The following is a 72,089-nucleotide window of genomic DNA, read 5'->3' on the forward strand; positions in this document are numbered from 1 at the left end:
AAGACATACATCTACCGTTTGGACCAGCTTTTATTACAGCACACTGAAGGCCATATACTGCTGGTCAGGGACTTCAGGGGTCCAATATGCCCAATGTGATCAGGCCATATTAGCTTAATTTATATCCCGGTGGAATTTATTGAATCTCTGGAGATGTGTAAATCTACTAGAGAGGAATTATACCTATTACTCACAGATGCATAATAGCTATTTTCGTATCAATTATTGGCTTGGGGACCCTACCCTATTACGGTAGGTGTATTCCCATCACACTGCCTCCTACTTGGTTGGACCACACCCCAGTAATCCTACATTTGGGCCAAGTGCGGCACTTACAGGGAACTTTTTATTGGAGATTTAATGATGTGCTACTCTTACCCCTTGAAAACTTTATTGAGGTGGAACGAGGCACAAAGGAATATGTCCAGTTTAACGATACAGGCAATGTTTCACCTGTTGTGTTATTTATTTATTATATTTGTATCCCGCACTTTCCCACTAAAAGCAGGCTCAATGCGGCTTACATAGTAAAAGGTAACACAGAATTTTGTTATGTAAAGTAGGAAATTAAGTATAACATAATAGAAGGCTGGATGGGTAGTAAATGGATGGGTAGGTAGGTAGAGACAGGTGATAGAGAGAGGAGGGTAAGGTGGGAGATAGATTCTGGGTCAATGTCGTTTTCTCTTCAGTATATGTAAGGTAGATGGGTTCATGAGATTAATCTGGGTCTTTTGGGTAGGCTTGTTTGAATAGATGGGTTTTTAGTGCTTTTCTGAATGGTAGGTGGTCATGGATTGCTCAGATAGGTCTAGGGAGAGCGTTCCATAGACGGCTGTCCAGGAACGAGAAATTGGATCCATAATAAGTTTTGTACTTGAGACCTTTACAGCTGGGGTATGGTAGTTATGGTAGTTATGGTAGGGCCTCAAGGTAGTTATTCAAGGGCAAATGATTGAATTGCAAACACATATATCTAGAACTCAGAGGCAGACAGAGAGGCTCATTTTCAAAGCACACAGACTTACAAAGTTACACTGTAACCTATATAACTTTGTAAGTCTATGTGCTTTGAAAATGAGCACATAGAGTGCACCATACAGTCTCAACTGGTCCAACTAGAACATCAATTTAAAAGAGGAGGGGGTCAGGCTTCATTAGAAACCCAACAGCAGGAGATACAGTTAGAAAATATTGTGGAGCAATTACAATGTGTCTGTCAATCCCATTTTGAATTTGAAAATCGCTCTAGCCATCTTCTGGCTTATAAACTGAAAAAAAAAACAAATTACTTGCATTTGGTCATGGGAGGAGCCAGCATTCGTAGTGCACTGGTACCCCCTCACATGCCAGGACACCAACTGGGCACCCTAGGGGGAACTGCAGTGGACTTCACAAATTGATCCCAGGTGCATAGCTCCCTTACCTTGAGTGCTGAGCCCCCCCCCCAAAAAACCCAAAACCCACTACCCACAACTGTACAACACTACCATAGCCCTTAAAGGGTAAAGGGGGGCACCTAGATGTAGGTACAGTGGGTTTCGGGTGGGTTTTGGAGGGCTCCCATTTACCACAAGTGTAACAGGTAGGGAGGGGATGGGCCTGGGTCCGCCTGCCTGAAGTGCACTGCAGTACCCACTAAAAACTGCTCCAGGGACCTGCATACTGCTGTGATGGAGCTGGGTATGACATTTGAGGCTGGCATAGAGTCTGGAAAAAATGTTTTTTAATTTGTTTTTTTGGGGGGGTGGGAGGGGGTTGGTGACCACCGGGGAAGTAAGGGGAGGTGATCCCCGATTCCCTCCGGTGGTCATCTGGATTGTTCGGGCAACTTTTCAAGGCTTGGTCGTGAAAAAAATTGGACCAAGTCGGCCAAATGCTCGTCAGGGCCGGCCTTCTTTTTTCCATTATCGGCCGAGGGCACCCATGTGTTAACCATGCCCCGTCCTGCCTTCGGTACACTGCCAACACGCCCCCATGAACTTTGGTTGTCCCCACGACAGAAAGCAGTTGAGGACGCCCAAAATCGGCTTTCGATTATGCCGATTTGGGCAACCCTGAGAGAAGGACGCCCATCTCCCGATTTGTGTCAGAAGATGGGCATCCTTCTCTTTCGATTATGCTGCTGATAGTGGAATTAGGAAAGGTACAGAGAAGATAAACAAAAAGGCAACAATCTCCTTACTATAATGCAATAATAGTAAAAAAAAAAAAGTACAGAGAAGGGCAACAAAAATGATAAAGGGAATGGGACGACTTCCCTATGAGGAAAGGCTAAAGCATCTAGGGCCCTTCAACTTGGAGAAAAGGTGGCTGAGGGGAAATGTGATAGAGTTCTATAAAATATAGAGTGGAGTGGAAAGGGTACACATGAATCGCTTGTTTACTCTTTCCTAAAATACTAGGACTATGGGGCATGCAATGAAGCTACAAAGTAGTCAATTTAGAACAAATCAGAGAAAATATTTCTTCACTCAATGTGTAATTAAACTCTGGAATTTGTTGCCAGAGAATGTGGTAAAAGCAGTTAGCTTAGCAGGATAACTTCCTAAACAAAAATTCCATAAGCCGTTATTAAGATGGACTTGGGGAATATCCACTGCTTATTTCTAGGATAAACAAAAAATTGTATGGCTTGGCTTGCTCCTATTATAATATAGGCTACTACAATAAATGGAAAGAGGAGAAAGTCTTTCAAAATATTTGCAATTGGTGTACAGGTGGAGTCTCATATATTTGTTTGCACGAATGCTCACATCACTCCCTTGGTGACTCTATTGACGTGCATAGATTTAATCATTGACTGAAACCACCTCCACCCTAAAGTTGCAATTCATTAAACTTAACATACTAAAAAAGTGCAAATATATGTAAATATGTGCAAAAAGACACTTAGCTTGCGGAGCATATAAACTCCCTTGTTCAGATTGAAATGTGTAGAGGCCCCGACAGTGCCTGTTTCGCTATGCTTCTTCTGGGGGAACCCACACCATTTAACCTGATAATATAAATCATAAAATATAAAGTGTCAGTCTTACATTCCTGTTGCAAATATTAAGAATGCTTAAATTAATGTGGACTTACTGCGTTGTGTCTTAACGAAGCTCCTTAGCTATTCACACAAAAAATGGCGCTTCTGCTCTCTTTCAAACCTGCCCGTTACTGGAAATGATTGTACGTCACTTCCGCAAGGGGAACCTTGAGTACTCACATGAAACAGCCCCATTGCAACATAGTATTGAGACCCTCCGGTTCCACCGTATTTAGACGATGTATCCAGAAGGTCTCACGCTGCAACAGTTTCCTATTGAAGTCCCCGCCTCTCGTGGCTGGATCGACTCGTTCAATCACTGTACATTTAAGATCTTCAAAACTGTGATTTTTGATCACATAATGTTGGACTAAGGGGGCCCCAAAATTGCGTGCATTGATTCTGGATTTATGTTCTATGAGTCTAGCATGTAATGATCGAGTAGATTTACCTATATATAGTTTTTGGCAAGGACACTTGATGTAATAAACAATGCCTTGAGTCCGGCACGTTGTGTGTTTTTTTAACTTGTATGTCTTGCCATTGTGGGTAAAATGGTCACCCTCTTCTGTAATCTCACATGTTTTACAATGGGATTTTCCGCACCTAAAGTGTCCCATTGTTTCTAACCTGTCAGATGTCTCATTCAATGGCACCGATAATTGTGCAGGGCTCAAAATTTCTTTTAAGTTTTGCGAACGGGAAAAAGCAGTCCGTACTGTATAGTTCTCAAAAAGAGGATGTGATCGAACTATATCCCAGTGGTAACGAATAATATCTGCTATTTGCTCGCCACCGGGAACATAGCGCAACACGAAAGTGAAAATGTCTTCCGCTTGTTTATTTGAATGACTGGGTTGCAATAGTAGTTCTCTATTGTTGAACTTAGCACGTGTGTATGCTTTTTTCAGGATCTTATATGGATAATGTCTTTGCAGTAATTTCGCCCCTAGGGCATCTGCATGTATTTTATAGTCTTGTACATCAGTACAGATTCTTTTGAATCTGAGGAACTGAGAAAAAGGCAAACTCCGTTTTAAAGCCCTCGGATGACAACTATGGTAATCCAAAAATGTGTTCCTGTCAGTTGGTTTGGAAAAAACCCGGGTAACAAAATGGTTCTGCATCAAATGCACTTCTACATCCAAAAAATTAATTTTTGTATCGGACCATGTCATTGTGAATTGTATGTTGGTATGACGTTCATTCAACCAAATTAATTAATTCCCACTTCAGGCACAGGCAGCTCCTTGTGACTCTGGGCAAGTCACTTAACCCTCCATTGCCCCATGTAAGTTGCACTGAGCCTGCCATGAATGGGAAAGCACAGGGTACAAATGTAAATAAATAAAGTCAGGTGACACGTAAGGTGCTCTACATCATATCAGTAGCAATTGGCCACTTTCACAGAGCACCTTTTGGAATATGCAGACACTATCCTTAATGTGGTGCAAGTTCAGAGTTTAAGGAGCCAATCACAGTTGCCTAACCATGTTTGAAACAATCCAACCTATGTAAATTGAAACACTGGCCAGATTCAGCCTGATCACCCACTGTGTAGCTCATTTCTGATCCCTTCTGCACAATCATATAGGTTATATTTGGTCACTGTGAGGGAGTGCAAACTACAATGGACTGCCTCCTTGTATTGGTCATCATAACAATGGGCACGATGCCTTCGTGGATGTTCTGATGCATATACTCCAGGCCAAACCTAACAGTGGAATGAAAAGCTAATATCTACCCCCAACCTGAGCAATTATTGTAACTGGAGAACCACATATACGAACACAAATAGGCACCTCTGTGCTTACAGGCTTGATCTGGACATGTCTGCATACCCTTGTGGTACTACAAGCAAGTACCTTACCTAGCCCATGTGAACATGTGATGAAACCCAAGCTGACTGCACATATGACCTGTGACAGTCAAAGAAGAGGTATCTGCACAGACCTTGTACACACAGTTCAACGAGCTGGAGACTGCTAGCAGCCTTGTCCTACTGTGGCCAAATGGGGTAAAGGCATGCTTAAATGGTGGATAGAGACCTGATACATGCAATGACCTGAACCCTTGCTATGTATCTACTCACTTGTGTCTCACCACAAACATTTTTGTTTGGAAGATGTAGGCACAGATCCCCTTGAAACCTGCCCCTTGTTCTAAACATGTCAGTAGACATTACAAACACTTGCCATAGTTGACACTGATTAACTTAGACACGACATACCACAAATGCAGATTTGATTTGGCACAGACTACAAGCCAGTATATTGGCCATAAAGATATTGAACATTGACTAGGTGAGGGACTGGCTTACAGCCCACACTGCAAGTGGGGGTGTTCCAAACTGTCCATGTTTCTAAATTGTGCTGCATGAAAATGCACAGTTACATAGTTAAAGGGAACAGGACTACATATCAATCCCCAAAACATAGAAACTGTCTGCTCTTCTAAAGCCTTTGCTACATGGTTTCCAAACTGTGACAGTTCAGCCCCTAGATCAGTGGTTCCCGAAACTGGTCCTAGAGGCACCCCAATCAGTCAGGTTTTCAGGATATCCACAATGAATATTCATGAGAGAGATTTGCATGCACTGTTCCTATTGCATGCAAATCTCTCTTTTGAATATTTATTGTGGGTATCCTAAAAACCTGACTGCTGGGGTGCCTCCAGGACCAGGTTTGGGAACCACTGGCCTATTCATTATTCTGAAGTGCACACACAGATATGTCACATCAACTAATTGCAGATTGGGGATTGTTGATCAGGTTTTCACCTTGGATCCCACAGCATTGTAGGATTTGAATTGGCCGATTCTGCACGGGAATTCTGTGATAGATCCCATTATGCAACAGGATGTGTATGTAACCAAACCAGACCTGTGTGTATGTGAAACTGCTGAAAATATATCTTTTCTACTCTGTGCATTATATACAGGGATGACACATTCACCAATCAAGGAGGGAGATTTGTTTGGCTGTTCCTGTATTGAAAATGACTTCACAAAGTTTGGTGAATCTTTGAGATAAGTACTATGGATTGCATAATTAGGGTTACCATATTTGGTCCCGCAAAAAAAAGGACACATACCCCGCCCCCACCACACCCCACACGTCCCCTTTCAAACCCCACCCCGCCCCCTTTCACACCCACCCTGCCCCTTTCACACCCTCACACCGCCCCCTGTCACATATTCCCCTCCCCCTGTCACACACCCCGTCACCCCCCTCTCCACTCCTCTCCCCGTCACCCCCCTTCCCTTACCTTACTCTACTGCCGTGGTGGTCTAGTGACCTCTTCGGGGCAGGAAAGATCACCCTCTTTGCTGCCCAGAGCGCTGCCCTGCATCCTGTTGCTGATCTCGGTGCCGATTCAAAATGGCCACCGAGAGTTGAAGTCTTGCGAGGTCGCTTCAACTCTCGGTGGCCATTTTGAATCAGCGCCGAAATCAGCAACAAGATGCAGGGCAGCGCTCCGGGCAGGAAAGAGGGGGCTCTTTCCTGCCCCGAAGGCGGAAGAGGTCACTAGACCACCAGGGCAGTAGAGTAGTAAGTAAGGGGAGGGGAGGGCCGGGAGGCTAGCATTGGACGGCCCGCCTGCCCACCAGCCTGCCCGTTTGTCCAGAAATCTGGACAAACGGGCAGATTGGCAAAACCCGCCCGGTTGCCCGGACATGTCCTCAAAAAGAGGACATGTCCGGGTAAATCCGGACATATGGTAACCCTACGCATAATGCACCATGATCATGTTGGTCCAAATCCTGGACAGGAACACAGGTTTGCCTCCTGGGATGGGGAACATAGCAGCTCTGTACTTACATTGTGACAAGAGATCAGCACCCTTCCCTCTAAATAAGATGATAACCTACATGAGCAGTATCAAAGGTACATAACACAATTTGCCCACTCTTACCTCTCAATAGGGAATGCGATGTAATTCCTAATCTGGCTCATCATGACACGCAGTACATGGTGGAGGCATCTGGAGGTGGTAGAGAGCCCTATCCCACCAACTGCGGCCATAAGTAGTTGGAATGAGGTGGAGACAAAAAAGTGTAATGCACTCAGTATTTTCACATGGCCAGGTATAGCATTGGATCTGTCTTTGAGAGGGTTAATATTGACCCTCTGTTCTTGATAATGGCCCATAATGGCTGCTGAAATGAGCTGGTAGAGGTTTACCACCTGCTCCTTAGGTTGTCCTTGCAAGATGGTATGAGTACAGAAATTGCATGGATACTGTGGCCTTACTTCCAGACCCCGGCCCGGCTGCTGCTCCTCTTCCTGCTGTGCTGGAATGACCTGCACCACTTGAGCTTGTGCTTCTAACTGTGCTTCTGGCACTGGCATTGGCACTGGTAGTAGCAGCAGGTGGGGCTGTGGCACAGCCTGCTGTGGAGGTGCAGGGCTTCCTCAGTGATATTCCTCCAGACAGGGCAATATAATGATGCTGTGTTAGCAATGTGAGCATTATAGGGTACTGCAGACCTTTTATTGGCTGAAAGATGTTTTAGGTGAGCCTAGACGTGAAGCACAACCCCTTTGCAGCTTGGTTACACATGCACACGGCTGTGCGCTTTCACCCGCGTTCATGTGCTCTTAGATTCAGTTAATGACAGTCTAAAGGTGTTGACACAGATGTCAGTAAAGCCAAGGTAAACCCTGGCGTTACTGACATCTGTGTCAACACCCATACCGCGCACTGCTAGCACCATACCTTGTCACTCATGTGTAGGCACACCTACCCCCTACCTATTTATCTGCCCATCTCTGCCCATTCATGTGCTATCATAAGTACATAAGTACATAAGTAATGCCATACTGGGAAAAGACCAAGGGTCCATCGAGCCCAGCATCCTGTCCATGACAGCGGCCAATCCAGGCCAAGGGCACCTGGCAAGCTTCCCAAACGTACAACCATTCTATACATGTTATTCCTGGAATTGTGGATGTTTCCCAAGTCCATTTAGTAGCGGTTTATGGACTTGTCCTTTAGGAAACCGTCCAACCCCATTTTAAACTCTGCTAAGCTAACCGCCTTCACCACTTTCTCTGGCAATGAATTCCAGAGTTTAATTACACGTTGGGTGAAGAAAAATTTTCTCCAATTTGTTTTAAATTTACTACACTGTAGTTTCATCGCATGCCCCCTAGTCCTAGTATTTTTGGAAAGTGTGAACAGACGCTTCACATCCACCTGTTCCACTCCACTCATTATTTTATATACCTCTATCATGTCTCCCCTCAGCCGTCTCTTCTACAAGCTGAATAGCCCTAACCTCCTTAATCTTTCTTCATAGGGAAGTCGTCCCATCCCCGCTATCATTTTAGTCGCCCTTCTCTACACCTTTTCCAATTCTACTATATCTTTGTTGAGATGCGGCGACCAGAATTGAACACAATACTCAAGGTGCGGTCGCACCATGGAGCGATACAATGGCATTATAACATCCTCACACCTGTTTTCCATACCTTTCCTAATAATACCCAACATTCTATTCGCTTTCCTAGCATTGCCTCGCGCTACCCCTGATTTTCCTGTGTCTGGCACTACTATTGCATGCTATTTCAGGTGTTAAAGCCCCTACGCAGCTTAGTAAAAGTGCCCCTTATAGTACACTAAATATCAGCATATAGATAGGTACTGCCAATTTAAGGGGTCCTTTTACTAAGCTGTGGTAAGTATTAATGTGTGCTTACCACAGGTTAAAATGCACTAGCGTGGGGCTTGCTCAAGCACCCTGCAAAGTAGTTTTTGCATATCCACACACTATTCACATGATGAGTGAGTGTCTGGTTGGAGAGTAGGCATATCCTGTGCTAATCGGTAAGCACAGCTACACTGCCGCGTGCTAAGGGTTTCTTTTACAAATCCGCACTAGTGATTCCTGCATGGTAAATGAGAGGATGCCCATTCTCTGACTTGTCCAGTGGCATTCCTAGGGGGGGGCGGTGGGTGCGGTCCGCCCCGGGTGCACGCCGCCGGGGGGGGTGCCGCGCGCGCCTGTCCTCCGTTGTTCCATGCTTCTTCTCTGCCCCAGAACAGGTTACTTCCTGTTCCGGGGCAGAGAAGAAGCATGGAACAACGGAGGACAGGCGTGCGCGGCACCCCCCCTGCGGTGTGCACCCGGCAGGGGGTGTTCCTTCGCGGGGGTGTCCTTTCGCCGGGGGGGGGGGCGCTGCACCCGGGGGGCGGGGGGCGGGGCGCATCGGCGATCCGCTCAGGGTGCCAGCCCCCCTAGGAACGCCACTGGACTTGTCTCAAGAGAATTTCTAGAACAACTTTGTTAAACAAGCCCTAAAGGAGCAGCTGTAAAAACTCTGATTTTCTATTTGTTTGCAGAGTTATTTTTTTAAGTTATCGTGGGAGCGCTTACCAACACAAATTTTGTAGGTGGTAAGGGCTCCTGTGTTATCCATGCACTAACCGGTTAGCTTGCAGTAATGTAGATGTGCCCACTTTCTGCCCCTGACCTGCCACATGAAAAAAAATATTTAGCATACAGTTAGCACACTCACATTCTCAATTTCCCATATAACCCTGTAACGCATCTCACAGTACTCCATTTCTCACTGCATTAAGCGTGCATTAGTGCTTAATGCAGCTTATTATAGGAGCCCCTAAGCTAGTTAACTTTTGAAAAGTAAAATATCTGTCCATATTTTCTGTCCAAGTTCAGAATTCTGTATGGTTCTTATTGCACCACTGGTTGCCCTGTGGCAGGGACCTGGAAAAATGGAAGAATACCAAAAACTCATTCCAATACAGAGCTGGATTGACATTACCAGGGTTTCATTGAGTATAAAATCAACTTTACACTGCATTATGCTTTATTTAATACTAGTAAAAAAAGGCCCGTTTCTTAACGCAATGAAACGGGCGCTAGCAATGTAATGAGTTCCTGGCATTATTTTATTTGTTTATTTATTTATTTATTGCATTTGTATCCCACATTTCCCCACCTCTTTGCAGGCTCAATGTGGCTTACAATACATCATTAATGTTTCCACGGTTGTGTTCTGAATATAGTTGTTCTTTACATGTGTAAGATTTCTTTATATACAATATATTTTGTGTAAACTGTGTTACAATGTGGTAAAAGTTTTCCTTGTTCAGGCCCTTCAATCAGTTTAACAATCACATCAGAAGAGCTCCTTACTCGTGAGAATGCAACATACAGTTGCCCATGTGAGAGACTGAGAGTGACAGTGTGTTTTACAGACAGTGTAAGAGAGAGATACACAGAGTGATTGTGTTTGTGTGTGTGTGTGTGTGTGTGTGTGTATGAGTGTGATGTGTATGAGTGACAAAGTGATTAAATGTTTGTCTTCCCTTCCATTCTGTGCACTTGCCTCCACTGATGTTCGTACCTCCCTGTATATGATTGTTTGTTAGAGATTCAATCCACTCCACTTCCCTCCTCCAAGTTCCGTTCTGTCTGATTGGTTCTTCGTTGACAGTGAGAACCAATGAAACGTTGAACTACAGACTTACGAACCCTACACTGCCACAGTGCCACGGAGTCAGCTTCAGAATGTTGGAGGTGCTTTTTATTATATAGGATTTTACCTTCTCATCCAAATTCTTCTCCAAACCCATAACCTCATTGTTCATTCCACAAATTATAGAAAAACAGATTATAAAACTCAATTGCTTTCAAAAATTCTGAAATCAATATGCATTTGTTTATAAGGAACACAAAGGTCATTTGGAAGAAATGCTATATCATTTGGCTTTCCCAATTAAATGTTCCCTCATATTCAAATCAGGCCTGAGCAAAACAATGTAGCACTTGGGGATGAATATACAACCCAGAAGTCCAGCACTGGAAGCCAGGATAGCAAATATCTCCACAGCCACTGTGTATTTGCCTTTGGTATTCAGGTAGGCTGGGATGAAGGACACCCAGACACTGCAGAACACCAGCATGCTGAAAGTGATATGCTGAGCCTCATTGAAACTGTCAGGCAATGTCCTTACTAGGAAAGCCACAATGAAACTTAGAAAAGCCAAAATGCCGATGTACCCAATCACACAATAAAATGCGATGGCGGACCCTTCATTACACTGTAATATCATCTTCCCAGTTTCAGATTGTGTGTCATATTCAGGGAATGGAGGAGAGATGAGCAGCCATACAATGCATATCACAATTTCACCAGAGGAGCACAGAATTACTACATAGCTTGAGACCTTTGTTCCAACCCACTTGCTCAACTTGCTGCTTGGCATGCTAGCCCTGAAGGCAATGACAACTGTAACCGTTTTTGCCAGCACAGAAGAAACAGCAATAGTAAAAATGATCCCAAAAGCAGCTTGTCTGAGAAAACAGGTCACTCTTGAAGCTTGACCAATGAATATCAAGGAACAGAGAAAAGATAACATGAGGGAGATGAGGAGGATGTAGCTGAGATCCCGATTATTGGCCTTAACCACAGGTGTGTCCCTGTATTTAATAAAGATTCTCAGCACTAGGGCAATGATGATGGAGAAAAAAATAGCAATGGAAGCCAAAGCTATACCCAAGGGATCATCATATGACAGGAACTCAATTATTCTTGGGAGACATTCATCCTTCTTCTTATTCGGCCATTGATCCTCTGGGCACTTCATGCAGTTCTCTGCATCTATAGAAAAGAGCATATCTGTCATCTTAGTGTTGGTATATATCTAGACAATATGTATTTTTGAAATTCCCCTCCCTTCTGGCAATACAAATTTTGCTTAAGCAAAGATTGCACTTGACTGATCAAGTAGCAGGCTTTAGCAATCAGAATAGACATCCATACAATTTTAAAGAAACACTACCCTACTGAATATTGGCCCAACTATACATTGTGTTATTGACAACACAAGAGAGGCAGCTCTGATCCACAGAATGTAGTCCAATGAAGAACAATGGATGAAAAGTTTAAAATAAAAAAAATATTTTTATTAAAATTGCCAGATGTGGCCAGGCGTCTTCAATGGCAGGCTACTTGAGCAGGGGCGTAGCTACGGGTGGGCCTGGGTGGGCCCAGGCCCACCCAATTTCAGCCCAGGCCCGCCCAGCGCCAGCCCCAGCCCCCATTGCCGGCCACTGCTGCTTTTCCTGTTGAGCAGCAGGGCCGGCGCAACAAAAAGAAGAAGCGCTAATGGCGCTAAGGACCGTAGGACGAGAAATGTTTAAAAAAAAAAAGCGCGGCACCGGCAGGCACTGTCTCGGCAGCCTTGAGGCATTGGCTGCTGGCTCGCAGGTTCCTCCCGTCTGCGGGAGGAGCCTGCGAGCCAGCAGCCAATGCCTCAGCAGCCAATGCCTCAAGGCTGCCGAGACAGTGCCTGCCGGTGCCGCGCTTTTTTTTTTTTAAACATTTCTCATCCTACGGTCCTTAGCGCCATTAGCACTTCTTCTTTTTGTTGCGCCGGCCCTGCTGCTCAACAGGAAAAGCAGCAGTGGCCGGCAATGGGGGCTGGGCGGGCCTCGTCGAAGAAAAGAGGGAAAACATGGAAGGATGGGGAGTAAAGAGGGAAAACAGATGGAAGGATGGCAGAGAATGAGGGAAAACATGGAAGGATGGGGAAAAAGAGGGAAACATGGAAGGATGGGGAGAAAGAGGGAAACATGGAAGGATGGGGAGAATGAGGGAAAACATGGAAGGATGGGGAGAAAGAGGGAAAACAGATGGAAGAATGGCAGAGAATGAGGGAAAACATGGAAGGATGGGGAGAATGAGGGAAAACATGGAAGGATGGGGAGTAAAGAGGGAAAACAGATGGAAGGATGGCAGAGAATGAGGGAAAACATGGAAGGATGGGGAAAAAGAGGGAAACATGGAAGGATGGGGAGAAAGAGGGAAACATGGAAGGATGGGGAGAAAGAGGGAAACATGGAAGGATGGGGAGAAAGAGGGAAACATGGAAGGATGGGGAGAAAGAGGGAACATGGAAGGATGGGGAGAATGAGGGAAAACATGGAAGGATGGGGAGAAAGAGGGAAAACAGATGGAAGGATGGCAGAGAATGAGGGAAAACATGGAAGGATGGGGAGAAAAGAGGGAAAACAGATGGAAGGATGGCAGAGAATGAGGGAAAACATGGAAGGATGGGGAGAAAGAGGGAAAACATGGAAGGATGGGGAGAAAAGATAGAAAACAGATGGAAGGATGGGGAGAGAAAGAGGGAAAACGGATGGATGGGGAGAGAGACTCTGGATGGAAGGATGGGGAGAGAAAGGGGAGAGACTGGAAGGATGCAGAGAGAAAGGTGAGAGACTGGAAGGATGTGGAGAGAGAAGGGACACTGAACAGAAAAGGGTAGAGTGATACAGAGACACTGGTTAGAAAGAGGGAGAGAGACATTAGATGGAAGGATCAGGAGAGAGGATAGATGGATAGAAGGATGGGGAGAGAAAGAGGTGACACTGGACGGAAGGATGCAGAAAGAAAGAGGGGAGACTACTGGAAGGATGGGGAGAGAGAGGGGAGACTGGAAGGATGGGGAGAGAAAGAAGAGAGCTGCTGGATGGAAAAGGAGAGTAGTGAAAGACTGGAGAATAAGAGGAAGGGGCATGGGGAGAACAAGGGTGAGAAAAAGATGAAAAGCCATAAGTAGATGAAGGAAATTAAAGAATGGATAGTAAGAATGAATTAAATCAGGACAGAGAGAGAGAGGCAGAAAAATATTGAAGAAAGCAAAGAAAAAGGAGAGAAAAATGAGAAATGGCCAGGAAACCATGGCAGAAGAGTTAAGCGAAAACGAAGGAAAGCAGAATCTAGAGACTGGGATCATTGAGAAAAAGTAAATGGCCATAAAAGAAACGTAAAGAAAATAATTTTATTTTTAATTTAGGATAAAGTAATATGGTACCTGTGTTAATGAAGTTTCAGAGACCAATACTTCCTTCCTTAGGTCAGGCGAGGATACCGTAACAGCATTATACTGACCTGATGCAGGAGGTTTTGGCCTCTGAAAGCTCATTGAAAAGGGTGTTAGGCTATTAAATAAATTTTCTGAAATCTGATGCACTGAAAAGCAGCACTTTACCCTGTGTGACAAATGCATCTGATTAGCGTGACTAAATTTTGCTGGGGGAGGGGGGTAGAGAGAAAATTTTGTGCCCACCCACTTTGGGTTCAGGCCCATCCAAAATTGGCAGTCTGGCTACGCCACTGTACTTGAGGGGCAGCAACTGTGAATTGAACAAACATCAAATTAAAATCAACATTAAAATAAATAATGAAATACAAACAAAACACTATAAATAATGTTTGGAGAAAAATTACAGAATATCATCCAGACACTTCTTAATTAAGACCAGATTTAGGAAAGTCCATTCCTCTACATTTGCTTTTATGGGTGTCAAAAATTGGACTGAGCTGCCCATAGGGTTGAGGAGTGTAAGAAATTTAGGAAACTATTAAAAGCTGTTAGAAATTCTTCCAAAAGTGGTTTTATCTTAAAGGGTAGTTGAGAAACAAATGATTGAATGTGTACCATAGGAGCCAACTTTTCAAAATTATTGAGGGTGCTAAGCCTAGTGGAAATAACCCCTCTCTGGACACATACAATGAATTTTCTCAATATTGGGGGTGCTCAAGCGCCCACAGAGCCGGCTCCCATGATGTGTACTATCTCTGAGGATGCTCAGATAATCTTTATGTAAATCCCCTTAAACTCTTTTAGTGATAATGACGATTAACAAATGCAGCTTGTAATTGTAATTTTAAAATAATGAACTTAGTTAAAAGTAAATGACTTGCAAATTCAAATCAAAGACAAGCAGATGTTGCATTAACACAGATACAATTCTCATACAAGTGGACTAAAACAAAGGGAGCTTGTAATTACAACTCAGTTTGGAATGAATCAGAGGTAATTTGTGACTGTAATTCAGTGCATAATCCAGAAGGTGGTTGTGAATCCTGCACTTATTCATAACAAAAAGCTATATACCTATCACACTTCCCCACAGTGAGTACTGTAACCACATACAAGTTAGTAATTCAAATCAAACCTAAAGGGTTGGATAACAAATACAGACTTTATCAAAAAATCCTGGACAGCATGGAAAGCTAAAAGAAGTGGGGTATGTTTAACAGCACAGGATAAAGCAGCCATGAAAGCAAGCAGAGTTCCATTCTTTAACATCTGTTATAACATACACATTTCTTGCTAAAACAAGTTCTCTGACCCTCTGTAATGCATATGAACACTGCAGCTAGCAAGTTAGTGAGTAAGACTATTCATTGGAAGTTTGTGCCTGCCCTTGATTTCAGGCTGCTACTTCTGCTAAGAGCTTTTCCCATCTCAGCTCTGCATCCCCAGGCCAGCCATAACTTTCACTTGAGCCAAAATGGCCCCAAACAAGGCCCTGTTTCCTCCAGGCATGAGCTGTCTCTTTCAGGTGCTGCATGCCGGGGTTAACATCAGGGGCGTATCTACGTGGGGCCACAGGGGCCTGGGCCCCCACAGATTACGCCCTGGACCCCTACTGCTGCCAACCCTCCCCCGTCGTTGCCATGGGTACCTTTGCTGGCGGGGGATGGACCCCAACCCCCGCCAGACGAGGCCCGCTTCCTCCTGCCTCTTTTAAGTTCTTCGTCCTAGGCTCCGTCACTCCATGCTGTTCAAAGAAGCTGGCGCTGCTACCTCAATCCACTTTCGGAGTCTGACGCCGCTGTACGTAGTACGTGCAGGACGTCAGACACAGAAACAGAGTCTGTGAGTCTGACGTCCTGCAGGTACAACGTGCAGCGACGTCAGACTCCGAAAGTGGATTGAGGTAGCAGCGCCAGCTTCTTTGAACAGCACGGAGTGACGGAGTCTAGGACGAAGAAGAACTTAAAAGCGGCAGGAGGAAGCGGACCTCGGCTAGCGGGGGTTGGGGGTCCCCCGCCAGCAAAGGTAGGTGACGGCGGCAGGGGGGGGGTCGGCAATGGTGGCCGGGGGGGGGGGTCGGAAATGGCGGCGGCGGCGGGGGGGGGGGGCTATAATGTGCCCCCTCACTCTGGCTCCGGCCCCCGCTACCGCCGACTTTCAGATACGCCCATGGTTAACATATACGCATAAGTGCATGTCTGGGCCCAAAGAAGCCTCACTTTAGCATCTGCAGCAGCTGCACAGCACACTTCTTCTTTTCCTCCGGATGCACCCCGACTCCTGTAGCCCCTCTTTTCCTATTCCTTGCAGCCTAAACATGCACACACGTGACTGCTTCCAGGATAATGGGAGAACACTGACGGATGCAGCAGTGCTTGTTGAGAGGACTATAAAGAATGAATAAGGGTGTAAGGAGTTAAGGGGTCTTTTTACAAAGCTGCTATAAAAAGTAGCCTTAGCAAGCCCGTACACAGGTCTTTCCCATGTGCTAAGGCCATTTTTACAATGGCTGTACACACTCAAATTCTCTATTTTGTTCATTAATGACCGTGCACTAATGTTCGAATTAGTGCATGACAATTTTTAAAAATAATGACATGAGCATTTACCACCACCTTTTTTGTAGATCATAGGCGGTCGGTGGCCCAACTGTTTGGGGAGGCTAAAGGGGGTGGGGTTAGGGGTGGGGCCAGGGGTGGAGCTTACATCCATAAATGTCTGACAACACACAGAAAAAATAATTAAAAATAAAATAGTCACAAAATAGTCACCTTTTATTAAATTTAGATATTAGATATGTATCATATGTCAAAGAATAAAGTGGTTGCTCAAAGCATATACTAACCACAATCGCTCAACTGCAAAACACAACTTTATGCAAAAACACACTCAGAACCTTACTGTACCATAAATATTACACTGGGCAGAACCTAATACACCAATATACCACCCATACAGGAAATGTAGACCGTCAACAATTTGAAACAAGGGATCATAATATCACAATTCTCATGTAGAGCCAAAAAACACCCTTTTAGGGTGGATAGTGTTCACAATGAGCTCCTTTTATTAACGACCATATGTAGATCCTTCAAGAGGTAGTGTGTCATGATTTAGGCTCTACACCCTTTCTGATGTTTTGATGCCACCTCAGTAAGGCCAACACACAATCTCTCCACTGCAAAACACTATAAACAAACTTGTGCAAAAGCACACTCATAACCTTACCAAACCATAACAGCACTAATTCCAAGACAGGACGAGCTACAACCTTACGTATGGAAAGGCAGCACTATAATTACACCGGGCTCTAAAACACCAGTACACAACCTAGTGGAAAAAAAAACAAAAACAAAACAAAAAAGGGCTGCAAATATGAAGGCAAAATACTGAACTGGAAAGCTACCTCAAGAAGTCAGCATGCAGCAATACTAGAAAAATTGAAACTTGCATGCAAAATATCACAGATGCACATTTCCAAAAGCTGACATAGTCCAATTAATACATTCTGAATAAAAAAATGTTTCCTACCTTTGCTGTCTGAGCATTTAGTTTTTCTATTAGCTTTGGTCCCAGTGTCTTCTGTTTTATGCAGTGTCTTCTTTCCATTTGATATTTTTTCTCTCACCATGTCCACCATCCTTCTGTGTCCTTATGCGTCCTGTCTACCATCTGTAGCCCTGTCCCTATCCTTTCTCCAGTTTCAACATCTGCCCTCAAAGTGTTCCAATTCTGTACTTAAATTCAGCAATTTTCCCTCCGTTCATATCCAGCATTTCTCTTCACCCCCTCCCCTCCATCCATGTGCATCTACTTCATCTGTCTTCCCTCCCCTCTATCCATGACCAGCATTTCTCCTCTCTCAGTTCCACTCCATCCGTGTGCATCTCCTTCCTTTGTCTTTCCTTCCCTCCATCCTTGTCCAACATTTCTCCTCTCTTCTCTGCCCTCCACTCCATCCATGTCCAGCATTTCTCCTCCCTTCCCTCCCCTCCATGTGCATCTCCTTCCTGACTTTCCTCCTCTCCCCTCCATCCATCCATCCATGTATAACAACTCTCCATTCTCCCCTGCCCTCTCCTCCATCCATCCATATTCAGCAAATTTTCTCTCTCTCCTGCCCCCACCATCCATTCATGTCCAGCAATTCTCCTCTCTCCCCTGCCGTTCCCTCCCCTCCAACCATGTCCAGGAACTTTCCATTCTCCCCTGCCCTTTCCTCCATCCACACATATCCTGCAAATTTCCTCTCTCCCCTGCCCCATTCATCCATCCATGTCCAGCAATTCTCCTCTCCCCTGCCGTCCCCTCCATCCATGTCCAGGAACTCTCCATGCTCCCCTACCCTCTCCTCCATCCACCGATATCCAGCAAATTTCCTCTCTCCCCTACCCCCATTCATTCATCCATGTCCAGCAATTCTCCTCTCTCCCCTGATCTCCCCTCCTTTCCTGTCCAGCAATCTCTTCTCTCCCCCTGCCCTCCCCTCCATCCATCCATGTCCAGCATTTCTCCTCTCTCCCCTGCCCTCCCCTCCTCTCCAGCGATCTGTTCTCTCCCCCTGCCCTCCCCTCCAGTGATCTCTTATCTTCCCCCTGCCCTCCCCTCGAGCGATCTCTTCTCTCCCCCTGCCCGCCCCTTCTCTCCATGTTCAGCGATCTGTTCTCTCCCTGTGCCCTCCCCTCCTCTCCTCTCCATGTCCAGCGATCTGTTCTCTCCCCCTCCCCTCCCCTTCCAGCGATTTTTCATGCCCTCCCTCAGCTCCCCGACAGCCCTCCTCTCTGTTCCTTCCTGCCCCCCCAAGCATTTAATCCTTTTACTGTCCGTGGCAGTGACATCAGTAAAGAAGAAGGCACTACAGGCTCGCTTCCAGCTTCTCCCTTCCCTCTTCACACAGTGTCCCGTCCTCACGGAAACAGGAAATGCATTATCGGAGAAGGCGGGACACTGTGTGAAGAGGGAAGGGAGAAGCTGGAGCTGGAGGCGAGCTCGCAGTGCCTTCTTCCTCACTGACATCGCTGCCACGTAAAGTAAAATGCACGCGGGGGTGGGGGGGCGGGGAACTGAGAGGAGGAGGGCTGCCGGTCGGGGAGCTGTCAGGATGGAAGGAGCCCTGCGCTTGTGGGCACAGCAGGGGAAGGTCACAGTTGGGCTGGGGAGGCTTAGCCTCCCCAAGCCTCTTATACGGGGCGCCTATGTTGATAAGGGTCCCACACTATCCATGGAGTGAAGTAGAGCGATCACTCTCCAGGAGGCTTGAAATTAAAGCACAGTGAGGTCTCCAGATGAAGGTGATGCGAAATGGGTCCCTCGGGACTACACTGCTTTTTGTTGTCCTGTTGAGAGTGAGCCATTGATCATACAGACACAGCACTATTCAGCACTATTATGATATGTGCTCACTCATGAGGACTGTAATTCTATGGCCCTAAGAAGTGTTTAAGTCTTATTGCATTTTTGCAGAGGAGGTTTTTTGATCCATGATTAATTTTTTTTTTACTGTGTGTAAGTGTAGCCGCTGATTCAGCGGTCCATTTTTCTGTTATATGCCGCAGTAGTATGAGGTCTTTTTCTTCCTTTATTTTTGCAAAACTATGTGAGTGCTTGTTTTTTGATTCACTTGTATGTTTTGAGTATTCTCATATTTTTTGGACGTGAAGAGGATCTATGGGTGATTTTTACTTTGTGTATTGTTACCAGATAAATATGACTAACCAGTTAACAAGATAGTATCCACTAAACGTAATTCAATTAGGATGTGGAACAACACACAATCGCTAGATATAAACAGACAATGTCTTCCACGTGATGAAAATGTACTTAAATACAATTATGTCAAACCTCTTATAACGAAGGAAAAAATGGCCTCACAGAGCTCCTAGATTAATACAATCTACTGAGAAAGACACTGAAGAGCTAACTAGAGCCAGTTTCAAAGATAGTTCTGCCACCAAGACCCTGAAGCAGCAGCACGAAACGCTGGCCATCGTCGGCTTGGGGCGAGGGGAGAAGAAACTAGTTCCAGCAGCAGAAGTTATAAGTGTCGGTAGCAATTGCATCTGAAAGATAAGTGGTCTTTCAGTCTCAAGAAATTTTTCTATGCATATTTAACCAGTGTAACTGTTGACACAGCAGTATTGTATGAAAGTCTTGTAGCAATTAAAGCTACTGTAGCAATTAGTGACTTCATATCAATTTTGAAGGTATTTTTGGCCAGTGATGAACAGAGGGTCAATCACGATCCGTTTAAGCTCCAGTACTTACTACATTTTAATGTCCTAGAGATTCTTTTGTAATTTTTTATAACTTTTATACTATTTACCATACTTGAAACCTCATAAGTAGAAATGGATTATTTTATTTTAAATGTTCACATTTTTTTATTATTACTTAGGCGTGATTCTGTATCAGTGCACATAAAACCTGGGAGCATCCCCCTAGGAATGCCTCTAACACCCTCAAATTGCTATGCATAATAGAATTTAGGTGCAATCTGTTAAAGAATCAGAGATGTGCCTAAATCCTAATTATTGACAATTAGTGCTGATAATGGATTATCACCCAATTATCAGTGCTGATTGGCTTGTTCAATAAAGTTGTGTGCATTCTTTATAGAATCTTTATAGAATCATGCTAAGTGTGTCCTTAATTGGCGCTGATTTTTCAAGTGCAATAGATAGAATTTCCCCCTTAGTCTTTTAAGTAGAGTCTCTCTCAATATAATCTCAGTCTATCCTATTCAAAAAACTTGCTCAAAGCCAGGCCCAAACACAGTAGTAACTAATGCCATTTCAGGTCCCTTCTGGACACACACCCAAATTCATAAACTTTTAGAATATTCTGCAAGATTCTCTCCTACCTTAGCAGTCTTTTGTCTATGTATAATCAATTCCGGGAGGCTAAAACACAGTTTCCCACCCCAGAGTAACCACTGGGCTCTGGCTTCTTCTCTTCCATGGCACTTCCCTCAGGTACTATAGCCATCTCTCTCTCTTTTTCTCTCTCTCTCTCTGCATCGGTTGGTGGGAGCCCTCTCTCAGGATTGCTCCCTAGAGACTTCACCCTCACAATGGCCTTCACTCTTTAAATGGAGCATAAAGGGTATAACCAGCACAAAATGGCAGGTTCAAATCTGGCTATCTTGTCAGGCAAACTGGTTGAGCCATATAGGTATTAATCTGATCTAATTTACATTCTGCCCAATGTTCAGACTGCAGAAGATAGCCAGGATATTCAATGCCAGGCCATTTCCGGTGACCATCATTGAATATGTGTGTGTGTGTGTGTGGGGGGGGGGGGGGGGGGGGGGGGGTTGACCAGTTTGAAGATAACCTGCTATTTCAATATTCAGACATGGCCAATTATCTATAAACTGGCCAAAGATATAGCAGGGTTTGAAGCAGCCAAATATGGCTGCTTAACCCAGTTTAAAAATTGGCAGATAGCCGGTTATATCACGTGATATAACCAGTTATCCTTTAACCACTAACCATAGATATTCAGTGGGAAATAGCCAGTTATCACCCACTGAGTATAGGTAGGTAGCTGGTTAAGCATTATTTAACTGGTCAGTATCTGTTCTGAATGGTTAAATAGTGCTAAATATCGGGCGGTATGTTACTATAAAAATTTTTAAATATTGGCTCATAAGTGTGCCTTGGAGAACCTCTGCTTTTGTGCAGCAAATTAAAAAAAATCAGTTTAAACATTTGAATCTCTCCACTGATGGTGAAATGTGGGAGCCACAGTGTAGCCACACATCTGTCCAGTTCTTCATTTGAAAACTGTGCAGTACAAAAATATTTCTGTATTCAGATAAAAATCCTCACTCCAGGATATTTACTGCATATGAATGTGATTAGATTCCATTTATTTGCTGAGTTATATGTTGCCAGAATCTACTGGGAAACTATCCCTGTTCCTTTTGGTTGCAAGCTGAGCGTTTCCTCACTGTTATAATGGTTTTAGGTAACTTCTATGAGGAATACAGAACGTTCCTCATCATGGAAGAGTCTTGGCTATATATTTCCGATCAGTTCTTATGCTGGCTGCTGGTTCATCAAGATTCCTTGCTCCTTATTCCAGACATTTTCATGAATCCTAGTCTTCTACTTATTTTACCATGGCTTGTTTCTGATTCCTGATCTAATATCTGGCTCAGGGGAAGCAGCCTTAGGTCATCAAAATCCTGGCAGCTTCCTGAGCCTAAATAATTCAACTTACAGAATATGATGACTAGTGTGAAGGGTACAAGAAAAAGAGTAAGGAATCAGATGGGGAGGAGGAAAAGGGGGCCAATTTTTACCCTGGAACTTCATGGAAGTACAGAAGGCCATGGTACAGAAACTGTGCTCCTCTCAGAGAGAGTAGTTTTTCCCCTTCTCCAGAGAGGCCAAAAGACTACAATTCCCAGCAGCCCTTAGATAGGTTACCTGATAGGGTAAGAGGCATTCCCTGCACTACAATTCCCAGAATCCTAAGGGTGAAGCTGGGGAAGTCCAATCATGAGGATATGAGCCAGCTGGAAGGTCCTAAGGAGGAGCCCATGGACTGGCAAACGGAGGAGTTGGGGAGAGAGGAAGGTGAGAAGGAAGAACCTATGGACATTTCTGCCATGGCTAGAAAAAAAGGTGAACAATTGAAAGGGCTCCTTGTATACTGGTTCTCTGCCTGGTTCAAAAGGGAGGAAGGGGATTCTACAGCAGGAGGATAGACCACAGATAATTATCTCAGCCCTGACCTGTGTGGGAGGTTACCAGGTGTTAGTGCTGGTAAGGAATGGGTGGGGGTCGCCTTCAGCCTCTATGAAGATATTGGGAAGAGGGTGAAAGAAAAAAAGGTTGAGCCTGAGAACATTATAATTGCTTTGTATGTTCATGAACTGTGTTTGAAAGGGAAAGAGGAGAACTGTGCTACCTATATTCATGAATAACAGTGAACCTTGATAGCAACAAGAAGAGGAGAGCCTGTCTGTGTGTATATAAGTGCACTTTCCATACTGGGGTGGGGAGGGGGCTGTGGCCCAACTCTATCTCTGGGATGTTACAATTCTGGGTTCACTGTGGACCTTGGGAAGGATAAGAGGTGGCCTAAGCTGCTGGAGGGCCACTCCAAGCTAGATGCCTTACTTGATTTGGTAGGTGACGGATGGGGAAAAGCCCTCTGAAAGGACATTGTATTGGAATGTGAGGCTGGGACTGCTATTGACGAAATCCTGAGAGTGGAATAAGGATCACACTAGATGAGGTAGAACAAACCCTGGCTTTCTGCTTCCTGTATTCCTACTTATCCGTGTTCAGAGGATACACATAACACTCTAAAATACCATTGCATACGTTATCCATACTTTTGAAAATGATATGCATTCGCCTACTTGTTGTGTTGGAAAATTCTCCTTCAGAGCAAGGGACACAATCAAAGCAGCAGACTGGCTTCTCAGGTAAAGCAACTTTCCTGTATCCAGGAACGCAGCTCTCAGAGCACACAGAGCGTGGGGTCTGAGGAAAGAAGGAAAGAGAGAAATGTCATATTTCATATACAGTGATTGACTCTCTGTCAAAGAAACTCTGGGCCTGATTTTTCCCTGTCTGTGTCTATGGTAAATGACTTAGGAGCCCTATTACTAAAGCTTAGCATGCTTCAAATGCTAAGAAGCACATAGGTATAAAATGGACTTCTTAGCATTGGGGCTCCCTTTTATCAAGCCACACTAGCGGCTGCCAGTACTGTAATGCTGACAAAGTCCATTCACTTTGAATGGGCTCTATCGGCATTGCATCTTGATAAAAGGGGGTCTTAGAGCACATTAAGCGTTGGCAAAAGAGCCCCTTGGTAAATCAGAGCATTTGATTTTTCTTTCTACCACCAGACCCTTTGGTGTGAGAACTGTAAACTCCTTAAGTTCTCCCTAGTGAAAAGAACATATCTGAGGTACCAAAAGTTGCTATGCAAAAGGCATATTATACACTGTCAAGATAATTCACTAATATGTGTCATCCACTACCACTTACTAATATATGCTACTAGTGAATGAGCTCTATTAGAAACTGCAGGTGTTATGATTATAAATGTGCTTCATCTATCATATGAAATTATGATAGGATGTGTTAGTAATAAGGCATGATAGAATAGGAAAGGACTGTCAGATGTTCTAATTCAATGGCTACAAAGGAACATTTTTGCCCTGGTAAAAAAACAAACAAAAAAAAACAATAAATTGCATATCTATACTGAAGAATATACTAAGGCTTAGGCAAACTAAGTCCAAATGACAAAGAAGGGCCCCATACTAAAGACTGTATTAAGATATTTCCTTTTGTAACTTGCACTAGATTAGTAGAAGGTTTGGGAAATGTGACATAATTAATGATGAGATGTTTAGGACCTGGCTAGTGAGTATGGTCAGAGGTTCCTGGGGTTAAACAATATTTCCAGCCTGTGTTCACTGGATCTTAGATCCACATACATTTCCAACCTACTCATTGTTTCTAAGAAGTTACTCAGAGACATCCCCCTTCTACAGTAGCTAGTACTCTCTATGTCATGGATATGGGACCTCTTTACACTCAGGGTGTCTTGTCCACCCCCAGTCATTCAGTCTTCCCACCTACAGGAAGGTTTTCCCTGGATCAGCCAACAGTTCTGGTGCTTCTCATGTGCTCTCTGGCACCTTTCATATAAATAAACATACTGGGTTTGCAGGCATCAGATGATGTGCAAATTAGGAAGCCTTCAGATTAGTTCTATCTAGCATTCGCCAACCACACTGTGGGTGAATTCTCCTTCAAAACAGATAGTTCATCAAGAAATCTTCTAACTGAGCTCTCCTACAGGAGAATTGGGGTCTTAGTTAAACAGCCACCTCCCCTTGGACAAGACTTTAACTTTCACCATAATCATATCGTCCTGTCCTCCAACCCCAACTGTTATTCAAGTCTAAAGCTAATCCAGTGTTTTATTCACACTGGCATCTAACACAAAGTACATCGAAAAACGAACAAACCCCTCCTCTTCCTTTGAGACTTTCAGGTAAGTACCTTGTTGTAAGTCTGGCTGTTGGTTCTCCTTTGGGCTCCATGCACTGGGATTCTCAGCCCACCTCCAGTCAGCTTCTCTGGTCCAGCTTTTTTTTTTCTTTGGGGTCCATGCCCCAGGATTCTTAGCTTAATTTCTCTGGTTAACCACAGGACCAGGGCTCCATCTCCCTTCTGACTGTTTCCTCCCAGGGAGTGCATTTATAGTGGATTTGAGACTGAACTCCACCCTCTCTGAGACACCCCCCTTCCTTCCAGAAGAGCCTAGAACCTTCTTAGCTAGGTCCACCACTTAAAAGGAAAATTACAGCTTCCATTCTGTTATGGGCCCTCCTACACTTAATTCTACAAGGGTCAGACCACTTCTCTCCAGTCTTCTGCCTTTTGGCTATCATCTGTAAGGTGGAGCTCCCTCTAATGACCCCTTTCAGGTCATTACCTAGGTCCTTCACTGGAAGAACTCCCTCTAGTGGCCTATTCATGGCAGGGCATCACCTATATTTATCACAATATATATAATACCATACCATCAGACTACACAAGTGGTCTCTCTCAATGGTAAGTTAAAGTTCTTCACACAGTTATTACATAATTCTTCTTAAAAATTGCTCAGTCCCAACAGCACCAAATTAAAAGGAAGTGCTGAAAGATCTTATTAATATCCAATAAATCCATTTGCCAAAAAGGGCAAACTTCAATCTTCTTATATTTACAGCAAACTGGATTCAATCTTCATAACCAACTCTAGTTAACCATGAACTTTAAAGCGCCTTCAATCACAAATATATGTTGCTCCTAAAGCATATATTTGATTACTTTACGTGCTCTCATTTGTTTTCACATATTGAAGAATTCAAATTTTATTGTAAATCTTTTCATTATGTATGTATATATTTTTACTGTAGACTCCTGATGCAGGTCTAGCGGCCGAAACACATTTGTGTTGAGTCTTTTTACTCAATAAACATTTGATTTCATGGTTCCAGTGAGCAGTCATTGCTCTTCATGTGTGTGTGGGTTCCAGTGCAGCATCTTGCTGCTTGTATATGTGGGTTCCAGTAAGCAGCTTTTTGCTCCTTGTATATATGGGTTCCAGTGCAATGTCTTGCTGACTGTGTGAGTGGGTTCCAGTACAGCACCTGTTCTTTGTGTGTGTGGGGTCCAGCAGTACTCCCAGTCTCTGTGTGAGTTCCTGGTCCAGACCTTGCACCTATTTTGGGCCTGATTTCTTACCTGGATAGTACTGCTTAATATCACCTCTGATCATATAAACAAATTCCTACCTTTGCACGATTACGCTACCTGGGAATAATAGTGAATATTAGCTATACTGGATAACTTCTGGAAGACTGCAAATACCCAGATATTCAATGTTGATGTCTGAACATGAACCTAAAAGATTATACTATAAAACTAAAATCGGACCAGACTACAAGGACACACATAAACTCTTCCAGCTCGTAAACAAACTACTAAATACCACGCCAGTTACTTCTAACAACATAGATACCCCATCAGCAGTGGCGTTCCGACCCTAGCTGACACCAGGGGCGGATCGCCGATGTGCCACCCCTGGGTGCAGCGCGACCCCCCCCCCCCCCCCCCCGGTGAAATGATACCTCTTCCCCCCCCCAGCGAAATGACACCCCCCAGGTGCACGCTGCTGGGGGGGGGGGGGGTGACACGGTGCATGCCTGTTGCCCTGTCTCCGAGTTCGCAATTCGCATGTGTTCACTGCTCCCTCTGAGTCTGCCCCGGAACAGGAAGTAACCTGTTCCAGAGAAGACTAAGAGGGAGCAGTGAACACATGCGAATTGCGAACTCGGACTGAGACAGGGCAACAGGCACACGCCGCGGCACCCCCCCAGCGGCGTGCACCCGGGGCAGACTGCCCTCACTGCCCCCCCCTTGGTACGCCACTGCCCATCAGCAAACAGTCTTGCGAATTACTTCAAAGAGAAAATCATAAAACTCCGACTCATGATACCTATCAAGACAACTGACTATGTAAACCTCCTTGACTGTCTAGATCCAACACCTGGGGAATTTCCATCAGACCGATCATGGACCAATTTTGATGAACTCTTAATCGAAAACATCTCTCAATCGCTTAGAAAATACGCCAAATCACAATGCAAAATAGACATTTGCCCTAGTAGCCTTATAAGATCCGCCCTTCAGCAATTCATTATAGAACTCACGAGCCACCTCAACTACATGCTACAAAATGGTCTCTTCCCAAAGGACAAGGGTAACATTCTACTCACCCCCTACCTAAAGACGCAAAGAAAAGTGCAAATGACTTAACCAACTACCGCCCAGTAGCATCCATCCCGCTGATAACCAAACTTATGGAGGGCATAGTGATGAAACAGCTCACTAACTACTTAACTAAATACTTTATTCTTCACAAATCCCAATCAGGATTTCGGTCGAACCACAGCACTGAAACAGTACTAGTGACCTTAATGAATAAATTCAAACAAGCAATTGCAAATGGCAACAACATACTTCTCCTACAATTCGACATGTCTAGTGCCTTCGATATGATTGACCATGGAATATTACTATCCAGCTTATTTTCGAAAGAGAAAGACGCCCATATTTCGACCCAAATCGGGAGATGGGCGTCTTTCTCCCATGGGCGCCCAAATCGGTATAATCGAAAGCCGATTTTGGGTGTCTTCAACTGCAATCTGTTGCGGAAACGGCCAAAGTTGACAGGAGCGTGTTGGAGGCGTGGTGAAGGCGGGACTGGGGTGTGTTTATCGGCCGAGGAAAGATGGGCGCCCTCGGCCGATAATCAAAAAAAGAAAGGTGATTTTAGCGCAAATTTAGGTCACTTTTTTGGACCCTTTTTTTCACGAAAGACAAAGTATGAAAGTGCAAAACTTTTAAGAGAGAAACTACACTGACTCCCACTTAAGGAACGGACCACATTCAAGATCTGCACGATTGTTCCTAGAATCGTCTACGGAGAGGCCCCAACTTACATGTTAGACCTCGTTGACTTACATCCCAGAAATGCTAAAAGATCTGCCCGCATATTTCTTAACCTACACTTCCCGAGCTGCAAAGGATTAAAATACAGACAAACACACTCTACCAGCTTTTCCTACATGAGCATGCAGCTGTGGAATGCACGTCCAACAAATTTGAAAACAATTAACGAAATCACTAATTTTCGCAAATCTCTGAAAACCTATCTTTTCAACAAGGCCTGCCACGAAATCCATAACACCTCACCACTCCACCTTACTCTGAATGATGCCTTTCTATAACTGTCTGCTTAATTCTTCTTTGTCATCCTCGATCTCATTGTAATTCCAACTGTATTTCAATCCTGGCATGGCGCTGCCATAACAGGTCTCCGTAAGCCACATTGAGCCTGCAAATAGGTGGGAAAATGTGGGCTACAAGTGCAATAAATAAATAAATTGAATATCCAAGTCTAATTTTGGTGGTGGTATTTAAAAAAAAAAAAATATGATCACCGCTGGCTCAGAATTGACCTGTCATTTCCTTCTACCAGATTTTTCAAGGCATATTTTACAACAGGGTAAATGAAAGTGCCCTAATTGTTAAAAAAAAAAACACAGTGCCTATATCACCTTCATTTCAGTTGCTTTCATTTACATTTTTACATAAAAAACTTCTACACTCTCTTTTCTGCTACAGCTCTCCTTACTATATAGATTATAGTTTGCTATGGACAAATCTATTTCATGATAATCAACCATGCTTCATTGTATAGGTTTGCTTCTGCCATTAAGGTGAGCAAATCTAGAACTGTAATGCCTATAGCATGATCATTTATTAAATGGCCATTATATCACCAGCTATATAACCAATCTACTACTACTACTATTTAACATTTCTAAAGCGCTACCAGGGTTACGCAGCACTGTACAATCTAACAAAGAAGGACAGTCCCTGATCGGAAGCCAGTGAAGTGATTTGAGGAGAGGGGTGATATGAGTATAATGGTCCAGACGGAAGATAAGACACGCAGCAGAGTTCTGAACGGATTGAAGGGGGGATAGATGGCTAAGTGGGAGACCAGTGAGGAGTAGGTTACAGTAGTCAAGGCAAGAGGTAATGAGGCAGTGGATGAGAGTTTGGGTGGTGTGCTCAGAGAGGAAGGGGCGAATTTTGCTGATGTTATAAAGAAAGAAGCGGCAGGTCTTGGCTGTCTGTTGGATATGCGCAGAGAAGGAGAGGGAGGAGTCGAAGATGACTCCGAGGTTGCGGGCAGATGAGACGGGGAGGATTAGGGTGTTATCGACTGAGATAGAGAGTGGAGGGAGAGGAGAAGTGGGTTTGGGTGGAAAGACAATGAGCTCGGTCTTGGCCATGTTCAGTTTCAGGTGGCGGTTGGACATCCAGGCAGCAATGTCGGATAAGCAGGCTGATACTTTGGCCTGAGTTTCCGCAGTGATGTCTGGTGTGGAGAGGTAAAGCTGGGTGTCGTCAGCATAAAGATGGTATTGGAAACCATGAGATGAGATCAGCGAGCCCAGGGAAGAGGTGTAGATTGAAAAAAGAAGGGGTCCAAGGATAGATCCCTGAGGAACTCCAACAGAGAGTGAGATGGGGGTGGAGGAAGATCCATGAGAATGTACTCTGAAGGTACGGTGGGAGAGATAAGAGGAGAACCAGGAGAGGACAGAGCCCTGGAACCCAAATGAGGATAGTGCATCAAGAAGTAAATTATGATTGACAGTGTCAAACGCGGCAGATATGTCGAGGAGGATGAGGATGGAGTAGTGACCTTTGGATTTGGCAAGGAACAGGTCATTACAGACTTTAGTGAGTGCCTGCTTTGCCTCATGTCTCCCATTCTGTGTCTGGATATTTTATATCTAATCTAATTTAATCCAGCTCAATGGTTATTAGTCACAACATCCCAAAAAGGTTTGGTGTGATTTACAAGAAGAGAACCCAAACAGCAATGGTGTGTGTGTGGGGGGGGGGGGGGGGGGGGGGGGGCAATATCATACATCAACAAAAGACATCCCAAACAAGTTATCCATTTAGATCAATCAAATATGTCTTCAATTGTTTTCAGAAAATCAAATAGTTTGACGTCAATCTCAAATAGTAAGAGAGAGAATTTCAAATATAAATAGCCTGAAATGAAAACATAGATTTGAGATATTGCTTATAGGGGGGTCTTTTAGAAAGCAGCAGTAAGCCCAATGTGGGCTTACCGCTTTGTAATCTGGAACTACCAGTAGTTCTGGCTGGACACTAGCCATTTCTGGTGATCAGGAATTTTTGTTTTCTGTAGTGCGGTGCTAACCCGACAGTAGCCCTTCCTGCCACCTTTAATGGGTGGGGGGTAAGTGCTCCCCATCGCATGGCCATGCGGTAAGGGTTATCTTACCATGTGGTCATTTGGAGGAGGCATTTTACCCGCTGTGTTAAGACCCTGGTGCATGGGGAAAATGGTCCCTGCCGATAACACAGGGCCCTTTTTTCCATAGCGTAGTAAAATGACCCCATAGTGAGCATCCTTGACAGAAGGGCATGTTAACAACAATTGCCTCTGCAATCTAAGAGAGTGACAACAAAATGTTTGAGAGAATAAATGTATCACCAGCTCAGGAAAAGCACCTTGTAAAACAAGAAGCATGAGACAAAAAGCTTTTAAAAATAACACAATTCTTCATAGGAAGCCAATACAATTCTTGTATATAATTAGTGACACTATCAAATTTTCTAGTTAAAAAAATAAATTAAAGAGCTGTTTTCTGGCTAAAAGGGCACTGAGCCCTATACAAAGAATTACAATAGTCCAATTGATATTGAGCCAACATTTGTACTAAATAAAAGAACATTAGATAATGACAAGCCTGGTTAAAATATGGATTCCACAAGATGGCACTTGAGTTCAAAAAGAGCTGATGACCCTCTGGAGCTGATTGATTGAAGCTTCCAACTTTAATGCTACTAAAGGAACCATCTGGTAGCAGGACTAAGTTTACAATATCATAGTAAACTGGTACATTTCCTTTGTCATCAAAGTAGATCTCACGTCCATCAGGAGTTTTGAATTGAACCTTTTTAATGTACTGGTTAAGCTACAAATGGAAAGAAATGGTTATAAATTGTATCTGAAACTAGAGTTGATGGTCCACAGTTGGTATTAATGTATTTGTTTTATTTGGATTTAGCGCATGCCTTTTCCATAGAATTTCATATTAAAGCATAGTAGTATTTGCCTGTTCCTAGAGGACTTACAATCACAGGGCTTGAGTTACTAAAGTATGCTACCATATTATCGTGTGTGAACATATATTATTTGCCACTCTCCTATTTTATGAAAAGAAATCTATGTACTACTGACCGATACTCTGTCCCACGCTCTCCAGTAAACCTCTTTCCTTTGTCTTCCTTTTTTTTTAGATTGTTGTGCTGGAAAAGGAGAGCTCCACAAGAAATAGGGGAGAGGTGAAAAAGTAAATTCACCGGGCACTAGAGATAGGGATCTGAAGACCTCCAGCTATAACTCTGCAGACTCAGGCCACCCACAAATGAACTAAACTATACTAATGAGGTTAATGTGTGAAGTGCCTGTATACAAATACTAGAAGCTTAAAAAATAAGATGGGAGAGTTAGCGTATATAGCATCAAAGGATGAGGTAGATATATAATAGACATCTCAGAGACTTGGTAGAAGAAGGACAAGCTGTTTCTCCTTTGCTTCTCCCCTGTCCCTCTTCTAGTTTTCAATCTGCCGACTGCCCACTCCTTGTCACATGTTCTTGCCTCTCTTAACCCATTTTCATCTGCTGCAGACCCTTGGCCTGATTTTCTCTTGAAACGCCTTTTCACCACCTTCTGTCCATTCTCTCCTCCTCCTCCTACCTCCTGGAAACATGCTTTGGTCTTCCCCCTGCTAAAAAAGCCCACTCTAGACCTTCCCCTTCCTTTGAGCTTCTGCCCCATTTCCAACCTTTCTTTCTTTTTCAAAGCCCTAGAAAACCTAGTGCACAGTCAAATGGTTAATCATATCAAGCAATGTAACATCCTACAAACCACAGCATTGAAACACTCCTCCTAACATGGTATGATCTTATTTGTTCTTCATTAGACCAGCACACTCCAATTATTCTTCTCTCCTTTGATCTCTCATATGCATTTGACCTTGTTGACCATACTCTCCTTCTTCAATTACTGCCCTCAATATGCATTTCTGGCACTGTCCTTGATTGGTTTACTAGTTATCTCTCTAACCATTCTTATCAACTCTCCTGTCACCAGTCCTCCACTCCTTTGTTCCCTCTTCATTCTGGTTTACCTTAGGGTTCTATATTGTCACCAACTTTGATCAATGTCTCCCTTACACTGCTTCTCACTGTTATTCAGGGTAATTCTTGCACTCCATTCTGCTATATTAATGATATTGAAATTTTGTGTAAGCTCACAGACCCCACCTCTATTCAGCATCTTAACACCTGCTTATCTCAATCATCCACTTGGTTAGCAAACAACCTTTTTGTTCCTCAATGTAACTAAATGTGAAGCTATCTTCTTTCCATGTACTGGGCATGATCTGCTCTCTTTGCCCCTCCTCAACGACTCTCCCCTTCCACCTAGGGACTCAGTCAGAATCCTGGGTGTCACTTTTCATTCTGTTCTTATATTACTACTTATCATTTCTATAGCGCTACAAGGCATACGCAGCGCTGTACACCATACACAAAAACACAGTCCCTGCTCAAAGAGCTTACAATCTAGTTTATATTCAAACCTCAGACCAACTCTGTTCTCTGTTCTGCTTTATTTTCCCTTTCCTTCCTGCTGGTCTTCGCTCCCTCATTCTTTAACTTATTATCTCACATCTTGACTACTATAATTCCCTTTGCGCTGGCCTTTCCCTCTCTTCTCTCAAATGGCTCCAACTAGTATAATCAGCAGCTATTAAGTTATTACCCAATGCTCACCGTTTTGACCACATCATTCTTCTGATCACTGGCTTCCTGTCTATGCTCGCATTATTTTCAAAACCCTGCTTCTTGTCTAGAAATCCAGACCTCCTTTCCTACCTCAATAATCTCCTTGTTCCCTATGCCCCTCTTTGTTCAGCTGATAGCAGCCTCTTGACATTACCCTCTCCTACTTAGCTTTGAATGTCCAGTACCTATCACTCAGCATTCCTTATAATGGTCCCAAGCTCTGGATTAACCTTCCACTATTTATTAGGAGTCAATCCTCCATTCCCACTTTTTAAGTAAACCCCCAACTCTCATCTTTTTTTCCCCTTTTCTTCCTAACACAACTTGACTGTAGTCTTTGATTTTTCTTAACTGCCTTTCTCTTTTCATATCAATTAAACCTTCCATGGTTTTGTATTGTTCTTTTCTTTCTTCTTCTGTTACCACTTCATCATTGTTATTTTTACCATTGTATAAACCTTTTAGATGCCCATGTGTAGGCCTAGCTTTGGTATATCAAGAGCTCAAAAATAAATAAATAAACTTCAGATTGAGTGAGTTATCATCTCAAAACTTATTTGGCAAAAGACTTGGAAACATACATAATAAAATATTACAGAAAAAAAGCCATCTAATATAACACAAGTCAGTGAAACATAACAAAAACACAAATCACCACATAAGGTCTATCAACTGCCTAGGTCACTGTTTAACCTGTACCAACAGGTGCTGCTTCAATGGTTTCTTAAACAATCCTGAGTTATTCTCAGGCTTATTTTCGAAAGAGAAGGGCGCCCATCTTTCAACACAAATCGGGAGATGGGCGTCCTTCTCTCAGGGTCACCCAAATCATCATAATCGAAAGCCGATTTTGAGCGTCCCCAAATGTTTCCCGTTGTGGGGACGACCAAAGTTCCCGGGGGCATGTCAGAGGCGTAGTGAAGGTGGGACTGGGGTGTGCCTAACAGATGGATGTCCTCAAGTGATAATGGAAAAAAGAAGGGCGTCCCTGACGAGCACTTGGGCGACTTTACTTGGTCCATTTTTTGTTACAACCAAGCCTCAAAAAGGTGCCCGATCTGACCAGATGACCACTGGAGGGAATCAGGGATGACCTCCCCTGACTCCCCCAGTGATGACTAACCCCCTCCCACCCTGAAAAAAACAACTTTAAAAACTTTTTTTGCCAGCCTCAAATATCATACTCAGGTCCATTGCAGCAGTATGCAGGTCCCTGTGGAGGGAGGTGTGTGTGTGTCAGCGGAGGCATAGCGAAGGCATGGAGGTCCTTCTTTCAAACATTTTGGACGTCCTGAACTGCCTCCCTCCCCCCCTCCCCCACATGGACAGCCAAATTTCAAGGGAGCAGAGCAGAGTGGAGTGGAGTGGCCTAGTGGTTAGAGCACTGGTGTTGCAATCCAGAGGTGGCCAGTTCAAAACCCACTGCTGCTACTTGTGATCCAAAATCCAAATAAATAAAGGGGATGTCAGAGGCATAGCAAAGGCATGGATGTCCTTCTTACAGAAGCATCCACAATGTGGAAGTCCTCAACTGCTCATCACAGGGATGGAGGCATAGCTAAGGTGCCTAACCCTTGGACATCTTTCACCCATACTAAAAAAAAAAAAGACATCCCTGACAAGCACTTGGACATTTTCACCTGGACTTGTGTTGTTTAAAGGTTGTAGACAGCTATTATACACGCAGCTTATCTGCGTGTATGAAGCCGTCTTTGGCATGTGCAGAGCAGCCATGCATAACGCTTGGCTGCTCTGCACTGGCTTCTCCTCCTTAGGAATGAAATTGTGTGCAAATGAGCTAACAGCGAGCATGCATGCCCATTCCTTTCCGAATAGCTAAGGGATCGGTAAGGGAAGGGCTTTTTCCATTCAGTTAGTGCATCAGTTAGTCCCCCCCTAGGGTGCCCAGTTGGTGTCCTGGCATGTCAGGGGGACCAGTGCACTACAAATTCTGGGTCCTCCCACGACCAAATGAGTTGGATTTGGTCGTTTTTGAGATGGGCATCCTCGGTTTCCATTATGGCCGAAAACCAGGGATGACCATCTCTGAGGTCGATCATCTCAACATTTATGTCGACCATTTCTACGGTCACCTAAATGTTGAGATGTGAGTATCCTCGACCGCATTATCGAAACAAAAGATGACCGCCCATCTTGTTTTGATAATATGGGTTTCCCCGCCCCTTCGCGGGGACGTCCTGAGAAGACGCCCTCAGGAAAACTTGGGCGCCCCATTCGAATATGCCCCTCCACATGTCCTGAGAATTCTAGGTAACTTATTCCACTCTGTTGGTCCTCAATCTTCCCCCTTGCCTTTCCCCCTTCTTCCCAGGTGACAATATTCCACTTCCTCAGTAAGTTGGTGGTACTTTATAACATATATTTGGTCACACATACAACACATATTTATATTTATACCTGCTCCAAAATTAATGTCATTGCACACATGAGTGTTTTAGCCACAATTTCTTCAGGGTGTGTGCTGGTATTTTATATAGACAATAGGAGACTAGGAGGCTCATTTTTGAAAAAGAAAAACCTTTAAAAAATGGCATAAAGCAGCATTTGGACATTCTGCTTGCCAAAACATTCAAATCCCTATTTTTGAAACACATTTTCTAAATTTTTTTTTAATGTTGTTCATCCACAGTGCACTTGAATTACAAGGGGGCGTGTCAGAGGGCAAGATGTGATCATTCCTAATACTTAGGAATTTACCTTTGTCTGCCATAATGGAATAAGACAAAAATGTCCTTAACTAGATTTAAGATGTTTTGAGATAGACCTGTTTTAATAACAACTAACCAACTAACTAACTAACTAACTAACTAACTAACAAAAAAGTGCCCTAAATGATCATACGACCACTGGAGGAATAAAGAAATAAGGGGTCTATTACTAAAACTTAGCTCACGTTATCTGCAGCAGGGCCCATTTTATTCCTATGGGCCATGCTGCAGATAACTCAAGCTAAGCTTTATTTATTTATTGCATTTGTATCCCACATCTCCACCCCAACTGTGCCCTTGGACTAACCCAGCACTAACCAGATAGTGATGTATCAGTCACAGTGTATATTCAGGGGTACCACCTGAGTAAGTGCCACTGAATATGGATGGTCAGCCAACTTAACAGACTTTAAGCATGCAGAATATTCTCCTGCTTGGTTCAACCCTGCTTAATATCTATCCAATTATATTGTTAGAAAGAATCAGTTAGGAGACTTTACCTGCCATGGCTGGAATTCCAATTTCAGATCCCCCACATGCTGGAACTTGTTTCTGTACATGTTGTGCAAAGCATGAGCCAGGACATAAATTGAGTTGTAGAGATTATAAGTGAAATGAAAATTATCCACATCAAACTGCAAATGGGAAAGGTTAGACAGTTTCTCCTGCCCTGTGCAATTGGATAAATTGGACAGTGGGTCACAGTTGAATGCCTCCTTCCAGAGTGGCTGTAGGAAGGAGGGTTCTGGGAATGTGGATGGATGAATACCATGGAGGAAATCTTTGAACCCTGGAATCTCTCCATTAGCAATGGTGAATGCTAGAGATCCATTCAATTGTTTTTCAATTGCAATCCTATTTAAGTAATTAAAGTTTGCAAGAGAAGATAAGGCAATAGAGAGGAACCACATTTTAACTTTATTCTTGTGAAAAAATAGGTAGAAAAAAGCTGATACCAAGAAGCTGACAGAACTGTAGATAATAACCACATTGGCCAATGATTTAGAGATATTGTCAAGAGTCACCCAAAGTTTTGTAATTGGTAGCACTTCACGGAAAAAGAGCAAGGGTATTGTTTCCACAAAAGCTACGCAGTTGCCACTCATGATAATTTCCCTCTTCAGTTCTTCACTTTCTCTCTGATCGCTTTCATCATCCGAAGTGATAATCCCCACCCAGTTCCATCTGAAGAAATTTAGGAGCTGAATCAAACCCTGATTCTGAGAATAACCATTAAGGACGGTATGATAGAAGAATGGGAACTCGATTCGGCCGTTTAAGCGTTGATTCATCACTCCATAAGTGATCTGCAATTAAAAACAAAATAAAAACAAAGGAGTTGGCCCCCCCCCCCCCCATTTTCACACTTTAGCTCTTATCTCTACCAGATTGTATACTGCACAAAACTTTCAGTTGAAGCAAGTAGGGATATTAATGAACTGATCACACAACATAATATACAGGCTCCAAAGTGGAAGATAAAACTTTTGATTTGCTTTAGGTTTGTGATAGTTAAGTACCTCACACTTGATTTATATATTTCTAATATAAAAGTGATCATTTTTTTTGTCTTAATATTTTTATTAATTTAAAATAGAATAACGGAGGTCAATTCAGTGTAACATTGTAACAGCATACAAATTGCAAAAATCAGGAAAGGGACAGAAGAGAGAAAGAGTGGAGAGGAAGAAAAGAAAAACACTTCTCATCAAGCATTTCTAAAGTAGGACAATAACAAAGACCACTTCTCCTTATAAGCGACATGACTTTTTAGCTAGAAAGGAATCATATTTATAAGTCTGAAATACCAAATTCTACCATTCTTGATATGTGACTTGACCTAGGGTCTTCCAATGCCCAAAAACTACTCGAGGTTAAAGTGAGCAAAGTATTAACAAGTAAGCATTCATTATGGCTTAACAAAGAGCGAAAACATTGGTCTCTGAGCAACATATATTTATACAGCATAGGACCAGTGATCTTTTTCACTAAGACTTTGAGCAGTTCACTTTCTTGTAGATAAAAGGGTCCTATGTCTTTCAACTAACTCCCTGGTTTTGTCATGATTGAATTACTGCAACTTATTGTATCAGGGCCTTAGACTCTCATAGGCTTGAAGCCTTCAGTTAATACAAGACACCTCTGTAAAACTGATTCTTTTGAGAGGAAAACATTGACTTCCAATATCCTAGCATATACAATGTAAAGTTATGTATTTATTATCACAGTTTCTAGACTGAGCGGAAAGTACTAGGTGGTTTACAAACCAACAATCAAAATAATATAACAGACAAGATAAAAATAAAATCAAGGTATCCTGACTAAACATAGGTTTTTAACAAGGCAGGTGAGCTTGCCACAAATTATTTAAAAGCTTTTTGAAATAAAAATTCATCAAGCAATTTCCATAATCATAAATATTCTTTCATACTAGAAAGAATATTTTCCACTAGAGTTACTCTAGTGGGAGTGAGTTCTATAATCAAATCCCCTTTACATAGAACATCAGAGTCCAATATTCCTCAAATTGAACATGATGAAAGAAGGGTACTTAAGACTTCTATTCAAGTATACCTCTATTTCTTTTTAGCTTGTTGATCCTTCACCTACCTAAAAGATCTCTCTTCTTATCTCAGCACAGCCCTCTTGTCATTCTTTCTCACTCAAATGTTTGTATTAAACATTCCTGTTTAGAATAGTTTGCCTGCTAATCTTCATTTAGAAACCTCATTTAAAAAAATTCAAACCAGCCCTGAAAGATTTATCACGTTCTTCATTCATTTCCTGTGTACCACCCTGAAATAAAGTCAGTTCTTAACCTGTCTGCAGCTGAAGTAACCTGTTCCGGGGCAGAGAGAGCAGGGAACCAGCGGAGCCAACACCCCCCCCAGCGGCGTGCACCCAGGATGGACCGCCCCACCGCCCCCCTTCCTACGCCACTGCTGATTTAATCAGATTTTTTGTATTGTGACTATACAGGATGTCTTGATCATTTTTATGTTGGGTGCCATGGGCCTGCATTCAAAGAGGGCCAAATACTTTTTAAAATAACATAAAACTCCGCAAAAAGGTATTGAAAACCTATATAGCAAACTTATCAAACCATAAAAGCCCTAATCTGTCTATGGCCCTAGAGCACCAATATATCTATACTGGGAAACTAGAAGTAAATATATTGTTACAGTTTCCTGGACACTACATGAGAGCAGAATCCTGCACCTCAGTGACACATGCAAATACAAATGGCATACAGATAACAACTGACAAGGAGACCCTGCTCAAGAAAGCCAGACACCGTAAGTAATGCAGTACTCATAAAAGAGAAATGGAAATACATTTTCTCCTGTACTCTACAAAACATAAAAAATAGAAAAGATGTACATTTTCCAAAGCAGACACATCCCAATCCTTTAAAAGTATCAAATATTTTTCTTTTCTATCTTTGTTGTCTGGGCACTTTATTTCTTACTAGTAAAAAAGGCCCGTTTCCAAAACAAATGAAACGGGCGCTAGCATGTAGTTTTTTTTTTCCTCCTGTAGTTTTTCCTTTGAAGAGAAAAGCACTGTATGAAGCGGCCCTGTCTTTTCCTGGGGTGATTGAGGTCAGGGAATCCTTGAGGTGGGTTAGGGGTTGCCTTATGCCGGGGATGTTTTTTGTTGGTTGGCGGGAGAGCAGCACTGTCTGGGGCCGTCGGTTTTAATGGTATTTTTGGTCCTTGGCAAGCAGCGACGTCTTGTTTTTGGTGGTGTGGTTTGCGGAAGGGAGAGTACGCCACTCTTTCGGTTCGTTATAGGGCAGCAGCGTAGGAACGATGCAGGAGGAATGTAGGACGAATGCGCAGCGGGAAGCAGCGCGGTGTGTGCATCCTCGAGGTGGGTGACGGGTTTTTTGAGGCGGGGGATGGTTTTGCACGTCCTGGGTTGCTTGGTTCGTGAGAAGGTGAAGGGGGGGAGGTGTTCCAGTTATGTGCACATGCGTGATAATGGTTTTTTTTTGTTGCCTCCGGTTTTGTATATTGAAGGAGTTAGCGGTTTTGTATATTCAAGCAGTTTGCCAGCCAGTCTGTACCGAATCCTAGGCTCCTCGTGTTTCCCTACTCCTCCCCCCGCCTGGGTCAGTCTGTGATGCAGGCTAGGTCGGGTTTAATTTTTGCAGGTGGTGGCGCACGTTGCAGATGGCGAGGGGCACGCTGTACTCCTGTTTCCCCGGGTCCAACAACAATATTTGTGTACATACCCAGTGCTGGGATATTCTCTGTTTCCAGCGGCGTTCGTCTGCTCTCTGTGCTGCTCAGACAATGAGGCATTCTACAGCTGAATGCTCCTCCCTTCTTGTTTTTTTCTTCTGATAGGTGAGTTCTATGTCGCATTCCGTTGCCTGGTAACAGTTCTGCTTTGTTAGTGGGCAAGCCCCTTCTGATAGGTCCCTTCTGATAGGTCCGTGTTATGTCGGATGGCTTCACCACCATGAAACCATGAACCCTTTATCGTGTGCTGTGACTTCAGAATCTTTGTCCTCAGAATGTTCACAGTGCGTTTTATTATATTAGATTAGGATGGTCCCAGTCTCTTTTCCACTTTCCTTGTGCCAGTCTTTTCCCAAATTCTTCTTTTCCAGGTTTGACTTTCTATTTTTTTTCTCTTTCCTCTTGTTGTCTTCTTTTCCTTCTCTACATCTGTCTGTCACTATTATTTTTCATGCTTTTTTTCTACTTTTCTCTATATTTATTACCCATCCATTTGATTTTAACCTAATTCTCCCTTTCTCTCACCCTCTTCTTAGTCTTCTTCTTTTCACCTCTCATCTACCTACCAGATTTTCCCATCTACCTCTTATCTCCTCTCCAGTACTCCCCTTGTTCCTTTTCCAGTCTTCTATCCTCCCCGTCTTTCATCCATTCCCTAATCCTCCACTTAATCCTCTGTACTCTCCCTCTCAGCCCTCACCTACCCTCTACTACCTCTCACCAGTCCAGCTCCATCCCTGTCTCTCTTTTTCTTCCCTTGCCTACAGGCTATTCTTCTATCTCCTACCCTCTACCTCATCTCCTATTGCCTCTCTTTCATCATCATGATAACCCCATTTCTACCCTCATTCAACCTCTTCAGAGACCTCTCCCCTTCCTCTCAACCCCCCTCCCCATACTCCTATCTCTTTTCAATGCCTTTCATCACCTCTCCTATCTTCCAAGTCATTCATGTTATGCCTCAAACTTTCATCTTCTCCCCCCATTTCACACTCTCACTCATTTTCCCAATCCATCAACATACCCCTGTTCAAACCTACCAATTGCCAAGTCCTTTCTATACCCTCATAATTCCCTCTCCATTTTCCCCATCTATAATTCACTGCTCTTCCCCCTTCAAAATATTCTCCCACACAATCACCAAGTCCCATTTATCTTATACTCTGTTCCTCTGCCCCAACTCACCCTGAGTTCCAGTCATCTTATGCTGTTTCTAGGGTTTCCGGTCAGTTTGACATTTCTTCTCTGTCTATGTCCATCTATCCATCTGTGTTCCTTTCTGTCTTAACATCTCCCCTCTGGGTCCTTCTCCCTATACCACCCCCAAGTTCAACATCTGTCCTCTTTGTTCTCATATCCCCATTTCCAGCATTACCCTGTCCCTCCTTGGGTCTCTTCCTATTGCATCTCCCATCCCTGCACCAATATCTCTCTCCCCTTGTTCCTCCCCACAGTTCAGTATCTCGCTTTGTTTTTTCCTCTATCTTTGGGTTCATTGTCTCTTTCACTCTTACCCCCCCCCCCCCCCATCATCCATTCTTTATTTCTTTTCCCTTTGCTCACCCCTCCCATCTCTGCACATATTTTTCTCTCTCTCCCTCTTTTCCTCCATAGCTCCAGCATGGAGCTTCCTGACCCCTTCATCTGATTTCTCATTTCTATCCTCTCCACTCCACCCCCATCTTGTATCTCTCTCCCTTCCCACTTCTGTGATCAGACATCTCTGTCTCTCTTCCCCTTCCCCATCCTCCATTAGTGTGGTATATTTCTCTTCACCCTCCCCCTGATCTGGCCTCATATCTTTTTTCTAATCTCTTCTTTCTCTATCCCCCCTCCCCCCCGTGTGTTCCTCTAACCATTCAATGCATTGCTGGTAATATTAGACATTCAAGTAGGATAACCATTAGCCAGCTCAAGAAGTGTTCTCTGCACCATATCCTTCATATATGGGAACAGGAAGTTGCATCAGAGCAGGTGGGATACAGTAGTGAGAACACTTCTGGAGCTGGCTGGCAGTGGCCTGCATGAACATGAATATCTAAAACTATTAGCAATGTACCAGATGATTGGAGGACCACTGGGGGTATAGAGGAAGGGAATGGAAAGGAGGTTTGGGGCTGTGCCAGGGAGAGGGGAGAGGGTGGATGGAAGATGTCAAACCCAAGGAGGTTAAATGACCCACATGCCAGGTAAAATTGGTGTGGCAAAGGAGTAGCAAGCCATTTTTTATGTCACCCCGTAGCAACGCCTATGTAATTGACTTGCCAATGGTCACAAGGAGCTGCAATTGGAACTGAAGCTAATTTACCAGGCTCTTAACCCACAGCACTAACCATTAAGCTACTCCTCCACCATTAGGTGTGAGTATTTATACCAACCTTTGACCTGGTATAAATACGTACATAGACGCTCAAATACTGATTTATGCTAGTGTTCTAAAGTGGCTTCACTGCCCAATTTGCCTTTATAGAATACTTGTTTAATGTTCAATCTTTTAGTACCTAACTTTTGTTGTCCTTTCTTGAATCTACCCCTGAGTGTCAAGCTGCTGTGTTGTTAAGCTTGCTCTTAAAACATAATAATCTGATTGAGGTAAAAATAATAAACTATTTCTTGTGGTTATAATGCAGTTGATGTTTGATTTACTAATCGGTTCATTTTTAAAAAATAAAAAATAAATAAATAAAAAGTGCGGCATTTGGACATTTTGCTTGCCAAAACATTCAAATTGCTATTTTTGAAACCTATTTTCTAAACGTTTTTTTCAATGCTGTTGATCTACAGTACATTCAAATCACAAGGGGGCGTTCCTAACACTTGGATGTTTTTCTGCCACATTGGAACAAAACAAATCCACAAAAAGGCGCACTAAATGACCACCAGAGGAATAAAGGAATGACCTCCATACTCCCACAGTGGTCACAGACCCCCCCCCACCCCCCAAAATGTGAAAAAAACTCAGTACATACCAGCCGCTATGACAGCCTCAGATATTATTGCTAGTCCTGTTAGAGTAGCAAGTGGGTCCCTAAAGTAGCCTAATGGCCAGTGAAGTAGACTGTGAAGAAGGAGGCCCAAGCCCATAATTCATTCTTACACTTGTGGTGGAAAGTGTTAGACCCTAAAACCTACTAAAAATCTAATATACTACTACTATTTAACATTTCTAGAGCGCTACAAAGTGTACGCAGCGCTGTACAAACACAGAAGAAAGACATATAGGTGACACCTGCAGCCTTAGGGGCTATTGTAATGGTGTCTAGTTGGGTAAAGTAAGACTTTGGTCCGTTTTAGAGGGCTTATCATACATTATATGGGAGTAAGGGTGAGATGTATATAAGTACATAAGTACATGCCATACTGGGAAAGACCAAAGGTCCATCAAGCCCAGCATCCTGTTTCAAGCAGTGGCCAATCCAGGTCACAAAATACCTGGAAAGATCCCCAAAAAGTACAAAACATTTTATACTGCTTATCCCAGAAATAGTGGATTTTCCCCAAGTCCATTCAATAACGGTCTATGGACTTTTCCTTGAGGAAGCTGTCCAAACCTTTTTTAAACTCCGCTAAGCTAACCGCCTTTACCACATTCTCTGGCAACGAATTCCAGAGTTTAATTACACATTGAGTGACGAAACATTTTCTCTGATTCATTTTAAATGTACTACATTGTAGCTTCATCTCATGCCCCCTAGTCCTAGAATTTTTGGAAAGCGTAAACAGACACTTCACATCTACCTGTTCAACTCCACTCATTATTTTATACACCTCTATCATATCTCCCCTCAGCCACATTTTCTCCAAGCTGAAGAGCCCTAGCCACTTTAGCCTTTCCTCATAGGGAAGTTGTCCCATCCCTTTTATCATTTTCGTCGCCCTTCTCTGCACCTTTTCTAATTCCACTAAATCTTTTTTGAGATGCGGCGACCAGAATTGAACACAATATTCGAGGTGCGGTCGCACCATGGAGCGATACAAAGGCATTATAACATCCTCATTTTTGTTTTCTATTTCTTTCCTAATAATACCCAACATTCTATTTGCTTTCTTAGCCTCAGAAGCACACTGAGCAGAAGGTTTCAACGTATCATCAACGACGACACCTAGATCCCTTTCTTGGTCCGTGACTCCTAATGTGGAACCTTGCATGACGTAGCTATAATTCGGGTTCCTCTTTCCCACATGCATCACTTTGCACTTGCTCGCATTAAACGTCATCTGCTATTTAGACGCCCAGTCTCCCAGTCTCGTAAGGTCCTCTTGAAATTTTTCACAATTCTCCCGCGATTTAACGATTTTGAATAACTTTGTGTCATCAGCAAATTTAATTACCTCACTAGTTACTCCCATCTCTAGGTCATTTATAAATATGTTAAAAAGGAGCAGTCCCAGCAGAGACCCCTGGGGAACCCCACTAACTACCCTTCTCCATTGAGAATACTGACCATTTAACCCTACTCTCTGTTTTCTATCTTTTAACCAGTTTTTAATCCACAATAGAACACTACCTCCTATCCCATGACTTTCCAATTTCCTCTGGAGTCTTTCATGAGGTACTTTGTCAAACGCCTTCTGAAAATCCAGATACACCATATCAACCGGCGCACCTTTATCCACATGTTTGTTCACCCCTTCAAAGAAATGCAGTAGATTGGTGAGGCAAGATTTCCCTTCACTAAATCCATGTTGACTTTGTCTCATTATTCCATGCTTTTGAATATGCTCTGTAATTTTGTTCTTAATAATAGTCTCTACCATTTTTCCCGGCACCGACGTCAGACTCATATTTAGGACCTTTATGTGAAGTCCACTGCACCCCAACAAAAGTTTTATGCTCAATCAATGACTACTGATTGGTCCTTCCAGGACCAAAACAGGCTCGCCTTGAGACAATTAGGAACAGTTCCTTCTATTTCGCTGCCCTGCTTCATGGAATAATTTACTATTATGTATTTGCAGTGTTATTACCATCAAATAATTCAAGTGAACTATAAAAACATGGCTATTCATGCATTCCTTTGACCCATAGATTGCTAGTAATAATTGTCACTGTCTGTCTACTGGCTGACCATCCCTGAAAGTTTTCCTTAATCCAATGCTTTTAAAATTTGTTCTATTTGGTTATTGACTATTCTTTACCTTTAGTATGAATGGTTTTCTCTGTCCAATAATTATTGTACTTCATTTTCTTTTTCTATATACATTTCTAATTTACAAATTGTACACTGTCAGTATGGGTGGTATAGAAAGTCTGAATGAACTATAAACTGCAGTGCCCCCTAGGGTGCCTCACTCCTCTGTTGGGATGCTGGCTCCTCCTACATCCCAATGGTTTGCTTTTGTGTACTTCACTTGGGCATTTTTTTAAATAGATAGATGCACTGCATACAGAAATGTCTAGCAAATGTCCATTTTCAAATCAAAAAGATAAATGTTTCTCTGTTTCAAAAATGGCAATATTCACCACTTGAGTTTTGAACGTTTTAAGCAAAATGTCGAAAGTCAGATTTAAACTTCATATTGAAAATGCCCCTCTACGTTTCTCCACCCCTCTTCTGTGTCTATGGATAAAATCAAGTTGTTAAATTTCTTATTTACTGTTAATATGGAATAATTATGCCTAATCATGCCCTGATTCAGTTGATACATATAGGATGGGCAGACATTTTACATTTACATTTAATGGATTTACACCCCACAAACCTCCGGGTGCAAACTCAGTTATTTGTGGCTTACAGATAAGTAGGAAATACAATACAGTTATGGATCTATTATTATAGAGGTGCCCTGGTGCCTAAGATGAGGACATGTGATCTTTGTATGGTATCATCATATACTATGTTTTATCCTCCATACATTTCTCTTTGGCCTTCACCCTTCTCTTCTGAGGGCTCTGTACAAATTCAAAAGGATTTAGATAAAGGTAATGAATCATTGAAACAACTCACAAACTCAGCATTTTATTAAACGCAGATATCACCTGTATTAATCCAGGTTTAGAAAACAAGGACAGAGAGAAGCAGGCAAGCATGCAGAAAACACCAGAGATTATAAACCGACACTTGTTCTTACTGTACCTGTGGGTACCTGTAGACCCCTGTAAGTCTTGCTATTACATATGATGTCACTGAGGAGAGACTCCCAATGAAGCCAGCCAACTGGCCCTGCTGGTGACATCTGTATCCAGGAACAGGATCCTCTTTCCCTGTTAAGGTAATCAGAGCACTACACTGTGAAACTAGTGCAATAGTGCATGGATCATGTATATGGAAGCCAAGGGTTATGTTGGGCAATATCTCAGGATGTTGGTTTATCTCCTTGATGGCAAAATAAAAGGCCAAGAAATGCAGATAGTAATGGAGTTTCAATCTGTGAAGAAGAAAATAGTTTTTAAATATACTTAAATTATACAATGGTATGTAAAATTACCTTAGTCCTTACTTCCTACACCCTCTCCTATTCAATACTGAAATCCATCATGTGAGGAGGTAATTTAATAAAGGCTTTTAACATATAAAAACAATTTGGAACACCTTTAATAAAACTCACTGCTTACACAGACATCTGCATTCGTTGCCAGAGAATGAAGTAAAAGCAGTTAGCTTAGTGGGGTTTTTAAAAAAGATTTGGATAGCTTCCTAAAAGAAAAGTCCATAAGCCATTATTAAAATGGACTCGATGAAAATCCACTGCTTATTTCCAGGACTATCCACTAGACATTAAGGCAAAGTAGATATTAATTAAACTGGATCCTTATCTCAAACCAATCGAAACTTCAAACCATCCAGTCCAGATTTAATTTCCTTACTTAGTTATTCAAAGTTCTTTTTCGAAGCATTTAATTTACAGCATACAAGACTTTTTATCTTGAGATTGTATCATATACATTTCAAGATCATATCCAAAGATTTCCCAAGAACCTCAGTGATGCTAATCGCTACCACTTTTAGGTTAAAGCGAATTATACAACATCAAACTCTTCACTGGTACTTTTTAAATATATAAAGCCTCCTCTCATATTTTAGAAAAATATATATTAGCACCACTTATCTTTTCTTATTTCATTTATTGCACTTGTCGGACCCAGGGGATCATCTGCCCGACATGCACGTTTCGCCCAACATGGGCTGTCTCAAGGACATTCCCCTGCAATATACAAATCAAATATTAATGATATCTCCAGACTTCGGTATTAAACCTACATCCAGAAGATATTCTGCTTTAGCTATTAAAACTAAATTGACTAACCCCGTGTTTTTTTACAGCGTCAGCTCAGCAAAAGTTATCAGCCAAGATGGCGCTGGTGTTTTTTTAGATCAATTAAATATCAACTCAAAGATGATGTTTATAGCCCCGCCCCCCAAGGCGTTCCACCGGCAGCAGATAACCTATCCTGCATTACTGCCGGTGGTTGGGGGGATATCTACTCAAATCAGAGATGCTCATTCAATCTCAGCATTCAAGCCCTTCGGTGTAGCTGTTTGAAGCATAAAAATATTAAATTGCTCCCTGAAATTCAAAAGTTTTTTTTTACTGACCCTCCCTCCTCCCGATTATCTATACATTCGACAATCCTCCATCTCATGTCTTCCCATTTATGTTGTTTTTGAAGCCAATGACTTACTAGCGGGGCTTGCATATTTTGAGTTTGAATTCTTGATTTATGCTCATTCAAACGTATTCTAATAGATCTAGCACTCCTGCCAATATATTTAGACCACAGGGGCATGTAATAGCATATACAACATTACTACTCTCACAGTTAGTTTCAGACTGACTTCTCTTAGTCCTATCTCTACCTGGTACTGACCAGCTTTCCCTTACAATCGCTAACAGACACCTTTGACAGTGCCCGCAAGTAGTATGACAGCCATGAGTATTATTCAAAGCATTTCTATTTATAAATTTCTTCTTACTCAGGCGTTCTCCCAGTGTTTTGCCCTTAGTAAAAGATATAAGAGGTAAATCCTCAAAACATGGATGCAGTTGAATAATATGCCAGTGATCCTTAATAGCTTTTGCTATTTTCTGGCTAACATCAGTAAAAGGCAGAACACATGTCAAACACTCCCCTTCCATTCTGTCCATTTCTTAAGTAGAGAGGTGTGGTGGCTGTGTTAGTCCACTCTTAAAGGTTATCAATAGAAATCAAACAAAATAAAACATGGAAAAGAAAATAAGATGATACCTTTTTTATTGGACATAACTTAATACATTTCTTGATTAGCTTTCGAAGGTTCCCTTCTTTGTCAGATCGGAAAAAGCAAATGTAGTAGCAGATAGTGAAACATCCAACCATAAGGTTGTATTTCTCTGTTTATCACCCTCCTCTTACCTACCCACACCCATCTTGTCAGAATATCAATGAAATGCTTTGATGTCCCCATGCATACAGTACCTCCTACCCACCCCCTCCCTCCCACCCTGCCAGACTGTCAAAGTAATACTTGGATGTTTCACTATCTGCTACTACATTTGCTTATTTCCGATGTGACGAAGAAGGGCAACCTTCGAAAGCTAATCAAGAAATGTATTAAGTTATGTCCAATAAAAAAGATATCATCTTATTTTCTTTTCCATATTTTATTTTGTTTGATTTCTATTGATATCCATTTCTTGTAATAGGAGTGGTCTCTGAGCAAATCTTGCTCTAGTATATGCTTTCTTTATAGCAGATCTAGGGCATCCCCTTGCTAAAAATCTTTCTTTCAAATCTACTGCTTGCTTCTTAAAATCAGCAAGCGTAGAACACACCCTTCTAGCCCGCAAAAATTGGCTAATAGGACAATTATATTTCAAATGAAAAGGATGGAAGTGTCTTGTCCGCAAGGAAGGTGAGCCCTTAGGTCCCGCAAGGCCCCAAAGGACCTCAAAGGACAGCCGTGCAACCCCAAGTCTTCACCCGCGGCGACCGCCATTCACCAAGGGTTGAGCCCCCAGCTGCAGGCGGTCAATGGGACTTCTGGAACCGCGGGGTTGACGAACTGACCCAGACTGGAACCAGGAGCGAAGAGGGCAGAAGGAAAATGGAGACGTCCAATAACAGGCAAAAGGTCAGGGCAGGCAGCTAACAGCGTAGACAGAATCAGGCAAAAGGTCAAGGCAGGCGGCTAGCAGAGTAAACCAGGAACAGTCCAAAAGTCAAAACCAGTAGAGCAAGGAAACCAACTGAGCACAGGAACAAACGGAGACTGGCCTCGGGAAACAGAACCTGAAGCAATGTCCAATCTCAGGCCTGCTCCTTAAATACTGTCTGCACTCAACCGCCAAGCCCCCGTAAACATAGCCGGCCAATCAGAACCTGGTTACTGACAGAACCCTTCTGATTGGCTCTGTCCGACCTCCCAGGCGGGACTACAGCACTGGCCTCCCAATCTAACTCCTCTGAGGCGGAGCTTCGGGTTCCCGTGCCCGAAAGTGAAGGAGACGCCGGCCATCGCGCCTCGGCGCCATCTCCCGATTTATGTCGGGAAATAGCCGGCGATCACTTTCGAAAATGAGCTGGATAGTAACATAGTAGATGACGGCAGAAAAAGACCTGCACGGTCCATCCAGTCTGCCCAACAAGATAAACTCATGTGCCATTTTTTGTGTATACTTTACCTTCATTTGTACCTGTCTTTTTCAAGGCACAGACCGTATAAGTCTGCCCAGCACTATCCCCGCCCCCCAACCACCAGCCCCACCTCCCACCACCGGCTCTGGTACAGACCGTATAAGTCTGCCCAGCACTATCCCCATCTCCCAACCACCAGCCCTGCTATTTCCTCCTATTTGTTTTAAAAGTATTTCCATGTAACTTCCCCTTGTCTTTGTACTTTTGGAACGAGTAAAAAATTAATTTACTTCTACCTGTTCTACACCACTCAGGATTTTGTAGACCTCAATCATATCTCCCCTCATCCATCTCTTTTCCAAGCTGAAGAGCCCTAACCTCTTTAGCCTTTCCTCATACGAGAAGAGTTCCATCCCCTTTATCATTTTGGTCACTCTTCTTTGAACCTTTTCTAATTCCGCTATATATTTTTTGAGATGCGACGACCAGAACTGAATGCAATACTCAAGATGTGGTCACACCATGGAGTGATACAGAGGCATTATAGCATTTTCGATCTTATTCACCATCCCTTTCCTAATAATTCCTAGCATTCTTTTTGCTTTTTTGGCCGCTGCCGCACACTGAAAAGAAAGATTTCAATGTATTACCAACAATGACACCTAGGTCTTCTTTTTTGAGTGCTGAACCCCAAGGTGGACCCTAGCATCAGGAAACTGTGATTTGGATTATTCTTTCTACTGTGCATCACCTTTTATTTGTCCACATTAAATTTCATCTGCCATTTGGTTGTCCAGTCTTCCAATTTCCTAAGATCTTCCTGCAATATTTCACAGTCTGCACATGTTTTAACAACCTTGAATAATTTGTTGTTCTGATGTCCATTTTCATTTATAAATATGTTAAATAGCATCGGTCCCAGTATTGATTCATCAGCTTGTTTTGGTGAAACCTTATAATGGATGCTATTGACCTTAAAGCAGTCCAAACATTTCGTAATAAACTAAAACCATTCATAAAATGCTAACCAGTGACACCCAAATAAATCAGAAAACCACTTACCCATCACAAAGAATGGATCTACTGAAGTCTGTAAAACTTTCTAAGTCAAATATAGTAGCAGTAGACATCTGAATTAACCCACCCAAAATCAGTTCTCCTTCCTTGAAGTAGTTTTTACCAAAACGATGTATTAAGGAACAAATAGACCTCGGTGCCTGGATTTGAATATTTCTTGCCAAAACCAACATTGAGACTTCACCAAATAACCAAAACATAGGAAGCAGAATCATTTTCTCTGTCAGAAGACTTCTGTACTAGCTTCGAATTCACCTCACTTACTATTTTGTCATATCATTGCCTTAAATAGAATGGACACTACTTGTACTTGTGAGCAGAAGAAATACAGAAACTGCTTTTTAATAACTGTTAATTGACAGCTTGTGTGAAACCAGGGATTTTTCTCTTGATCCAAAAGGACATGCAAGTCAGATTGTGAAACAATTAGTTCCACACTTGGTCCCAGAGGATGGTATAATTGCAGGGTAGATGCAAACTTAGTGCACAGCTGTGATGACACATTTCATCAGATCTCATATTAATCAGATAGCAAACGTAATTATATAATATTATTTTTCATTACAGAAAATGAATGAGAGAGAACATAACTTCTGTCTGTAACCTATATTCCACTCAATTAAGTTTAACTAATGAAGGACTCTGTGACCTTGAAACTAGAGGAAGACACTCCAAGTCAGAAATTCACAACAGGTGATTGTATCATAGAGTTACCTTAGAGCAGTGTTGTTCATTGCAAGGACTGGTGGCCAATGGCAGCCCCCATTGGCTCTAAATGTGGCTCTCTGACTTTTCCACTACCAATCCTTTTATTGGCAGTGCATCCATATCTGTTGTTCTGTTTCCTACCTCCGCCATTTAGCTGTCTGTAGGTTTGAGTAACTTCCCAAAATCCTTCATAATTTTCATAAGACTCTAAAAAGTATATAATACTGGGCACTAAGAAACTCAAACTTGCTGAGAGACAGGTGATGCCAGAAGAAAATATAATAGCTGTTCCAGAAGTGAGGATTCAAACACTGAGGGGCAGAACCAGCTTGACAGGTTTAGAAGTGGAAACAGGATGGTGAAAGCTGACTAATGGTCAATGGATGGATTTGGGGATTAGGACCAGCTGGGATAGAGAAGGAGGAGACTGTGCAGAAAGAAGCTGGGGAACGGAGATAGGAAATGTGTTAGGGAGATGAGCTTAGAGAAAGAAAAAATATGTGTGTGGGGGGGGGGGGGGGGGAGGGATTAGGGCTTCAGTTTAGTTACAACAAATTATTCAGACTGTGCAATTCTGGAAACTGCACCTATGGAAAGATATAAACAGGATGGAGTCGATCCAGAGGGTGGCTACCAAACTGGTAAGCAGTCTCAGTCATAAAACATATAATGAGAGGCTCATGAACCTTAACATGTATATGCTGGAAGAGAGGCAGGGGAAATGAGATATGAAAGAAATATTTAAATACCTCAGTGGTGTTAATGTACAGGAGGTGAGCCTTTTTCAACGGAAAACTTTGGAATGAGAGGGCGTAACTACCCCTCTCAGCTGGACTGTAGTGATGTGCTCCCAGCAGTGGCGTACCAAGGGGGGGCGGTGGAGGCGGTCCACCCCGTGTGCACGCCGCTGGGGGGGTGCCGCGGCGCACACCTGCTGCGACAGTTCCCTAACTTCTCTCGTTCGCTGCAGCTCCCTCTGCCCCGGAACAGGTTACTTCCTGTTCCAGGGCAGAGGGAGCTGCAGCGAACAAGCAAAGTTAGTAAACTCTTAGCAGGCGTGCGCTGCGGCACCCCCGCCAGCGGCATGCACCCGGGGGGGGCTCTTTCGCGAGGGGTGTCTTTCACCGGGGGGGGGGGGGGGGTCCGCGCTGCATTGGGGGGGGGCGCTGTACCCGGGGGGCGGGGCGCCGCCCCGGGTGTCTGCCCCCCTAGGAACGCCACTGGCTCCCAGATACCTGTTGTTGTAGTCATGGCGAATATCCAGGAAACATACCATTACAGCAGAGGGGGTAGAACAAATAAACTAACCTCGTCCTTTACTCTCAAAGAATAAAAGAGGAAAAGAAGATAAAATTTAGGTTTTGTTCCTGACATGGAAGAACCAAACCTTCAGATTTGCAAATTATCTTTTTCTTTATTTAATACAAATGCAAGCAAATTTTCATTCAAATAATCTCAAATTCAAAGTTAATGTGTGGCTTAATAGAACTGTATTAACATATTCAACATTTAAATGTGGAACTACATTTATACCCTTTACTTTTTAGATTTCTTTCAACAGCATCACTAGGAGTGGCCTAGTGGTTAGGGTGGTGGACTTTGGTCCTGAGGAACTGAGTTGGATTCCCACTTCAGGCACAGGCAGCTCCTTGTGATTCTGGGCAAGTCACTTAACCCTCCATTGCCCTGTGTAAGCCGCATTGAGCCTGCCATGAGTGGGAAAGTGCGGGGTACAAATGTAACAAAAAAAAAGGGCAGAAGGAACCCTTTCAGATGAGTATTTAAATTGTTTTTTATCAAAATCAGATGTTTGCTGTTATTCTCCTCAAGTCAGGCACTCGACACATGTTCGGACCAGTCCCTTACATCCCTCACACAACACACTGGAAGCCATCTTGAAGAAAGTTAGAATTTATTTGGCCGCAGCCAAGAACTTTTGCATTACAATTCAAACAACATTACAACATAGTTAATAGTTCTAACAACATATTACAACCTGTTAGAACACGGCTACACAGCTTTCTCTCTCATAATTGTCTAGCTTGACCCTAGGTTGCCGTCTGAGCAGCCTGGGCATCCCCTGTGCCATTTCAAGCAACCATTGAGTCCTGGTGCATCCCGTTTAAGGATACCCTCCTATATTACTAACCCGGCATCTTGGCCCCTGGGCCGTGTAAGCCCAGAGACACGCTGTGTCCACAATTTTCTTTTTACCCGACTGCCAACATGCAGCCCCAACTTTTGCTTATGCTTATAACTTTCAAAGAAGTCTTTCTGACCCTGTTATTAACACTTCAGTTAGTACTGTCACTGCTATGTTGCTATGTATCCCCTGGCGTCATTGTGTAAACATTGCCTCTTAACGCCACTGACCACGTCAACAACACCTCGTTTGTCGTGGTCCCCCACTCTCCTCTGTTCCTGACTGCGGCCAGCCCCTAACATGATAGCCTCAATATAATCCTGCAAATTGAAGTTGAATATATCTAACCCTATCCAGCTTATAATCGAAATAGTAAAACGCCTATATTGTGACCCAAATCGGGAGATAGACGTTTATCTCACAAAAACGAATAAAGCGGTATAATTGAAAGCCGAATTTGGACGTTTTCAACTGCACTCCGTCGCAGATGCGGACAAAGTTGATGGGGGCGTGTCGAAGGCGTGGTGAAGGCAGAACTGGGGCGTGGTTATCGGCTGATCAGAGATAGGCGCCTTTCGCCGATAATGGAAAAAAAATATGCGTTTTTAGCGAGAATTTAGGGCACTTTTCCTGGACCCTGTTTTTCCATGAATAGGGCCCCAAAAAGTGCCCTAAATGACTAGATGACCACTGGAGGGAGTTGGGGATGACCTCCCCTGACTCCCCCAGTGGTCACAAACCCCCTCCCACCACAAAAATATGCCGTTTCACAACTTTTTATGTTCACCCTCAAATGTCATACCCACCTCCCTGGCAGCAGTATGCAGGTCACTGGAGCAGTTATTAGGGGGTGCAGTGGACTTCAGGCAGGTGGACCCAGGCCCATCCCCCCCCACCTGTTACACTTGTTCTGGTAAAAACGCTACAAAGAGTGTCACTTCTAGGACTGAATATGTGCTCACGCCCTTCCTGAGCAGATGCTGTCAGCGCCTTGGACATTACCGTGCCCAGCGTACTACTCTCTACTGCTTGCCAGCTCTGGCGGGGACAACAAGTGCTGCCTCGTAATCCTGTATTGCATTTCTCATGACATGTAGGAATGCTGAGTGCTGGCTGTGCGCTGAGGTTAGTGTGGTGCTGACTTGAGACTTACCACCTGCGGGTGTCTGCGGCGCCTGCTCCACCTGGGGTGGGGGGGGGGCTGCGTCAGTGACTGTGCCTGTACCGGTGACTGCATCTGCTGTTGCTGGGACAACCCTGCCCCTTGTAGCTGTGACGCCCCTGCCACCCCAGCTTCCGTATCTGCACCGGCATGGCTCGCAACTGTTGGGTGACCGTGGACACACCATGTTGTTCGATTTGCTTCCGAAGTTCGACCATCAACGCATCCAAATCTGTTGTCGATTGTCCATGCGATGTCTCTGTTTGTAGCGCCGTTCCTGCACGGCCGCGACGCGGCAGTGGCGCTGCGCTGCTCGCATCTCTCTTTTGACCCGATTGTTCTGGGGTCGCATTTTTCTTCTTCCGTCCCGCTGTGTTCTTGGCCACCTTCACTGCCGCCCCCTGCTTCTTTGTACGCTGCGAAGGCATCTGTGCTCTGCAAAGACTATATGAAAGTTAACAACATATTTATTTCTCTTATATCCAAACTTTTTTTTGAACATGTTCTGCCTATAGTCAGGCTTGAATCTGGCTGCTATACCTTCTAACTAACTTCATTTTGTAATACCCTGCTACCCTCTGATGTCTATACTGGCACCTTGCATCCTGCACTTAATAAATCCCTGACTCTGATCATTTACAGCACCACGCTACCATCTAGTGTCCAGTGTGGCACACTACCTGATCATGAATCTATTGTTTATTTAACTATTTATTACATTAGTATTCCACGCTTTCCCACTAAAAGCAGGTTCAATGCGGCTTAGCTAGTAATAGGTAACACAGAATTTTGTTAAGTAAAGTAGGAAATTAAATATAACCTAGTAATAGTAACCTAGCAAGCACATGTTCCGTCGAACGTGGGTATGCACTACCCGTGGGAGGAGAAAAGAAATAAAAGTTAAATATCACTAGAACAGCTTCAAAAATATTGTAGCTGGAAGAAACTGCAATTATAAACTATGTTGGTTGTGCTAATTTTTCTCCACTGTTCACAGATGTTCAGATTTTTTATTTTATAGTGCCCTCCTATGCCTCGTAGCGACGTAGGCCGCAGAGCGCCTGCCCTTCTGGGCTCTCTAGATGCTCTGAATTTGCGCCCTATCCCATGCATCTTCACGGCTATTGGCGAGCCCCACTGCCTGCAACTTGTGGTGCCATTGTAACCCGACGCCGCCGTAGCCTTCCATGTTTGTCACCTTAACAGCGGTGTAAAACGTTCCTATCCCTCTGACTTGCGCTTCCGCAGCGCACTCATCAGTGTTCGGTCACTTTCGGGAACGCGCGGTAACATCGTTCGGTTCCCAGCTCAGCAGTATCTCCGTTCACCTTCCGGGAACGCCTAGCTACCTTGTTCACGCCCTCCTTAACGTTATCACCGCTCTGCGCTCTTAATGTACCCCGTCGGTGTGTAGGAGCCAACCTCCTATGGCCACACTAGGCGGAACTCGCATGTGCGCTGCAAGAGCGGGTGGGCTCCAGCGTTGCACTGCCTCCTTACTGGTGTCACTATGCGAGCGAACTGTTGGGCCCAGTTGTTAACCCGCCGGCGAAGCGGTGCTACCTGAATGGCATTATTCTTATGATGATTATTATTTAGACGCCGCTGCCCATACGACTGCGATCCTGCTGGATGCTAATGCCGCAGCTGCCTGATTGCTCCACCCGACACCTCTGCTCTGCTCTGGGTCCCCTACTCAGTACTGCACGTATCTTCTTTTATTTTGTACTCACTCGGAATGAAGTTAAAACCTTGCCTGGAAGAACTGCTGCGTCTCGTTGTTCGGACTGCACGTGCGACTCTGCTGTGAGCTTTGTTTGCAACTACTTCCTATTTTTTGCCCTGCACGTGCGACTCCACTGGATTAGAGATTCTTCAGCGCCCCTCCTTCAAAACTCCCACTTTAAAACTAAATTTTACCCCCCCCCTAGTAATTATCATTAAATTCTCCAGAATCTAAAATTACAAAAAAAAAAAAACCGAAATTTCAATTAACCCCTTGCTTTACAAAGCCTAAACATCCAAAACACACAATTTAAAAATAAACTAAATAAAATCCTGGACCACAAGACCCCTTATCATGTTCCTGAGAATCCTCTCATCTGAAGACCACCAACAAATCCGGTCCCACGACGACTCCAAAAACAACGGAACTAAAACAAAAAAACACCCCAAAAATCGCTGAATTCTATGGAGCTCCTGTTAGGCCTCAAAAATCGAGCCCCCAGCTTCGGCCTAACCGGACCCAGAGATGACCCCAAATGTGCACGCGCCCACGCTGACGCAACGCGCCTAAGCAAAACAGGACAGCAACTCACCCTGAAACAACAGCGCCTCGAACCCGAAGCCACATAGAGGTGCCCCCCTTCACCTGTAAGGGCTATGGTAGTGGTGTACAGTTGGGGGTAGTGGGTTTTGGGGGGTTTGTGGGGCTCAGCACACAAGGTAAGGGAGCAGTATACCTGGGAGCATTTTATGAAGTCCATTACAGTGCCCCCTAGGGTGCCCGATTGCTATATTGGCATGTCAGGGGGCCCAGTCTACTACAAATGCCAGCTCCTCCCACATCCAAATGGCTTGACTTTGGAAGTTTTAGACTTTGACGTCTTTGTGTTCGAAAATGGCCGAAAATCAAAGACATCCAAATCACAAAACGTCCAAATCCTAGAACAACCATGGTATTTTCGAACACAAAAGATGGACGACCATCTTTTTCAAAAATGACCTTAGACATTTCATTCGAAAATGCCCCTCTATTTAACTTTGGAAGTTCTAAGCTTTGAAAATGAGCCCCATAGTCAATGTAAGAATGTTCCTGTCCCTTGCGGCAGCACAATACAAAATAACTGTTAAGTTGGAAAAATAGCTCTGGTATGTGAGCACCAACACCCCACCTACAGTACCTTCACAGACCTGCTTGGCAGCAACCTTCTCTCATAAATGTTATTCCATACCCTGGTTCCCAATGTGGTCATTTCATTAGATGATATTGGTTTACCTAACTCACATGCATATCCATGGTGCACCTGGAAGGTGAGATCTGAAAAGGAATTAAAGAGGACACATGTTGGCTTATCATATTCACTTCTATGTGATCATAAACCTTTCTAAGACATATACAAGAGGAGCAACTGTTACTGAGAGTGACACAGCTACATCAAAAAGGCTAGCAAATAGGCACATGGAGCTCAGCAGCAAATGAGCAACCCTATACTCACATATCCTCAGTAGGCACTGCATTGACAGCCATACAACATGCTGACCCCTAATATTTACCATTTCTACAGAGTTCTTACACATTTGGGAATAATAGATTGTATTACTGGATACTGACACTAGCCACAATAATTCAAAACAGCTGTGGTATTCTTGACAATTTGGAGAAAAGCCCTCAGAAATCAACGCTCACACAGTAGATATAAGTGTTTATAGCGCTTAGTTTCTATCATTGTGCTTAAAAACTCCAAATAATTTTTGTCATATTTAACAGTGCTTTTTAACGTTGCCTAAGTGTGCTATCTCATCAAATCCCACTCACAACTGACTTGTAATTCGTTAACAGTGAGACCCATAAGAATGAGACAGCACTTAACTCTCATTTGTCCAGCAAGGCTTTCTTATGTTTGACGGGGCCACCGTTTCACCCCCAAGCAGGCTTCCTGAAGAACAACGTGCTGAGTATACATACAGTAATCTAGAGAAGCAGAAATATTCAATTAACAATAGGTTGTATGGCTGTCAATGCGGGGCAACCCCCCCCCCCCCCTCAAACAAACCAGAACAGTTATTACATGCTGCAAATCAATTAAGCTTGAACCACTGACCATCACTGATCTGGACTGGTTCGTAGATAGCTGTTCTTGCCTTTAGGCTGTAACTATACATAGATACTTTTATATATCCTCAGTAGTATCTGATTTCTGATTGCTTCCTTGCAGCCACCAGTATATTGGGTCTAAGGCAAACATATTTTAACAGAGCTACATAGTTATCCATTCCAGGAGGCTGACAAGGCCTGATTTAACACTTACAAGCTGTGTAATAGATGTTATCCTTATCTGGACAACTGGCTAATAGTGACAAATACTCCTCAAGAAAATCTCACAAATCAATTCCTCTCACAGTTAGGTTTTCTGATCAAAGCAAATCACATTTGACCCAACACAGAAACTAGGGTTCATAGGAGCGGAACTGATCTCAACAATTTCACTAGCATGCTTGCCAGTTACAACATCAACAGTCATAATTCAACTTGTACACCATATTCAATCTATTACAGTAACCACGGCCAGAACTCTGTTAAGTGCTTCTGGGTCATATGTCCTTCACAGTAAATGTTATTTCACTGGCTCAACTTCAGATGCGTCCTCTACAGTGGTATTTAAAAAAACATTGGATCTAGTCTCTTTATCCACTGTCCGCCAAGATTTTTCTTACACCACAGATCAAGGATTCATTGACCTGGTGGTCACATCCAGACAATTTACTTGTGGGGAGCACCATTTCACACTCTGGTTCCCACCAAGGTGTTAATGATGAGTGTTTCCAAAGTGGGCAAGGGAGCTCACATAAGATCATCTGTCAGCACAGGGAATTTGGTCTTCTCAAGAATCCCAGTACTCCATCAATCTTCTCAAGCTAAGGGCAGTCAGGCTGGAAATTCAAGTTTCAAAAGAACTTTTGTCATTAGGTCGCTTCAGATCTGCATGGACAACCAGGGGTGATATATTATCTCAACAAACAGGGAGGGATCGAATCTCAGACTCTCTATTCCAAGGCAGTTCAAATTTGGAAATTATTTCTTTCTCTCCAATCAGCCTTACAGGTGACCTATCTCCCAGGCATCAACAGTGTCCTAGCAGATTTCTTAGACAGGAAAGTACAATCCTACAAGTGTGGACCTGTCTGATATGTTCAGGATTCAGCAGGCTAGGATTGCCAAATGTCTGAATGTATTCCATATTGTCAACATTTGTACCCCATATCTGTGTCAAAGCCAAAAGGATGGCTAAGTGTGTAGATATTTTTCTGAGTTTAGCCCACTACAGTTTTCCAATAGCCCCCTCCCTTCCAGTGCTGAAGCTGTGGTATAATTCAACCAATTGGAAGGCTTCTAGTTACAGAAAGGATGGGCTGAGCCAATAGTGCTTGATGAAAGCTGGAATCAGCAGCTGAAGCAGCATCCAGGCAGTAGTGGTGAGTTGCTACTCTGCAAGTATCACTCATTGAGACATGATGTAGATGCACCATAGAGGCAGCCATGCCTCTTAGTCTGTGAGCTGTAACATATGGAATGCTGTCAAATTGTGTAGTAGGATTGTTCTTATAACAAACATGAATGCAACTTGCAATCTAATGTGATATAGTACATTTACTAACTGGACGAGAATGATCAAAGTTAATTGGCAAAAACAATTGTGATGGTCTCTGTGAGGAAGCAGTACATTGAAGATAAATAGTAAGTGCTTTAGCACAATCCAATATATGTAATTGCTTGTGTCTGGTTGAAGATAAAGTGGATAAAATTATAGATTCAGATGAACTAGGGAAACTACTGTAGCCACTCCCTCACGCCTGGGTGAGATGTATGATAAGAACAGGGTTCCAGTTAGCCTGATGTTAGTAGTCGAGGCAGCTTTCCAGGAACCCAGTACCCAGAAATGAAGAGGGAACGACAAAACTAACCTCGCCTCTCACTCCCGAAGAATGAGAGAGGAAAATAAACTAAATTAGGATTTATCCTGCTTCGGAGAGAACCAAACTAAATAATGGTGAAATAAATAACAATAGTTTTTATTTTGTTCAAAATGAGGTAAGTATAAATATTTCTATCAACCTTTATCATCTATTGTAATTTAATTATAACATTCATATTTATCAGTGCTTCGTGTTCCCCAATTTTCCAAATTCCCAATATTCAGTCTAAACTCAACATTTTTATTTTAACACAGTATAGAATTGATACTACAGTCTTTCTTTTACTCTCTTTCCTTCAAAGAATCTTTCCTCCATACCTGTTTCATCCTTATCAGATAAGTATATATACTTAAATATTCTAAATAGTTAACCCCTTTCTTTAGCTTTAAGTATATTTTAATTGCAAAGAATTGATTCTTTGTGCTCTCTCTTTGTATTTTCCCAGGACTTCAGTGCACCCTCCACCTCTCAACTCAGGTAAGTATCTGACTCTCTTTGTCCTTCAACCTTGTTGCAACTTAGCTGTGGCTGATTTTCTTTATAGGTTGTTTTCTTCTGTAATCTTTCTTATGTGGGGGCACAAAGTATGCTTCAGGTCCTCGTGCTCCAGCTCAGTTTCTTCTCCCTTCACCTCAACTTTAACCAAATAAAATGGAGGAAAAACCCTACCTCCCTAGCCTGAACAATCACTGCACTAGGTGTCTTTAATTGTTTTTCAAAAATACTGGGCCTCAGTAAACTTGCAAGAAATAAAAATAACCAAACAATCCCTTACTTCTTAAAACCTATTCTGTGCTTTGTTTGCCCTATTCTTTTGGACACACTTAACATGTATACACTGTTGCAACCTATCCAGTCAGCAACATACAGATTTTTGTAACTATCTCTCTATTAACTCTCACCATTAAATCTCTTCCACACACAACACAGCTATCCCCACTATTCTAGGCTTGTTTACCCCAAGCACCCCAATTTTAATTTCAAGCATTCAAAATTTCTTTCAAATATTTCCAACCCACACTTTCCTCCAATCCTGTCACACTTTCCCAGCACTGCACATCCCTTTCTGCTCTTTCAATCACTCCCTAGTACATTAGATCCACTTCCCAGTCACTTCCCTGTCTCTGCCACACAGTTTCACCTGCTTTCTCTTTCACAGTCAGCCAGCACTCGCTCTCCCAAGCCACTCTAAATTTAAGATCAGTTATTCCCTTTCACGCCAAACCCTTTCTAAAAGATTTTAATCCTATTTCCAATCTCTCATTCACAGAGCTCTGTGAGGAGGCAGGGAACTACCAGGTCCAGAATGCACTGCAGCAGCAAGGGAATCAGAGTCAGGGGGAGGACTCTAGGCAGGAGAGTGAGAAGCCAGCAGTTGATTAGGAAATTGAACCAGGTGTGAGAGGGTTGCAGTGTTATGTTTGACTTGAAGAAATGCTTATGTTAAAGAAGAAGAAAAGTTGATGTTAAAGAAGAAATAAGCCATGAGGAGTATGTTAAATAGCCATTAATAAAACCCTTAATTATAAGAAGCCTGGTGTTGATGAACGGTTTGTGAAGGGAGAAGAGGAGGCAGAAAGCTCCCCAGTGTTTGAGACAGAATCCTGTGAGTTACTGAGAAGGCTAGAGCCCAGCAGTGACTTTGTGTGTGGAGGAAGCTAAGCAGGGTCAGCCCTGGCTGGAGTGTGGAAGGGTGACCAGCTCACAAAGTGGTGGCAGTGGTGGGATCTGTCAAAGTCCTGCCCGTAGGTGTGAGTACCTTACCAGTGTCTGGTAAGCCGGCATGGAGTTGGGGGAGGATTGTGAGAAAGGTGAAGAAGTCACGGGCTCTAGACAGGATATCTACTCTGAGGAGTGGCACTTGGGTACTGTATGTTGTGTTTTTGCAGGTGGAGGCATACGAGGCATGGAGCTGATGGCGTTTATGGCACACCAGTTCCAGAAACAACAAGAGATGGCCCAGAAGTTTCTGGAGGAATCCCTGGCGGCATCACAAGCCCAGCAGCAACCTCTGCTAGACCTGTTACAGGACAGGATGCAGGCCGGAGGAGCATGAGGGTATGGAGAGCCTCACCAGGTGAATTGGCTGCCCTGGGGAAAATTGGCTCCAGGGGAAGACATTGAGGACTATCTAGGAACCTTTGAGCGGGTGGCCGTTGCAGGAGAGTGGCCTCAGGAGCAGTGGGTCATTCGATTGGCTCCAGCATTGGCTGGAGAGGCCTTGGCGGCGTTTTGGGGTTTGACTCCAGCTGAGGTAACTGACTATGGCTGCCTTAAAAGAGCCATCTTGGACAGGTATGGCGTCAGTGAGCAGGCGTACCGTCGCTGTTGGATTATTTGTAGTAAATAATTAGCAGATTTTAGTACACACAGCTTCAGCTTTAGAAATGTTAATTTCTTTCTTCATCTCTCTCTCATTCACCCCTGAATAATTCACTGCTGAGTCACTTTAAAGTTGAAGTAACAAAACATCTGTTTACTCACAGTTTGTAGTTAGATTATAATCAGACAGGCTTATATATACATATTACTATACATTTGTATTATCAGCTCCTTCCATGTGCTTAGATGGTAATGGATGCTCACACCACCATAGATCCTCTCAGGTTAGGAGAGATCATGAGCTCCATGTGCTCCATGTGCTCCATGTGCTGCATCTGCTGCATCTAACCCCCACAGGAAGTTGCATAGCTGTGTGACCTCTCTAAGTAATTCACATCAGAGGTCACAGAGTAATCACAGAGAAATAATAGGTGACAGGCAATGCATGTAAAATACAATTACATTCCAACAAACCCCTTCTCATGCATTACTGTCATGCAATTATTTATTCATACAAAGTCCAAGCTTTATACGCAGATTCACAAAATGTTCTCTGGGTAACGGTTTGGTCATGATGTCAGCTGTCATCTCACTGGTGTGACAATAGTGTAGACTGATGACCCCTTCTTTTGCCAACTCTCGCACGTTGTGGTATTTCGTTGCGATGTGCTTGGTGCGTGACTGAACCTTGTCATTCTGTGACAGTCGGATGCAGCTCTGATTATCTTCCATTATCTGGATTGGTCTCTTTTCAGCTATTCCGAAATCCAGCAAAAGTTTTTCAATCCACATCAGTTCTCTGCACGCTTCCGATACAGCCACATATTCAGCTTCTGTAGAAGACAAACTCACAATACTTTGTTTATGACTGGCCCATGAAATTTGTACATTTCCATACATAAACACATATCCACTTGTGGATTTATAATCAGAATGATCCCCTGCCCAATCTGAATCACAGTAACATATTAGTTTTGGATTACTATTGGCTGAAATCTTTAATTTACAATCAATGGTACCCTTTAAATACCTTACCATCCTTTTAACTGCAGTCCAATCTGATTTGGTAGGTGAGCTGACCCTTCTGCTCAAAATTCCTACTGCATTTGCTATATCAGCCCTGTATGTGGTAGCTAGATATAAAAGCTTACCTATGGCTGATCTATATTGGATGTTATCTGGTAAAGGTTCTCTTACTGTTTCATCCTTCATAAAATCAGTGATCATGGGAGTGCTTACAACTTGGGCATCTTGCATACCTAAACTTTCAATAAGCTCATTTATTTTCTGCTTCTGGCTTAGAAGATAAGAACCATCATTTTGTTTCTCAATTTCTATACCAAGATAGTATGACACATTACCAAGTTCTTTTATCTCAACATTGAGGTTTAAACACTTTACAATGTCCTTGTACTCTTGCTCACTTTCGCTTGCAATGAGCAGATCATCAACAAAAGCTAAAATGTATGCATATTGTCCATTTCTGCACCTAGTGTACAAGCATTTATCTGCTTCACCTTGCTTAAATCCTAAATTTGTCAATATTTCATGCAATTTTTCATTCCAACATTTTGCACTTTGCTTTAATCCATAAAGACCTTTGTTTAATTTACACACTAGCTGTCTTTGTTTTGTATTTATGAAACCTGTTGGCTGTTCCATGTACAAGTCTTCAGTTATTTCTCCGTGAAGAAATGCTGTTTTCACATCAATGTGGTTGACTTGCATGCCTTTTGAGACTGCAATGCTCAGAAGTGTTCTGATTGTCGTGTGTTTCACTACAGGTGCAAACACTTCATCAAAATCTTCTCCATATTTTTGAAGATATCCCTTTGCCACTAATCTGGCTTTATATCTTTCCACTTTTCCTTGTGCATTCCTTTTTAACTTGAATACCCATTTGCATCCTATAGCTTTCTTGCCAGGAGGTAATTTTGTAAGAATCCAAGTATTATTTTTATCCAATGCATCAATTTCTTCTTGTGCAGCTTTATGCCATTCAGCAGCTTCTTCTGCTGGCATTTTCTCAATCTCATCCCATGTTAAGGGCTCTTGAGCTTCTGCTGACTTTGTTAGGTAAGACAGTCTTGGGGGTGGAACACCTTTGTTTTCCCTGGATGAGCGTCTGACAACAGGTTGGTCTGACCTTTCCGCATCCTCTAAATCTGAGAGTCCTTCTCCAATTGATTCCCCTTCTCCAACTGTACTGTCTTCTTCAATGATCCTTTCTGTGTCTGTTTCCTCTGCCTGTTCCTCGTTAGATACAGATGAGTTGCTTTCAGACATCTGCCTTGGTATGGCATTTATATACACTGGCATGTCTATTATGGTTCTAGTTTCATATTCTGGATGATAAGGCTCATCTGGGATAATCCAGCCTTTATCAACCCTTTTGTTTTCATCAAAATATGTAATATGTCTTATGCCAACAATGCCAGTTTTCAGATTCAAAATTCTATATCCTTTGTGTCCTGGAGCATAGCCAACTAAAATGCCCCTTTCTGTTGTGGAATCCAGCTTATGCCTTCTTTGCTTTGGTACATGAGCATATGCTGTACTTCCAAATGTTCTTATGTGTGACAGGTTTGGCTTCCTACCATGCCATGTCTCATGTGGTGTGCGCTGAGCGCCTTTAGTTGGCATTCTGTTTTGTAGGTACACTGCTGTGAGAATGGCTTCCCCCCATAGTCTTTTAGGGAGATTGCTATCTGACAGCATACATCTGGTCATTTCCACAATTGACCTAAATTTTCTCTCTGCAACAGAATTTTGCTCTGGTGTATAAGCTACTGTTGTGATATGCTGAATGCCTTCTTGTTCTAGAAATGTGCGCATGCTTTGTGAAGTGAACTCACCACCATTGTCGGTCTGAAGAACCTTTGGTTTTCTTTCAAATTTATTGCTCACCATGGCTACGTATTTCTTCAGCATGTCTGTGACTTGACTTTTCTCTTTCAGCAAATAGGCCACACAGTATCTAGAGAAATCATCCAAGAATATTAGCACAAATCTGTTATTTCCCAATGATGGGATATTAAACGGTCCACATAAGTCACTGTGTATTAAGTCCAGTACTTTATTACTCCTATTTCCTGTGTATGCAGGAAATGAGGGTCTCACACCTTTTTGAGTAACACAGTCTATGCATTTCTCCATTTTACCAGCATCTGCACTTATCTGAATGCCGGTGGCTAGTTGCCCACTGTGAAGATCCTGGATCACCTTAAAATCACGATGTCCCAGGCGGCGGTGCCAGATTTCCAGACTACATTTTCCATCATTCTTCCTTACTTGCGCCAGATGTGAGGCTTCACCTGAAATGCTCAGTTTATAAACATCATTTTTAGAGATTGTGCACTTACTGTTTTCAAAATGAATCACAAATCCCTTCTTATCTAATGTAGATACACTAAGCATATTGCAAACTGCTTGGGGAATATACAAGACATCACTTACAGGAATTTCTTTAACTTCATTAGACACTTTGCATTTTAAGAATCCAATACCTTTTGCTTGGATCTTAGCAGTCCCTGCGTTTGCAGTTTTAAGAATACCTTCCTCTGGACACATTTCCTGAAAGAAATCCTTACAATTGGTTAAATGGCATGTGCTCCCCGAATCCAAAATCCAAGTACTTTCATTTGAATTATTATTTACCATAGTCAAAGATTTTTCTGCCATTAGAAAGCCCTTGTGTTTATCTTTGTCCTTCATACATTTCCTGGTTTGAAAATTCTTTAGTTCCATTGGCTTAGGTGAGCTAGAGGGAGTGTTTTGTGTTTCCTTACACCATTTAGATACATGTCCCTCCTTTCCACATGAGTAGCAAATCAGCTTGCCCTTGGGTGGAGTTTTCCCATAGCTCCGCCTTCCTCTGTTCTTTGCCAAGAAATTTGTTTCATTTCTCTCTGACTTGCTTTGAGAACACATCTCCTCAGAATCATTTATTATGCATTCCTGCCTTAGTTTTGATGTTGCCTGTTCAAAAGATTGCCCTTCAATGGCCTCATTTACAGACCTAAAAACATCAAACTTCTTTGATAGTGAGGTAAAAAGAAATGCTCTTTTCAATGCATCACACATGGGAATTCCAGAAAGTTCTAACTTTTGAAATGAAGACATAAGATGCATAATGTGATCATTACATTTACTTTTATCCCTTAATTTGGTTTCATTCAACTCTGCTAACCAAATTGGTTGCTGCTTTGCATATGTAGTTGCATACATAGTTCTCAGTTTATATAAAATGTCCTTTGGTGTATCTTTTCCCTCCACTAATATGGCTTGTTTCTCTGAGAGAGCTTCCAAAAGCATGCACTTCACATAATAGTTTGCATTGTCCCATTCAGCCATATTTTCAGCTGTTCTGTCTTGGTCTAAGCATATATTTAATCTTTTTGCTCGAAGGAGACATATGAATCTTAGTTCCCATTGCTGATAATTAAACTCAGTTAATTTAGGCACCTTGAGAGAATAGAACAATAGTGAATTTCTTCCCTCAGCCATTTTCTTAGCCTTCTGTCTGCTGTGTGGGGGGAGAGAGAGACAGACTGAATCTTTCCTTTAAAACTTAAGAGAAAAAATGTGGCCTTTTTTTTTTTTTGCCTGGTAATATTTCTCTTCTTTTTCAATTCCTGGCCCTGGGCCCATAACCCTTTTGTTGGATTATTTGTAGTAAATAATTAGCAGATTTTAGTACACACAGCTTCAGCTTTAGAAATGTTAATTTCTTTCTTCATCTCTCTCTCATTCACCCCTGAATAATTCACTGCTGAGTCACTTTAAAGTTGAAGTAACAAAACATCTGTTTACTCACAGTTTGTAGTTAGATTATAATCAGACAGGCTTATATATACATATTACTATACATTTGTATTATCAGCTCCTTCCATGTGCTTAGATGGTAATGGATGCTCACACCACCATAGATCCTCTCAGGTTAGGAGAGATCATGAGCTCCATGTGCTCCATGTGCTCCATGTGCTGCATCTGCTGCATCTAACCCCCACAGGAAGTTGCATAGCTGTGTGACCTCTCTAAGTAATTCACATCAGAGGTCACAGAGTAATCACAGAGAAATAATAGGTGACAGGCAATGCATGTAAAATACAATTACATTCCAACAGTCGCCGCTTCCGGAGTTGGAGGTGGACGGAGGGCCAGACCCTGAGAGCTCTGGCATAGAAAGTAATGGACCTTGCCACAAAGTGGTTAGACCCGGATAAGAGGTCAGTAAGGCAGATCTTACAAGAGCTGGTATTAGAGCAATTTCTAGAGGCTCTGCCTGCAACAGTAAGAACTGACTTGGTTAAGAGAGGTTGTGAAACGTTAGACGCAGCTATTAAATGCATGGAATGTTACCTTGAGTCACAATGTTTAGGAAGACAAGGGGTATGTGCCTCCCAGTCCAAGAACATGTTTGAGAAGGCTTCTCAGGAAAAGGGGGACAGAGGCCAGGCAGAGTGTGAATGAGGAGAGAATGTGTTATAGATGTGGGAAAAAGGGACAATTAAAGAAGGATTGTTTTGTAAGGTTGGGATTCATCCCCTACTCCCCGGGGCCAGGTGTGAAGCCATGGCAGCGAACAGTGGAGGTACTGGGTGTCAGGGTTAATGCACTGTTAGATTCAGGAGCGGACCAGACTATGCTTTCTCGGTCCCTGTGGGAGAGAATAAAGAAAAGAGGGAGATAGAGAGATAATAATAGGGACCAGAAGGTTAGTATTCAGTGTATTCATGGGGCTTCCACCACATATCCCCTACAGAAGGTTCAGATAAAAGGGCACTTAGGTACACACTGGGTGTGGGTGGCTGTATTACCTAGACTGCCACACAAGTTAATTCTGGGCAGGGATTGGCCCGCATTTCCCCGCTGTGTAGGAGGGAAAGCGGGGCTGGTAGATGTTCAGGAAGAGGGGCTGATAAGAGAAAGAACCCTGGGAGAACATCAGGCAAAGAAGGGGCTACATCCAGCAGATGTTGGGTCTCAGATTGCTAGCCCGTTGAAGAAAGGAATAAAAATTAAACGGACTAGCAATTGTTTGGCCAGGGGGGTATGTGAGGAGGCAGGGAACTACCAGGTCCAGAATGCACTGCAGCAGCAAGGGAATCAGAGTCAGGGGGAGGACTCTAGGCAGGAGAGTGAGAAGCCAGCAGTTGATTGGGAAATTGAACCAGGTGTGAGAGGGTTGCAGGCAGCTTTATTAAGAGAGTGGTGAAAAGCTGTGGGAAGTAGATGGAAACACTGGGGAAGCTCTCTCTGGAAAAGGTGACAGCTGGAGAAGGAAAGTAGATGCTTGTGTTTGACTGTTTGAGTTTGAGGAACTGTCTTAAGTTTGAGAAGGGTTTAAGTAGCAGGCTCTGAGTAAAGTGCCTTTTTGTTATGTTTGACTTGAAGAAATGTTTATGTTAAAGAAGAAGAAAAGTTGATGTTAAAGAAGAAATAAGCCATGAGGAGCATGTTAAATGGCCATTAATAAAACCCTTAATTACAAGAAGCCTGGTGTTGATGAGTGTTTGTGAAGGGAGAAGAGGAGGCAGAAAGCTCCCCAGTGTTTGAGACAGAATCCTGTGAGTTACCGAGAAGGCTTGAGCCCAGCAGTGACCGTGTGTGTGGAGGAAGTTAAGCAGCGTCAGCCCTGGCCGGAGTGTGGAAGGGTGACCAGCTCACAGCTCTCAGACACACAACCTCTCTCTTCCAGTGCTCCAGCTTCCTCTGGCAACTGCCAGCTGCTGTTGTCAAGCCAACAGAAGCTTAGCAAATTCCAAGGATCTGCGCTGCTGGCCACAATGGAACTCTGGGACAACTCAGGTAATTTTATTTATTTTATTAACCCCTAGGTTACAGTACTGACCATCCATCTTGTCTCCTGGGAGCATGTGGAGGAACTGAACTTCTTAGGAACAGTGTCGTCAGTAACAACTGTGAACAATGGAAGGGAGCTTGCTACAATCAGGCTCATGACTGATAAGTTATTCTAGCTGGATGCACACCAGACCTCTTTGTCATGATCGTCTGCTGGACAGAGATACACAGTTGGTGATTGGTCCCTAAGTCACCTGACTGCAAACAGGGCCAAGGATGAGAGTGGGAAAGAAAAGGGACTTCATCAGAGGAGAAGAGGAAAGGGAGGAGAAAATATTTGGTATATACATCTCTCTCAGAGTAGCTGGAGAGACTGACCTTTGGCCTGAACACCAATGAACTGAATTCCTTGTGCTGAGAGCTGACAAAATGAAGTCCAGCCGCAGCTCTGTAGCTTCTCTAAAGACTGTGAACCTGAGTACAGAGCAACGACATTGGATTTTATTCCTGGACTTGGACAGACTCGCAGAAAATCCTGCTAGAGTCTTAATGGAAAATAAAATTAACTGAAACTGAATATTTGGATGAACATTTCTGTCTCAGTTCAAATGAAAGTATAGAGTTAAGACAGAATTATTACAGTCCCAACCTGTTGACTTTCTTTTCTTAGGAATATTTGTAACAGGGCAGATAAAAAGAAACATTGATCTATGCTTCCAAAAAGGTTATGTAAGTGCGTTATTGTAAAATAGGATAAAGGAGGATAGTAAGAATCAGAATGGAATGAAGCTACAATTCCTACCTGACTCCAGTCAGAAGGAATGGGCTAATCCAGTTCTGATTTTATCCTATGGCATGCATAAACTTGTATTGAGAAACTCTCTGGGACAATCAGAGTAACAAGTTTATACTCACTATAAGATAAAACTAGAACTGGATTAAGCCATTCTTTCTGTTTGGAGTCAGGTAGGAACTGCATTTTCATGAGTGAAGTGTACATTTATGTGCATAATTGGCAGCAAATTGCTGTAAGGGTATACATAAGTAATGCCACACTAGGAAAAGACCAAGGGTCCATCGAGCCCAGCATCCTGTCCACGACAGCGGCCAATCCAGGCCAAGGGCACCTGGCAAGCTTCCCAAACGTACAAACATTCTATATGTGTTATCCCTGGAATTGTGGATTTTTCCCAAGTCCATTTAGTAGTGGTTTATGGACTTGTCCTTTAGGAAACCGTCTAACCCCTTTTAAAACTCTGTCAAGCTAACCACCTTCACCACGCTCTCCGGCAATGAATTCTAGAGTTTAATTACGCGTTGGGTGAAGAAACATTTTCTCCGATTTGTTTTAAATTTACTACACTGTAGTTTCATCGCATGCCCTCTAGTCCTAGTATTTTTGGATAGCGTGAACAGACGCTTCACATCCACCTGTTCCATTCCACTCATTATTTTATATACCTCTATCATGTCTCCCCTCAGCCGTCTCTTCTTCAAGCTGAAAAGCCCTAGCCTCCTTAGTCTTTCTTCATAGGGAAGTCGTCCCATCCCCGCTATCATTTTAGTCGCCCTTCGCTGCACCTTTTCCAATTCTACTATATCTTTCTTGAGAAGCGGCGACCAGAATTATGCACCAGGGTGCACATAAGTGATATAGCATGTAAATGCAAGGAGAACACTCACATTGGTGGGACTTGGGAGGAATGTATGGTGTGTGTGTGGTGGGGGGGGGCATGGGCGGAACATGCACCACTTACAGGATAATGTAAGTTCCACAGGCCCTTGCTTCATTTTGAAGCCCACAGTTATGATAGGTCTATGGCTGGTGTAACTACAGACACTTAAATTTTAGGATAAAAACTGGATTTTAGATGTCCTGATACAAGGTTGCCCTAATATTTTCTCATGGAATCCAGCCCCCCAGGCTGACACTGTATGGTATCAGGGAACTTAAAACGAGGTGCCTATCTATAGAACTAGCCCTTTGAAAACTATAGTCTGGGCAAATAAGTAGACAAGGGCCCTGGAACACTAAAAAAAAAAAAAAAGCCTTCTGGAAATAGTGTTAGTATTCAACAATGCCAGAAAGTCCTCAGACAAAACTATTTTTTTAACAAAAAATTGAGAATTGAACAAATGGCATCTGTAGCAAGACATGTATATATTGCTTTTTTCTACTTTTTCACTTTCTTTTGAAGTCAAAGATTACACATTGACAATTTAGTTGGATCAGGCAAGCTTTGAATATGTGATGTCCCTTAGGCTACATTACAATTAGTTGTAGATCAAGTGATACTGTGCCTATTTAAATTCTGAGGAGAATTTCTGTCTTTCTCGATGCCTTTTTCTGCCCCTCTCTCTTTAATTCATATCAATCTTCCAAGATCACAACTGAAACATTAAATTGCCACAGAGGTTATTTATGTAAGGTTCAGAAGAGAATTAACAAGGTCTGAGTATACAGGGACCATCTCACTTGTGAGCTTATCAACCAATTTAAGCACCCCTAACCTATAAGGCTCATCATACCAGAGATACAGAACCCATCAGTTGTGAAGGTAAGTGATGGGACCAGACCTTTCTTTATTCTAGCCTAGAATTGGTACCTGAGGATCTTGAACAGCATTATTGTGTGTTAACTCTCCCCTATGTGTTTTGCCCTCTTTGTGTGAATGAATACCTTTCCTATCTTTTTATGCAGTTCCTTTCCTTTTTTAAATGTATTTTTAGGCTGTACACTGCTCTGGTAGATACAGAA

The 72,089-nt window shown here is 43.0% G+C and overlaps 1 protein-coding gene across 1 annotated transcript; it reads right to left on the reverse strand.

The window, feature by feature from the left end:
- Window positions 1–10,759: 10,759 nt before the first annotated feature.
- On the reverse strand, window positions 10,760–54,936 carry LOC115458165 (vomeronasal type-2 receptor 26-like). The gene is made up of 6 exons (XM_030188022.1): window positions 54,572–54,936; window positions 45,940–46,231; window positions 36,116–36,922; window positions 30,780–31,007; window positions 23,265–23,388; window positions 10,760–11,661 (listed from the first exon to the last, which is right to left on the reverse strand). The coding sequence occupies exons 1-6, from the start codon at window positions 54,934–54,936 to the stop codon at window positions 10,760–10,762; spliced, it is 2,718 nt and encodes a 905-aa protein (XP_030043882.1).
- Between the last annotated feature and the right edge of the window lie 17,153 nt (window positions 54,937–72,089).

Source organism: Microcaecilia unicolor, chromosome 14 (assembly GCF_901765095.1).
Source record: "Microcaecilia unicolor chromosome 14, aMicUni1.1, whole genome shotgun sequence".
Lineage (NCBI taxonomy): Eukaryota > Metazoa > Chordata > Amphibia > Gymnophiona > Siphonopidae > Microcaecilia > Microcaecilia unicolor.

What these genes read in the sequence shown, in the direction of transcription:
- LOC115458165 (XM_030188022.1), bottom strand. Translation starts at nt 54,936, where the DNA reads ATGCCTTCGCAGCGTACAAAGAAGCAGGGGGCGGCAGTGAAGGTGGCC. An exon ending in AACAGCAGATGCAGTCACCG is followed by an intron (nt 46,232 to 54,571) that starts GTACAGGCACAG and finishes TCTTCTTCACAG; the next exon opens with ATTGAAACTCCATTACTATC. An exon ending in TGGAATTCCAGCCATGGCAG is followed by an intron (nt 31,008 to 36,115) that starts GTAAAGTCTCCT and finishes TTCCATTTGTAG; the next exon opens with CTTAACCAGTACATTAAAAA.